The sequence below is a fragment of the Rhinatrema bivittatum genome, chromosome 14 (assembly GCF_901001135.1).
Source record: "Rhinatrema bivittatum chromosome 14, aRhiBiv1.1, whole genome shotgun sequence".
In the NCBI taxonomy this organism is placed as follows: Eukaryota; Metazoa; Chordata; class Amphibia; order Gymnophiona; family Rhinatrematidae; genus Rhinatrema; species Rhinatrema bivittatum.
Window position 1 is genome coordinate 79878551 of NC_042628.1, and position 70935 is coordinate 79949485.

General features: G+C 43.1%; 1 protein-coding gene across 1 annotated transcript; it reads right to left on the bottom strand.

The window, feature by feature from the left end:
• Window positions 1–16275: 16275 nt before the first annotated feature.
• On the bottom strand, window positions 16276–56530 carry LOC115075652 (vomeronasal type-2 receptor 26-like). The gene is made up of 9 exons (XM_029576226.1): window positions 56478–56530; window positions 55881–56172; window positions 41760–42057; window positions 41232–41656; window positions 33108–33335; window positions 31826–31949; window positions 25856–26565; window positions 16416–16700; window positions 16276–16350 (listed from the first exon to the last, which is right to left on the bottom strand). Exons 1-9 carry the CDS (start codon window positions 56528–56530, stop codon window positions 16276–16278), a joined length of 2490 nt encoding a protein of 829 aa, XP_029432086.1.
• Between the last annotated feature and the right edge of the window lie 14405 nt (window positions 56531–70935).

The window sequence follows — 70935 nt, forward strand, 5'->3', positions numbered from 1 at the left end:
ATATGTTCTGTGATTTTGATGTTTAGAACACTTGCCACTATTTTTCCTGGCACTGAAGTCAAGCTAACCGGTCTGTAGTTTCCCGGATCGCCCCGGAGCCCTTTTTAAATATTGGGGTTACATTTGCTATCCTCCAGTCTTCAGGTACAATGGATGATTTTAATGATACGTTACAAATTTTTACTAATAGGTCTGAAATTTCATTTTTTAGTTCCTTCAGAACTCTGGGGTGTATACCATCCGGTCCAGGTGATTTACTACTCTTCAGTTTGTCAATCAGGGCTATCACATCTTCTAGATTCACCGTGATTTGATTCAGTCCATCTGAATCATTGCCCATGAAAACCTTCTCCATTACGGGTACCTCCCCAACATCTTCTTCAGTAAACACCAAAGCAAAGAAATCATTTAATCTTTCTGCGATGGCCTTAACTTCTCTAAGTGCCCCTTTAACTCCTCAATCATCTATCAGTCCAACTGACTCCCTCACAGGCTTTCTGCTTCGGATATATTTTAAAAAGTTTTTACTGTGAGTTTTTGCCTCCAGGAGGGCGAGTGCCAGCACAGTCGGTGCCCTGCATTGCCCGCTGGATTGCCTGCTGGATCCTGTGCTCCAGGCCTCCTTGAAAGTTGCCGATGCCAAAACCGACTGGGAGGCAGGAGGGGTGGCCAAATCTTTCTCAGAGCCCCAAGGTGAATCGGTGCAGTGGGACAGGTGGAAACCACTGTAGATCCCCCAGCATCGATGGAGGATGGGCACTCCTCACCACGGGGTCACTTCAGGGGCATCACAACAGGAGCTGGCACCTTCCTGAGCCTGGCACTGTGCATCAAGAGTGACCCTTAGTGCTCGGCCTGGTCTTTCACTGGTGTCAAGGTCGATTATGACGAACCCTATGTCCTTGACTTGGAAGAGACTGATAGGGGCTGGTCGCCGATGCCCTATCCACCGATGGTGACGATGGAACAGACAGCCCCACCAATGCCAGTGGATCAGTGTCCATTAATGTGGTGTCCATTAGTGCTCTCAGGTCCATCAGTGCCAATGTCAATGTCAATGCCTCAGACTTCTTCAACCCGAAGATCTTCTCCACTTGTCGAGCTGAGTGTGACATCCCTTGGGAGATATCTGGGCACATATGCGGCAATCCCAGATGTTGTGCAATGCCCCCAGGCAGAGGACATACACTTCATGGAGGTCCATGATGGACACGGTCCTTGGACACTGGGTGCTCCGACGGAAACCAGACAAGGCAAATGAAAGAAAAGGGAAAAATGGAAGACAGTGATGGTGGGCGGTTGATGCCGGCCGGCATTGAGGCACCACCACCATGGGGGAGGGGGCAAGGAAGCGAAGAGAGACTTACCGAACAACCAAAAAACTGACTGGGGAAACGAAAGGGAACCAAGAAGGACCCGTGATCGATGAATTTATGCAAAAAAAACCCAAACAGGACGGTGGAAAAAGTTTTCAAGGCAATTTCAAGAAAAAAAGCCACAAAGTCACTCTCCCGAGAGGCGAAAACTCTGCAGAAAAAAATATGAAGAGGGAGCCCGCGTGGATGTGTGGATTAGGAGCTGCTCAGTATGCTCAAAGCTCCAGAAACGTTGTCAGAGGTTTTCCATGCCTGGCTTCATCCATTGATGTCACCCATGTGTGAGGGCTACCATCCTGCTTGTCCTGGGAGAACCAAGCTTCCACTGTCCTGAAAGACAGGGTTCAGTGCACTGTATAAAAAATATAAAACAGTTCTTACACTAAACAAGCAGCGAATGCTTGATGCATTGAGTAGAAGGACTAGAAATGCCTGGAGTTGGTCTTTATTCCCTGCCCCATGTCATACAGTGAGGTAGAAGGGATAGAAATGGCCAGACATGGTCTTTATTCCCTGCAGTGTGATGCAATGAGAAAGAAGGATACAGACATGTGAGGATGTGTAAGATGTGAGGCTGGTACTTACAGAGCAAGATGAGCAGACCCATCAGAGCAAGAAACACTGCTGCGATGATCCCGCCCAGGCGGAGACGTTCAACATCTGATGATGAAGAAGGCTGGTGTTATTCTCAGGACATCGTTACACTGGGCTGGCTTTACCCCAGCTCTGGTTATTGGTTATGCTGCACACACACACACAAGATGTTTTCCATTTCACCGGAGCCTCTTAGAAATTCAGTGTGCTACTAGGAGGGCAAAGTATGAGACTTACCCCTATAGCACGCCAGAATCCTGTAACGTAAAGCCCTGCCAATCTCTTCAGCACTCTGAATTGTACTTTTAATGCAGGGGATCAGCACTAACTCCTGCCATGTAATATTTACTGCCGGCGTAAGAGTCCGCGGGTAAATTAGCGCATGTAAAAAAGGAGCAGACCAGGGGCATTCTGGGGCAGGGCCAACATTTACCCTAAATTGCTATTTTATAAGCAACCTAGGCGTGTAATTTGGCAGCTTACTCATGTATATATTTACAATTGCTGTACATTTGGAGTAAGTGATCGTAAACATCTTAGAAATGAAATACTGACTGGGTGGGGTCTGGGTGAAATGGGGGGAGTTGAGGCTGAAGAGCCAGGAGGATATCAGTGACCAGCAGATGGACTGGAAAAACGGGTAGACTAATTGGTAAAACCGATAATTTTATTGTGCGCAAATTAGAAAATCTCCCAGCTTGCACATGTTAAAGCAGAATTAGGGAGGGAGTGGGGGTGGGAATATGTAAATAAGGCAAGAAAACTCACCACAGGAATATTTTTAAAGTTAGGTGTAAAAATATGTGAGTACAGCAGTTGCATGCTACTTATCCAGATAAATTCTAATTTATCCAGATAAAACCTTGAAATCAATACATCTCTGGACAAATTCTGAATCATCCACTACTTATCTGGATAGATCTTAAAACATGTGTGCATGCACCCATATACGCATGCACAAATCTACTTCTATATTGTATAAACTGCACGTATATGATAAGTGCAGGTTATAAAATGCGCATACATATGTGATTAAATATGCTCACACGTCAAAAACACTCATGCATACCATTTCTTTGCCGCTAATTAGCCGGATGAGTTTGAAAAGCGCTGCTTATCCATCCAGCCAAATAAGTCTGAATATATCTGAATAAGCAGCAGCAAAGCCGCTGTTTACCTGGATAAATTGGAACTGGTATATGGAAGTACTTTTTATCTTGAAAATGTTTTCATTGTACTTTCAAGAGATACACTTGAATTGAATACAGAAGATGAGGATACATTTACCTTCAGGAATAAAGGTAGAAAACAACTGTAATAATACATACTACTGTCGATATTTGTAGATTATACATTTTTACCCTTTAGCTATACATTTTATCAGAGACATCAGTAAATGTCTCGATAGCAATTCCAAATTCCTCTCTTCAACCTTATTCCTCAAATGAGAAGGATCCATTTAACAACCTCAGGAAAAGACAAATTAGTAAGAAGCACGGCAATCGGTGATGATAATTCATATGCAACGGTTATCAGTTCTGGATTATTTAATTCCCTCTAGGGCAATTGGAGATGAAGCCATATTAGTATCAGGGGGACTTTTATCAGACGGAAAAGAAGATATAAGATACACTATCATGTTTAAGAATACGCTTGCAAGGATATTTTAAAAGAAAGAAGGCACCTATTTCTAGGGCCCTAGATCTTAAGAGGAATTGCTTCCTTTTCTATTGAGTTTGTTTTGCAAGGTCAGGGTATATACGAACTTTAAAGTCCAAGAACGTCTCCGCGCGATGACGAAAAAGACCCAATCCCGGTCAGATTCAAGCAAGAAAGTTACAATTAAAGTTGCTGAAGACGCCAACAAATTAGATATGCAAGTATTTTTGACACGTATGAGCATGTTTAATTACATATTTATGCGTATTTTATAAGCTGTGGCTATCATATACGTGCAGGTTCTACAATAGAGAAGTGGACTGGCATGCACCCATGTACACGTGTATATAGGGGAGTGCATGCATATTTTAAAGTTACCCTCGCTGTCTCCTTTTCCTGCAGGGGAGAGGGAGTGAGGCAGAAGGGGCTGGTACCACCCAGTTAGATATTCTTTGTTCTATTATGTTGTTTTACATTTATGCCCCACCTAATCAAGCCATGAAGATTGCCAGAAGAGACTTAAGCAATTTAAAAAAAACAGTTCACAAAACAGTTCATAAAAATACATTAACAATACATTTCCTAAGCAAAGATGCCTTTGCTGACATATTCAAGAAAATCAGAATGAGACTGACTGGTACCTGAGAGATCAAAGGCTGCTTGTTCGCTTCCTCTAGCTTCGTCGGTTATGAAGGCAGACATTGAGGGCAGGGCTCTGGAGAGGTCAGGAGCTGCCTGGACCCCACCGGGTCTGTGAAGCAGCCACAGGAGGCTCGCCAAGACTAGGGGAGAGAGCAGGTGAAAGATCAGATATGCCCTGGCCCTGGACAATGGACCCAGCTGCAGTGGTTCCGCATGGCACTTCAAGACAACCATATGTGCAATTCTACTGCGCCTGCTGACTGGAAGCAGCTAACCTGGGTTTTGTTGGCCTCTATGGTGTGCAACCCTGGCCTCTGATACTGCAGATAGTGCACTAGAGCAGAGTTTCTCAACTCTTATGTGCTTGACAGAGACCAGCTGACTCACAGAGTTGGGGAACCACCTGAAGAGTGGGGGAGGAAGAGTTCCCTCCTGTGGCTGAAGAGTATGGGAGTCCTCTCTGTGTCTCCCCAAGTCTCAGATCAGCCACCCTCTAATGTTTTAATTACAAGAATTATGACAAAGGAGCTGTGCTTTGTGCAGGGAGGAAAATTAATCACTGCATATTTTCGTGTATCAGTCAAAAAAATGTTACCCCAAAAATTGATCCTTAAAATCGTGGTTGTCTTATCTACGGGTCAATCCACATTAATGCCAGTATCGTAATTCAAGATGCATGAGTGAATCGTTTGTACGATCCTCCTCCCGATCCCTTAACTCACCCGCCGCTATGAGGACAACGACGGCACCTGCGGTTGTGCAGGCACGTCCTCCCCCCCTCCCAACCAGGGTCTGATTGGCGCATTTAGAACCACGTGGTTCAAAGCGCATCACTGGGACCCCCACGGGGGAAGAGGGAGGACATGCCTGAAAGACCGCAAGTTCGGCGGCGGCGTCCTCACAGCAACAGCAAGCGTTCAAGTTAAGGGATCCAGAGGAGTTTTGGGGAGAGAAGCTGTCCTACCGCTACACTGGGACACCGTGGGGGAGGAGGAAGGACATTCCTGACCAAATGCAAGTGCCGTCATTGTCCCGATAGCAGCGGGTGAATTAAGGAATTGGGAGGGGGGAAGGATTCAGCCATGGGGGAGGGAGGGAAGGATTCAGACAGCAGGGACAGCCATTAGAATAATGACATCTTGGGGGATCCAAGATGGCAACCTAGCTTCTCATGGTGTCACATCTCTCTTTGCGTTTGTTTCTTGCCGTGTCATTATGCCTCATTCTAGCCTCAAGTCAAGGGCTAAGGGGAGGGAAGTGTCTTTGCCTTCTCCCGAAGACCCGATTGTCAGCCCGATGGATGCACATGTGAGGCAAGGAGTTTGTTTACCGGGAAGAGAATCGCTGGAAGAGAGCTGAGAGGAAGAAGTACTGACTCATTCCTTGCTTCACTGACATCGTTGTCCCCGGTAGAAAGGATGGCACCTGTAAATCCCGCGGCGGAGCTCAGCACGCTCTGATGACGCGGTGCTGCCTGAGCCCCATTCTGAGACTACGTTGTCTGCCAGCAGGGATTCTGCCGGTGCTATAGGAGCAGTTCCCCTCAGAAGTATTCGGCAGCATTTTGAGGAGGAATTTCCATAAGGAGGAACTTTACCGACAAATCTGCCATCTCTTAAGGCTTTTGTCATGGTAAGACCTTGGATATTCTCCTTAGAATCTATTTGGGACACTATTGGGACTCTAAATTCTAATATAACAGCTCAATTGAACCCTTTAGTCCAACAAGTCACCTACGCTGGAAACCAAGTTCAATCTTTGAAAGAGGAGAATGTGAAGGTGAAAATGGAAATTGATAATGTGACCGAGTTACATCGATTACTTATGAAAGAAAATCAGATTTTAACCAACAAGTCTGAGAATTTTGAAAACCAAATCCATGGAAGTAATTTGTGCTTTATTAATTTTCCAAAATTTCCCTATACTTCGGCAAAAGATATGTGGAGGAAATATTTGATAGAAATAAAGGTACCTGAACACGCAATTCCACCAACTGTGAAGATTTATTATTTACCACCTTTTAAGAAAAAATCTGATGACTCCTTAACACCAGTGGTTTCCGATAATTTAAATATATCTGCAATTAGAGGCTTCTAATTGCTCAACCAGCATCTTTAATTGTTTCCTTCCTTCTAGAGTCAAATAGGGATTGGACACTTAAGATGTTTTTTAGACATCGTTCTGAGCTTTTTCTTAATTTTAAAGTTTGAGTTTTCCCAGACTTGGCTAAGAACACACAAAAAAAGAGAAAACAATTTCTCTTAATGAGTCCTAAAGTTTTGCAATTGGGTGCTCTCTTTATTTTGAAATATCCATACAAATGTCTTATAAAATATAATGAAGTTTCTTATCTTTTCTTTCATCCATTTCAATTATCTAATTTTCTTGTTGACAAAGGGTTAACTGTGGTACAAAATTTACCTTCAAATGCTAACTGACCTCCCAATAGTTGGGAATGTGTGCCCTTTCTGTAGATTTAATATCCCTTCTTAAGCTAATTTTTTTTTATTGGTAATTTGTTTGTAATTTATTTATTTATTTATTGGTTTTTATACACCACCGTTTATCAAGATATCACGTCGGTGTACAGAGAACATAATAACATACGCCTAAGCGTTATACATAAAACAAGATAGTAAGGGTTAACTATAAGCCTAAACATTATACATTAAACAAGTTAATAATGGTAAAACTATTATAAAGAACATCGCAAAGTTTTTATAATATTTTGTTGGATTGTGAATTGTGCTTGGATTGTGAATTGTGAATTGGATTGTGAATTGTGAATTGGATCCCCAATTTGAGGACTTGGATTTTTTTGGCATTATTAATGCTTTCTTTTCCCGGACCCCCGCTGGACCCCCAGGGACTTTTGGCCAGCTTGGGGGGGGCCTCCTGTCATGGGTCGCCCGTATGACATAGTGAGGGCAAAGGTAGCGCCGGCGCCATTTTGAAGATTGGCAATACGGCCCGCGTGCAGGAGGTCACTCCCGGACCCCCGCTGGACTTTTGGCATGTCTTGTGGGGGTCAGGAGGCCCCCCCAAGCTGGCCAAAAGACACTGGGAGTCCAGCGGGGGTCCGGGGGCGATCTCCTGCATGCGTGATGTCGGGAGCCAGGAACCAAAATGGCGCCGGCGCTACCTTTGCCCTGTCACATGATAAGGGCAAAGGGCCACCAGCGCCATTTCTCTTAATGCAGTCGTGGCCAGAGAGAGGGAGATCGCGCCGGGACCCCCCCTACTGGACCCCAGGTAATTTTAAACATGTTGGGGGGTTCGGGAGGGTGGGGGATTTGTTTTAAAGGTTCGGGGTGGGTTTTAGGGGGTTTTTTTGGTGTGCCGGTTTTCCCGCCCTCCCCCGATTTATGATTTTTAACGATTTAAAAAAAAAAAATCCCCACGACGATCAGATTTCCTTCACCCCCCCAGCCAAAATCGATCGTTAAGACGATCGATCACACGATTCACACCCCTATTTGCCATTAATGAAAAACTCATCAGAGATTGGAGAAGAAATGTGAAAAGCTGCTAGAAATTCCAAACTCAAAGAAAGCCTTACGTTTCAAAATTGCGCCTTTTGAAAGAACGAAAAGGATTTGAATGACTGGGTAATAGAATGCAGACAGAATGCTACATTGTGATTCGCTCGAGCATTAGGATTTGTGCCTTTCAAATGGCAAAAGAAGAAAAATATTCAGCGACCGAAGGTCTGAAAGAATTCACAGCATCATCTAGTTGGTGTTCACGATTCATGAACTAATATGGATTATGCCTTCATCCGCACACAAAGATTTCACAGAAACTGCCTAAAGAGCTTGATGAAAAGATCTGTTTGTTCCACAAATTCATTATTCAGCAAAGAATAAAGAATCATTTCGATATGAATAACATTGGTAATAAGGATGAAACACCGATCACGTTTGATATGCCTGGCAATTACACTATAGCTGGTGTTGGTGAGAAGACCATACTTATAAAAACAACTGGTCACAAAAAGACCCATTTCATGGTGGTTCTGCCTTGCCTGGCAGATGGCACAAAACTGTGTCTGATGGTAATATTCAAGAGGAAAACGATGCTGAAAAACCTAAAAATTCCAGCAGGCATAACTGTTCGGGTACATCCTAAAGGCTGGATGGATGAGGAGGGAACAAAATGGTGAGTGTGCGATGTGTGGGGTAGGTGATCAGGCGCGGGGCTAAGAAAACGACCATCACTATTTGTGTGGGATATGTTCCATGCACATATAACAGAGGATGTGAAGGACAATGCAAAGAAAATGGCAGTCACATTAGGCAGTGATTCCAGGAGGTCTGACATCAATGCTCCAGCCGTTAGATGTGTTAGGGTTGTGGACCGTTGGGCCGGCTGAGATGGGTGGTGATGCACCGTGGGAGCCCACAGTGGACGTCGCAGCCGGGAGGCGGCGCTGAAGGGATGGTCCTGGAAGGCTTCACCCTTGGAAGCCCGCAGTCCCCCCGGGAGGAGCCCGTGAGGACCCGAGCCGCTGGGACTTAGGTGAGATCCTCTGTGACCAAGGACCAGAAGAGGTTTAAATACCCCTGTAGCGTCTGACATCATCTTTAAGGCAGTGCTTAGTTTTCCCACACTGGCCCTTTAAATCTGAAGTCCCTGCACGCGCGCGCGCCTAGGGGGCGGGGTCAGATACGGAGGATCGCGGAGGGCCAGCCCCGAGGTAGGCCCGGGACCGTAACAAGATGTCTATCTCAAATAGCCTTTTAAGGACCAATTGTGGCATTTGTGGCAACAATGGATGTGTTTTGGTCAAGCAAAGTTAACGAAAGGAGGGAACTTGATGAAACCAGACATTGATTTGGTAGCAAAATGGGTAAAGGATGCCTGAGAGTCAATTCCACAAGAAATGGTTAAGAAGTCATTCATAAAATGCAGCATTAGCAATGCTATGGATGGATCAGAAGATGACGCCATCTATGAAGACAAAGACAAATCAGCATCGGATGATGATTCAACAGATGAAGACAGCAAAGACAACATTTACACTGTTGGCATCACTAAAAAACAGTTCCATGATTTATTCGGATATTCCGACGATGACGAATTGGACTTGGAAGGACCAAGGGTCCATCAAGCCCAGCATCCTGTTTCCAACAGTGGCCAATCCAGGTTGCAAGTACCTGACAAGTACCCAAAAACTAAGTCTATTCCATGTAACCATTGCTAATGGCAGTGGCTATTCTCTAAGTGAACTTAATAGCAGGTAATGGACTTCTCCTCCAAGAACTTATCCAATCCTTTTTTAAACACAGCTATACTAACTGCACTAACCACATCCTCTGGCAACAAATTCATCAGGGAGAGGGAGGGTTTATACTTTTCCTCTAAGAACTTGTCAGAACCTCTTTTAAACCCACTATGTTGGCTGCTCTGACGACATCCTCCAACATTGAATTTCACAGCTTAATTTCATGTTGAGTGAATAATACTTTTTCCAAGTTGTTTTAAAGGTAACAGGTAGAAAATGTATGTCATGTCCTGTAGAGCTAGCACTATGTGACAGGGTAAATATTCCCTATTCACTGTTTCCACCCCGTGCATGATTTTATTGACTTCTCCAGGCTGAACAGCCCTAACCTCTTTAGCCTTTCTTCACATGAGAGTCGTTCCATCCCCTTTATCTCTTCCACTCTGTGACAGGGTCTATGTCCCAAACCAGAACCGTCAGGTAAAGTCCCAGGAACCAAAGATTCAGGAGAAGGGGGGAAGGAAAATAGGGCAACACCCGGCTAGAGACATACCTTGGTTCCTTCCCCCTGAGGTTGTAGATCCAGAGGAGCCACAGGTGTGGGAAATTAAGGGTGGAGCTGGTGAGGCCAATCCATGGTTTCAGGGGGAGGGCCAAAGTGAGGAGGGGCCGTTCCGAGCCAACCAGCTGCAAGTGGAGGAGGAGTCTCTGGAGGATAAAAAGGACGCCCTGGGAGAGCACTCTCAGTCTCCTGCTGGGGACTGAGGAGGAAGGAACGGGCTGCCTGGCTGCTCTGGGAAACTTGGACACTGGATATCCCCGACGGTGTGAAGGACTGCAACCATTATCACAAGGAAGGTGAGCGTGGGGACTTCTGTTGGTTTGGACTTACGATAAAGACACTTTACCTAGAGAACTGTCAGGCGGGTGGTTGTATCCTGGGATGAGAAAAACCATCCCAAGAGATACGGTGGGTGGTGGCAGTTAGGCCCAGCAGGGCCAGACTTTTGAACATTGGATTTGTTGTTTAAAGATGAACTTTTGAAGCCAGACTTCAGAAACTGAGCGCTAGCTCAGTGGGGAAGGCATCTGCCTCCCATCCAGGTGGAGGAGGTTCAAACCCCACCTGAGGACTTTGTAAAGAAAAGTAACTTTAACTACTATTTGAGTTCCTGAGTGACCAGGGCAGCTCATTCAGGGATTGGACCCTGGAACAGACACAATTAACGTGGTGCAGACCGGAGAAAGTGTCCCACACTCCTTTACTAGTTCCACTGAATCTTTCCTAAGATGAGGTGACCTCAAGCTGTGGTAGCACCACAGATCCATACAGAGGCGATATGATCTTTATTTTATTCTTCCTTCCTTTCTGGCACACACTGACCGGAGGATTTCAATGCGTTGGCCACGCTGACTCAAAGATCCTTTTCCTGGGTGGGAAGTCCTAATTGCACACCGAGATCTCACATTTCGTTTCCACATGTGCACATTAAATGTCTCCAGTCTGGCAAGGTCCTTCTATAGTTCCTCACTGTCTGCTTCTGTTACTCTGCATATTTTTGTGTCATCTCACTCATTGCTCCTTTTTCTAGATCATTAATAAATAAGTTAAATTAGCATCTGTAGCAGTACAGATCCCTGAGGCACTGCGCTACGTACCTTCTCCCTATTGGGAAAACTGACTATTTAATCCTACTCTCTGTTTCCTGTATTTTAATGAGCTACCACTCCACATTGCCTCCTGTCTGGCATTTTAGATTTGTGAGGAATCTCTCATGGGGGACTTCGTTAAATGCCTTCTGAAAATCCAAAGGCACTATATTTATCATCTCAACTTTATCCACGTGCTTATTCATACAATTCAAATAAGTTAATACGCGCTAACCTTCCTTTGCTTATTCTATGCTAGCTCTTCCCCAAAGTGGAGCTCCCCACTTCTGGTGGCTCTGCCACTATACAGGGAATGGGTTACTAATGAATCTTTCTTCCTACTTACCTTGTAGGAGATAAAAGAAGTTCAGTGTCTCTGAGGTATGCAAACACACTTCACTGGTCTCTGATAGCGGGAAAGGTGCATTAGTAAGAGGGAATCTCCGTGTCCCTGAGGTGCGTATATAAACTGTACTGGTCTCCGATACTGGGAATGGTGCATTAGAGAGAGAGAATCTCTGTGCCCCTGAGGTGCATAGATAAACAGTACTGGTCTCTGATACTGGGAATGGTGCATTAGAGAGAGAGAGAATCTCACTGCCCCTGGGGTGTGTAGATAAACTGTACTGGTCTCCGATACGGGGAATGGTGCATTAGAGAGAGAATCTCCATGCCCCTGAGGTGCGTAGATAAACTGTACTGGTCTCCGACACTGGGAATGGTAGCTCTCTGTCTTGGGCTCGAGTACTGGGAATGGTGCATGGGAGAGGAAACTCCCTGCCTCCAAGTTGTGCAGATTCAGTGCACTGGGCTACAATACCGGTAATGATGTGTTAGTGAGAGGGATGTACAGAGATACTCAGCACACCAGCACGTTATACAGAGAATGGTGTAATAATGAGGCACGCTCCCTGCTTCTGAGGGGTAAAGACTCAGCACACCGGCGCGTTATACAGAGAATGGTGTAATAATGAGGCGCACTCCCTGCTTCTGAGGGGTAAAGACTCAGCACACCGGCACGTTATACAGAGAATGGTGTAATAATGAGACACAGGCACGTTATACAGAGAATGGTGTAATAATGAGGCACCAGCACGTTATACAGAGAATGGTGTAATAATGAGGCACGCTCCCTGCTTCTGAGGGGTAAAGACTCAGCACACCGGCGCGTTATACAGAGAATGGTGTAATAATGAGGCGCGCTCCCTGCTTCTGAGGGGTAAAGACTCAGCACACCAGCGCGTTATACAGAGAATGGTGTAATAATGAGGCGCGCTCCCTGCTTCTGAGGGGTAAAGACTCAGCACACCGGCACGTTATACAGAGAATGGTGTAATAATGAGGCACGATCCTCACCACACCAGCACGTTATACAGAGAATGGTGTAATAATGAGACACCAGCACGTTATACAGAGAATGGTGTAATAATGAGGCACGCTCCCTGCTTCTGAGGGGTAAAGACTCAGCACACCAGCACGTTATACAGAGAATGGTGTAATGAGGCACGCTCCCTGCTTCTGAGGGGTAAAGACTCAGCACACCAGCGCGTTATACAGAGAATGGTGTAATAATGAGGCACGATCCTCGCTTCTGAGGGGTAAAGACTCAGCACACCAGGGCGTGTTATACAGAGAGTGGTGTAATAATGAGACACCAGCACGTTATACAGAGAGTGGTGTAATAATGAGACACCAGCACGTTATACAGAGAATGGTGTAATAATGAGACACGCTCCCTGCTTCTGAGGGGTAAAGACTCAGCACACCAGCACGTTATACAGAGAATGGTGTAATGAGGCACGCTCCCTGCTTCTGAGGGGTAAAGACTCAGCACACCAGCACGTTATACAGAGAATGGTGTAATGAGGCACGCTCCCTGCTTCTGAGGGGTAAAGACTCAGCACACCAGCACGTTATACAGAGAGTGGTGTAATAATGAGACACGCTCCCTGCCTTAGGTCATCTTATGCTGTAAAGAATGTTCCTTAAATTATTCATAAGTTCTGTTTGATATAAGAGCCTTGTTCTAATCAATAATTTAACTACCTAGGTTTTCATCCCTCTGTAACTTATTAAAGTCATTATTTAATAAGAAACCTTTCTATAGATTTATTTGTCATGGTAAAGTCCCTTTATGTTCCCCTGCCTCAGTTCCAATCCCCGATTCTGAACTCTGTCCCAGTTTTCTCCGTTTCTATAAATGTAAATAATCCAAAGCATTTTTCTTATGAAATCACTTGAAAATCAGCCACAGCCATCTTTCTGCATGGGTCCTGCCCTCATCTGTGCTCAGTAGCAGCAGCCGCCGTACCCCTTCCAGGACTTTGGTGTCCTGTACAGGGCTCAGATCCCAGGGCAGCGTGCATAGTGCAGGAGAGCCCAGCGTCTCCTTGAGAGACGGTGATCCTGCTGTATCAGTCGTTCTTCATCGCCTTTCTGCCGTGCAGTGTGTACCAGCTCGACTCTCTACAGCACCAGGTGCTGGCTGTGCTAACGTTTATCCAGAAAGAAAGGCAGACGAGAAGAGGAAAAGTTACCAGGACAGAAAGAGACAAGGACAAGAAGTTTTAAAAAATAGAGACATAAAACCCTGTGAAAAAACGAGAGTGGAAAGAGAGACAAAGAAATCCAGTGATAGGTGGAGAGCCAGCATAAAACAATTTTCTTAGCAAAACCCACTACAAAAATATCAATCCTAAGAGAAGAAAGTTGTGCAGTTAAACTCTGGACTGTATAAATGAATGATGCCACCCCTCTCCCCTAGCGACGTTGCTCTTACCCGGAGCGAGGAAGGAGCAGGGCATGGTGGCTGTGTTGCTGCCGCTGGAGCTGGAACTCACTGCCACACCTGTCCAGCAGGGGAGGGGAAGGCAGAGCGAGCTGGGCCCAGCTCTGCAACCTGTGACACCGCCCGGAATCCTCAGGAGAACCTGCCACACCGGGTCAGACCCAGGGTCCATCAAGCCCAGCATCCTGTCTCCAGCAGCGACCAATCCAGGATACAAGTACCCAAACAGTAAATAATGCCCGTAATAAGTAGTGGCTATTCCCTAAGGAAGCGGTTTGTTGTTTTTATTTATCAATTTTACATAACTTTAACAAAGAACATTCTTTGCCATGAAACAAGAAAAGAAATATCTTCTACCAAATTCCCAAATTACATATAGTACCCATATAGATCCACATATAATTCTTAAGCATTATTCTCATTTTATCTTTTATACATGGGCTATATTGAGGAGAAAACAATCGAATATAAGGGAGAATTATAGGAAATAAAATACAATATATTCCATAACACCTCCAACCTTATTTTAGAACCCTTTTCAAGCCAATTATGCTCTTCCATGCTTTAAAAAGTATTCTAGTCACTCAACCAAGAAATGATGGAAGAAGAGCAAAGGATTCTGGGAGTTTTGTTCTCTGCTCCAGGACTGAGAAATGCAGACATCTGCAGAATCTCCTGTTTGCTATTGATGCATATGAATGTGGTCTGACTGATTTAGATATCACCCAGGAACCCACAGAATTTAACAGCAAGCTAATTATGTACAAAATACTTTGGCTTTTGATGAGTTAGTGCAAGAAATGCTAAGTATTTTAGTAGAAAGCAGAGGAATTACAAGATGGTGTAACTGAACCTCTAACAGTCCTTTAAATTCTATCTTGGGGAAAAAAAAAAGTGGTACCTAGAGGTACACCTGGCTATAGTTTATCAACAATAAACACAAGAGCACTCTAAAACCTAAAAGGTGAATTTTAAAAACTTGGTGCGGGCGAAAACTGGGAGACACGTGCATCTTTCGGGCCAGCGCGCATCGCGCAGATTTTAAAAAGCACACAAGAATGCGCATATCTCCCAGTAAGCACACAACTCAAAAATTTTAAAAAGGGGGGCATGGACGTGGTGTGGGTGGAGCATGAGCAGGACATGGGCATTCTGGGAAGTTACCTTGAAATTTGCATGTACTTATGCACACAAGCATGTACCAGGGTCCACTACTTTGTAACTTTACTTATTTTATTTATTTATATTTGGTATACCGATATTCTGTTCACAATCATACCGGTTCACATCATAAATATAAATAAAATCCTAAAACAAGTTCAGTTAAAAATAATATAGCAAGATAACCTGCACTAATAAAAATCAAATACTAATAAATCACATAAAATGTATACAAATAGAGCAATATTAAAAAATAATATAAAAAAACAATCATAAAATACATTAGAGTGTAATAAAAATTAGCAGCCTTGAACCTTCTTTCTACAGGCTGTGTTCAAACCCATGTTCATGCATCTTCACCAAATGCTTTTCTAAATAACCATGTTTTTAACTCTTTTTTAAAGGTTTCAAAATTTGACTGTAATATTAGCTCACATGACAGCACATCTGTGCTCAATTTTAAGTGGGTGTGCCCTTGTGCACGCAAATGCCGTTTCTTCCGCGTAAGTGGGGGCATTTTAAAAGGCATGCACGCCGACGCCATTGCCCGGTTTACCAGTTAATTCCCAGTTCGCCCAGTTAAGGGACAGGACTTCTAAACCCCCCCTAGTTTAATAGCCTCCCTTCTTCCCTGTTAGCCCTGACCTTTAAAACCCCACTGACCGGCCTAGATTTTTATGGTTTATAAAGTCGCACGTCACCCATAGCAGAAGTAGACTCGCGCAGCACAGGATCCTGGTGTGCACCAGTGCGTGTAAGTATTTACGTGCAAATTTTAGATTAAAATCTCAGAACACCCGTTCACTGCCCGGACCACACCCATGCCCCACCTCCTTTTGGGAAATGTTTTATTTGTTGACGCAGTGACGTGCACACTTAAATCTGGGCAGTTTTTTAAAATCCGTTCGGCGTGCACCAGCTTGACATATTCGTGCAATCTCTAATTGTTGCGTGCCTCGGGCTTTTAAAATTCAGCTTTATTTAAATTCTGTATAATGTTTTTAAGTTTATAATGTACGATGATAATGGTGATTTAGCTTGCATTTTTATTGTGTACTCCGCTTAGCCCAGTGGTTCAGTTAAAGGTGCATAACAAAAGCTTTTGGATGAATAAATACCATGTGATTGGAAGTTGTGGAAATGCCTTCATTTTCTGATTACTGAGTGATGCCTTAAGGGTTTCATTTCATCTGGAGAGTTTGAGTGCATCTTGGGATTTGCCTCATTGGATCTATGGGCTTATACTTCTCAATTCCCTAAGAAAAGAAGAAAGTGAACGTCCATGGATGCAATGACAGAGAGCAAGAGAAGAATATCTTACCTGGGGGATCCTGTAAACCCCTGTTATCCTGGCTATGACCTCAGTCATTGAAGAGCTGCGCTCCCTGAGAATTCCTGCCAGATTAAGTTGTGCCTCACACCTATAATTCGGGAGCGTTGCTTTTCCCCCAGACAGCAGCTGCAGAGTGCCCTGGAGTGCCAATACCTCTGAAAGACAAGAGTCCAGGATCTGGCAACCCAGAGTGTAGTTCAGTAGCAGATACTGGTTCTGGTTAGTTTCTTCTATAGCAAACAGGATGGCCAATATGTCACGGTAATACTGCACCTGAAAAAGGAAATCAGACTTCATCATCATGTTTCACCATAGGGAAATGTTGAGTCAACAAAATCCTGCTTCCTTCTGATAAACATAAATGAAAGAAATATTTCAGGTTGTATTATAGAGATTTCAAATATTCATAGGTACATACATCACATTTATATCTGTGAAAAGTAAATAATTTAATTAATGGTTGGTTGATGGTAATATATAATGACTGATAACATGTATTAAAGATCTTATTAATTGTCTATTGACTGATTCATAATTAATTGAGCTTTTATTGATTATTATCCACTGATTATGATTAATGTTATTAACTGCATTCATTAATGCAGTTAATAACATTAATAATTAATGATTTTTTCACTATAGATTTATATTATATTGACCATTCATTGATTAGTGACAATTTATAATGATTTCATTAACTGATTAAACTGTGATGGGTAGACTAACTACGAACTATAAATTGATTCATCAACATTTCATTAAGGATTGATGATTGACATTTTGTAAAAATGTGCTCTTCTAAACTGTGGATTAGCATTTGCCATTAGCATTGAAACTTACCTGAGAAATTGTACTCAAGATTCAAAGCAGACTACCAGGAATCACTGCATGCCTAGAAAAATTCCATGGTAGGCTCAACAAGGGGACAGAAGGTAAATGAAGACACTGCACCACCTTTTCTCTATTTGCTATCATGAATGGCAGTGAGTAATGACAGAACAGATCCTAAATGGGTTGTGGATGGTGAGGCACCAATAGATAATAGCTAAGCTCCTTCCTACCAAAATTCTCTAAATTCTCAGTGGCCTGAACAGCTCAAATCATGCCATGACAGACCCCCTCAAGGCATTGTGAGATGAGCAAAGCAGCGTAAATAATGGCTGGTAATGAAGAACAATCATCTACCGTGGAGGCAGTAACCCTTGAATGCATTGTTAGAGGGACAAAGAGTAATGAACAATGAGCAGAACTCATCAGGAACTCTGGAGGAGATCCCTAGTGGTCTTGACATAGATCCTCAGTCCCAGGGTCCAGTGGACGTATTGTATTCCCCTTTGCAATACTTCTTCTCATGTACTGGGGGGAATTCTTTCCAATCCCAGCATGCCAGACAAACATATTCCACCACCTTGTACAAGCTGTAGAAAGTGAGAATGGAATCAGAGCAGATTTCTACATTCCCAATAACATCCTTTGATTCAATGACTGATCTATTGGCAGGAGGGGGAAGGAATGTGCTGGCTGGGTTTGGGTTGCTGGGAGAGTTGCAGGGGTCAGGCTATTGGGGGCAGAATTCTGGGGTCAAGAGAGTACTGGAGACATGCTGGAAGGCATAGGGAATGTGAACCAAGAGAGTGCTGGGATTGGGCTACTGTCAGAGAATGGGGAAGGACCAGATCTTTGTCAATCACAATCCTTTTAAATTAATAGTATTGACACTCCAGCAGTCAGAGAAACATCCATGAGGAAAACGTCACCACCATGGTGGAAAGCTCCTTCAGCTGGAGCAGCAGATCCTTCTTGTTCTAGTTCTTTTTTCTCTGTGTTGCCTGAGTAAACGTACATGTCTACCGGCTTGTGATGGAGGGTCACCACCAAGGCCCGATAAAAGCAGTTGTCCTTGAATATGGTGCAGTAGAGCAGGAAAGGCTGACATTTCATAACGATGCCTCTCAGCTTGAGGGTTAATCATGGCTTCTATCATGCAGTTGTAGGGACAGATCCGTGAGCATCGCCAGGCCTGTGTTAGTTATAACCAGGCCTGACATCCAAGGCATCGAATAAGGGTCAAAGAGAAAACTCTGCAAGGCTTGAAAAGAGGGACACAGATGCTGGGAAAACTGGCGTTAAACCTCTAAAGCAAGCACAGTGTAATTTACACTCAAAGCACAGAGTGAGGCAGTAATCACAGTTATATTAATACCCCAAGACATAGAGTGAGGGGTAAAACAGCAAGCACAGTGGTATCAAGATCCAAGGCAGAAAGTGAGCATTATGGCGTGAAGAAAGGTGACATCAAAACTCCAAAATACCCATTGAGGGTCAAAGGGCATCTACAACAGTGGCATTAACATTCCACACAACCGAGACGGGGGTAAAGTAGCAGAATCGGAGGCATGAAAAGCCCAAGGCACTGTGAGGGCGGGAGGAAAGCAGTACCAATAGAGGTCACAGTTTCCAAGGCATTATGAGGAGGGCAGGAGCAGGCTGGGTAGTAACGACGCAAACTGGTAAAGCTGGCAAATCCCCCCCCCCTCCCCCCCAGTTACAAGGTAGAAGCGGGATTGGTGCGCACAGGCACGCGCCCACCTAAAATTCAGCACACGTGTGCATGGCTAGACTATTTTATAACATGAGCTCATATAGGCACATATGTTATGAAATAGCCACGTCCCCGCGGCACGGGCCGATGTATGAACTCAAATGTGTGCATGCTGCCAGTTTGCAAGTTACTGTCCCTGTGTATCCAAGGACTTTGTCCCAGAGTTTGAGAATTTACCCCTTTCAGATGTCTCTTTCCTGACTGGTTCCTCCAGTAAGGAAGACTTACTTTTCACAGCGTGCAGGGCGAGGGGTCTCTCTGAAGACAAGGCTGGGGTAAACCATGCCAGAATGTGCTGCAGATATCACCCCTAGGGTAAAGTCTCCATCCCCTCCAGGACTTCTAGAAACGGACCCATCACCCTTCCTAGAAATCTTAGCATCTTATCTAAAACCAGACTTCCCAACGATAATCCTAGGAGATATCAACTTGCACGTTGATAACCCCACACTCTCAACCAGCTGCGAAACCATTCTTACAGCCATGTCTGCAATGGGATTCAAACAAATAATCAATGAACCTACCCACAAGGCAGGTCACACACTGGACCTTATCTTTGTGAACTCAGGTATAACACATTCAGTATATCCCACTTACAAAAAAGTTCCCTGGTCAGACCACTCTTTAATCTCCACCACCTTCTCAATGACCCAAATGAACAATAATCACGCCCCTCAACACTCATTTCTCTACAGAAAAGTATGCGCCTCTGAACTCAGCAATCATCTAATCACGGAACTTTCACACATGGACTTCACATCACCCAATGCAGCCGTTAATTCCTGGTCCTCCATAACAGAAACCGTGGCAAACAAACTATGTCCCTGGATAACAAAAAAAGTCAAACAAGGTGCGTCAAAAAGGCAGCCATGGTTTACAAATGAACTTAAAAACCTCAAACTTGACCTGCGTCAAAAAGAAAGTAAATGGCGTAAAGCCCCTTCCCCCTCCACACTTTCTACATACAAACTCGCCCTCCAATCATACAAGAGCTCCACTTTAAAAACAAAAAGGGACTTCTATGCACACAAGATTCATAACATTATATTCGATTCCAAAGCGCTATTCACATTTGTCTCCAATCTAACTCAGGCAAACCCTCCTGACATACCACCTAACCAAGCTCAAACAAAAGCTGATGAGCTGGCACTCTTCTTCAGTAAGAAAATCACGAACCTACTAACACAATTAAAGCATAATACCGGCACACCAACCAGCAATTACATTCTTCATAATAAAGACATCTCCCTCCAATCTCTTGAACTCACCTCTTCCTCAGAGATCCAAACACTTCTTAAGAAAATGAAACCCTCATCGCATCCACTAGACCAGATTCCATCTAAACTACTACTGCTAATCCCGGACACCATAACCAAAACCCTAGCAGACATTATAAACTGCTCATTCATCCAGGGTTTCTACCCAGACGACCTCAAAATAGCATCCATCAAACCGCTACTTAAGAAGCCTAACTTGGACCCCAAAGATCCTAACAACTTCTGTCCAATCTCAAATCTGCCTTTCATTGCCAAGGTGATGGAGAAACTAGTTAACACACAACTAGCAGATTACATAGAAGAACACAAAATTCTTTTCCCCACTCAATTCGGTTTTAGAAAAGCCTCAAGCACCGAATCCCTTCTCATCTCACTGACTGACTACATTATTTTGGGCCTCGATAAAGGACAGGCCTTCCTACTGATCTTATTAGATCTATCGGCAGCGTTCGATACTGTGAACCATGCCATATTACTAAATCAACTAGCGAACATCGGTATTGCAGGATCAGCACTAACATGGTTCAAAACATTCCTAGAAAACAGAGGTTTCAAAGTTAAAATCCACAACAAAGAATCCTCCAGATACCCATCATCACAAGGAGTTCCTCAGGGTTCCTCTCTCTCACCAACACTTTTCAACTTATACCTTCTCCCGCTTTGCCAACTGCTAAACAAATTGAACCTAAAACACTTCATATTTGCCGACGACGTCCAGATTGTGATCCCCATCAAAGAATCCATCACTAAAGCGCTAGAACTTTGGGAAAATTGCTTTCAAGAAATTAACGAGCTCTTATCCAGCTTAAATCTAATCCTAAACCAATCAAAAAGTGAATTCATTCTAATCTCTCCAGATAATTGCAAAATCACTACAAACCCGCCAGCCAACTTGCAAACCTCAAAAGTAAGAGATTTGAGTCTCCATAGACAACCGGCTAAATTTGAAATCGTTTATCAACCAAACAACCAAAGACTGCTTCCACAAACTGCACGTATTAAAAAGAATAAAACCCCTATTTCACTTCCATGATTATAGAACAGTGCTCCAAGCAATAATATTTGCGAAAATTGATTACTGCAACTCGATCCTACTAGGCCTCCCATCATCACATACTAAACCGCTCCAAATGATACAGAACACCGCAGCAAGAATTCTAACAAACAAAAGAAGAAGAGATCACATTACACCAGTCCTTAAAGACCTACACTGGTTACCAATCCACTACAGAATAATTCATAAATCCCTCACCACAATCTACAAGAATATCCATGGACTGGCTCCACTCCATCTACAAATAGCTCTTAAAAAACACTCCTCCAACAGACCCATCAGAGAAGCATATAGAGAATATCTACAGGTACCACACAACAATACCACCCAACATATAACATTGAGAGATTGGGCCTTCTCCACAGCAGGTCCCCCACTGTGGAACTCCATCCCCCTAGAACTAAGACAGGAACCATGTCTTCCAACCTTCAGGAAAAGACTGAAAACATGGCTGTTCATGAAAGCATTTCCGGACCCTTAAAGATTCACTAGCATCAAATGCAGCATTACTGAACATTTCCTATTAAACTGAAACAGTCACTATCTACCAATCATTACAATGTTTTACTTCTTGTTAAACTTTTTATCTTTCCTCTAACTCTAATCCCAGTTAGAATGACCCCCGTTTTATTGTAACTTTTTCTTCCATGCACTTGTTTTACTTTTTAATGTATACTCTTATGTTATTAGTTATTTACGTTATAATGTATTTCTCACCCCTTGTTTTATGTAAACCGACATGATACGAACTCCGTGAATGCCGGTATAGAAAAATACAAATAAATAAAAATGGAGACTGGGGTCATCTCTTGGAGCTCCAGCTTGCAGCCTGAGGCCATGGTTTCACCTAATCAGAGAAAATTCTTTTTCACTCAACGCACAATAAAGCTCTGGAATTTGTTGCCAGAGGATGTGGTTAGTGCAGTTAGTGTAGCTGGGTTCAAAAAAGGTTTGGATAAGTTCTTGGAGGAGAAGTGCATTAATGGCTATTAATCAAGTTTACTTAGGGAATAGCCACTGCTATTAATTGCATCAGTAGCATGGGATCTTCTTAGTGTTGATTCTTGTGGCCTGGATTGGCCTCTGTTGGAAACAGGATGCTGGGCTTGATGGACCTTTCGTCTGATCCAGCATGGAAATTTCTTATGTTCTTATGTGAACAGCGAGCAGCAGAAGAGTCACCCAACTGAAACGTCTCATATCCTCACCCTCTTTACAAAGCCTCTGGTTTTATCACTACTGCATGGGAAGCAAGGAAGATTCAAGAGAAAAGATTGGTGGAAAAATAAAACATGGAACTTACAGAGAGAGAGAGAGATCAAAGACACACGGTGTGAGGTGTAAAGAGAAGAGACGATGACAATAATCAGAGAAAGTTCTAAAATATAAAGTGAAAACTAGAGAGAAGAGATCAGGAAATAAACAGAGAATGTTCAAATATACAGATAGAGATTTAGAGAGGAAAAACCAAGGAAATAAGAAAATGAAGCTCATATAAACAGTTTGAAATCTGGCAGACAGGCCATGAAAAAGATTGCCAGGGCTGTCTACAGAGCCAAAGGGTTTATATATTCTCTGCTTAGATTATTTTTCACTGACCCCTGTAATTCTACAGGTGCAATAAACACAAGGAGGTACGCAGGTGACTTTCTTCTCTCATTAAATGATGAGTAGGTGTGTGACTTATAATTACGGGGTCAGATGGAAATCACAACCTGACTTGTCCTCTGGGATGTATGGGAGGAAGAACTCAAATCTGTTCTCATTTTGGATCCTGTATTTTCTCCTTTCATTTTAGAAATAGAAAGTTTAATTCTTTGGTGCCGTTAATGAGTCAAGAGACAACCTCAGGAATACAAAACTTGTCTCCTCTGAGACTGTCTGGCTTAGGGAAATGGTACAGGGATGCAGAGCATTTAACTTTTAGGATTGAGTGATTCGGGGATGGGCACAGGGACACCGAGGTTCTTGCCTCTAGGATCTGATGGCTAGCTCAGGGATGGGCACAGAATACAGATACTAGAAGGAAGGGTACTGAAAGTCTCCCCTGACCTGATAGTATCAGTATATATGAGAGTTATCCCGAGAAGAAAGGCATAAACCTTAGGAGGGAGCTGGAATTTTAGTGACACTCAGATTCCTGTTAGGAGGGCACAAGAGACCCTGAGGACCATCTGCAGGGTTATTATCAGACGTAAATGAAAACATTGCATGAGGAAGGGATTATGTAGCATTGGTGAGAGATTGGATTAAATAACTAGTGGAGAATCTATGAATGGGTGAAGAGTTTCCTTACTGTACCCCACATCAGTTCAGATGCATGGGGTTTTGTCCCCTACCAGCAGATGGAGACAGGGAAGAAAGGCTTTCCTGAGACTGTGTTACTTGCCAGTGGGCCACCTGCAATCTCTCAGTATTTCTGTCTCCAGCGGACGGTAGAGGTAAAAGCCTGCAGTCTGGAGATAAAAGAGAAAAGAGTGCTCCCGGGGGTGTTGGGCTCTGTGAGGCACCGTTCCCTCACTGGAGCAGGGTGAGCAGTGGCTTTGACCTTTCACTTGGCTCTCCCTGTAGACGTAAGGAAACTGACATCCAGTGCTTCTGGTTCCCTCTTTTCCACATGAAGGACTCTCTCTTCTCCCCCACTCAGCCATCAACGGATCAGGGAGGTATTTTGACTTTTTTTCAGTGTGATTCAGCTGAGGGGCTGTCTCTGGTTGCAGCACAGGGAGGCCAGGGTCATTGTGAGCCACTTTCACCAGCTTTTCGCAGCCCGCATGGCAGTCGGGCAGAGAGTCCGTTTTGGGCCTGCAAGCCTTGACTGGGCATTAGATGTGAGCATCGGGAATGGAGGCTGAGGCTCGGGTTACGCAGGCTGGAGGTGCCTAGCACTGCGAGGGAGTCCCAGGCTGTGCATCCATCTTAGGCGCATGGCACCAACGGAGCAGAAAGCAAAGGTAGGCAAAAGGGCTTAGGGGGTGGGGAGGAGAGGAGAGGGGAAGAGGGAGGGAGTATGGGTAGGGGGTAGGGAAGGAACTGGAGAGGCCCGATCTCGCCACCACGCGAACTTTTCTAAAATTAGCCCTCCCCCCTTCTACCGCATGTATCAGGGGATTTTAAAAAGAGGCGCGCGCCAACGCCGTTCTAAGTTTTACCAGTTCATGCCCAGTTCACTCAGTTAAGAGAGAGGATATCCAACCCCTGCCTGGTCTGATAGCCTTCACTCCCCCCAGTTAGCCCTGACCCATAAAACCCCGCTGATATGCCTCGTTTCATTCTTTTTTTTACCTTAAACGGACTCCATAGCAGAAGTAAAGTTACGCGGCAGGAGACCTCAACGCGTGCCAGGTTGCTTAAGTACTTATATGCTCATCTCAGGATCATGCCCTGAAACGCCAATGCTCCTCCCAAACCATGCACTCACTCCACCCTTTTTGGAAAACTTTTGAGATGTGTGCGCTGCACGATATACGCGTGTATGTAGGCGACTTTTAAAATACACTTCACACGTGCAAAACCAACTTCTTCTCGAATCTCCTAATTAATGTGTGCGTTGGGCTTCAAAAATTCACCACTTAGAGTCTGAATTGAGAATAAATAGAGATAACCTTGTTAGGACTCTGACTTTTCTGTTCAGTATTGGGATTAAGAAACAGTATGTATACAGCACATGCAATGAACATTGAAATCAGGCTCTTTTTGGAAGGGCAGGGGCAGTGGGTAGGCTGGATAGTTATGATATTGTCCTGTAGGGTTTTGTCAGGATGTTTTGGGGGAGTGATATTACCAAATGTTTTTTGAATGTGAGGCCTTTGTGACTCTGATAATAATCTTGCAGATGCTGTTATGCTGCATCCAATACATAAGTTGGTTATTGTATGGTGAAGTCTGAGACTTTTTTTGTTATCTTTGTACACCTGCTTTGGAAGGACTCTGGCACAGGAAAAGAGCAGAAGCATATTTCAAATAAAATACATTAATTTAATTAAAAGTTGACACTGGGTTCTGCTGAAAACTCATTCTGCTCTGTGATTTGCTAAATAAATATCACGAAAATAAGAAAGCCCTCGTTAGGGTATGTAACTACAATACTCCCAACAAGATTCTGTACCAAAAGCTATAAAATCCTGCATCTTTGAGAGAGAACGGATACTCTTTATTGCAGTTTAAATTAATAATTTGTGAAAGACACTGATTATACTGATTCTTTTGAATAATAATTTTATAGACATTTAAAATATTGTGGATACAATTGCATTGATTTTCCAAGGAGCAGTTTCTGGGCATATCACTGACTTTATTTCCATGTTATATTTCTCCCTACTAAGTAATCCTTGGTGTTCATCCCTGGTCTTATGAGAATAATGTAACACTTGGGGAGAAAGATTAGGAAGAGTAACCCTGCACCGGAGGACAGGATGGCGAAGATCTCAACCGCAACCATGTACTTTCCTTGAGTACTGAGGTAAGTGGGAATGAAAGATAGCCAGACGCTCACAAAGACCAGCATGCTGAAGGTGATAAACTTGGCCTCATTGAAGCTGTCAGGCAATGTCCTAGCCAGGAAGGCCACAATGAAGCTAACGATGGCCAGGAAGCCCATATATCCCAGCATACAGTAGAAGAATAGGGTCAACCCATCATTGCACTCAACGATTATCTTCTCGCTTTCAGATCTGGTGTTGTTCTCAGGAAAAGAAGGATGGCTAGCAATCCAATAAGTGCAGATAATTAGCTGGATGAGGGAGCAGAAAACAATGATAAGGTTGGGAATCTTTGGCCCAATCCATTTTCTGAGGTGATTATGGGGGTTGACAGCCTTGAAAGCAATGACAACTGTGACAGTTTTTGCCAATATACAAGAGATGCAGATTGTAAAAATTAGTCCAAATGCAGGCTGTCGCATCATGCAGGTGAGCTTCATGGGAAAGCCAATAAATGTTAAGGTACAGAGAAAGCAGAGCATGAGGGTGCAAAGGAGGAGGTAGCTGAGTCCTCTGTTGTTCGCTCTCACAATCGGTGTGTCCTTGAACCAGAAGAAGATTGTGAGGATGAGGATAGTGGCCAAGGACAGAACGATGGCAACTGCAGCCAAGGCTGCCCCCAGGGTGTCCTGGTAGGACAGGAACTCAATGACTTTTGGAAGGCACTTATCTCGACTCTCGTTGGGTTGGTGGTCGTCTGGGCACTTCCAACACTTGGTTGTATCTAAAATAGAAGAGGAACACCAGTCATAAGGCTAAGCTATGAATACAATTTGTTCATCTGTTTTATAATTTTAGAAGATTCAATAGGCCTTTTCAAACAGTAAATGTTATCTCTGAAGCATTGAAAAATAAATAATTTGTAACTTGGGAGTCTAAAATCTCAATGCCATAAGACTGTTGTAGAGAACCCTCCAAAATGGACCTTTTTTTTAGGCTGCAGTGCACAAAATGTTTTGAGGGGAGACCCTGTTATAATCACATTTTGAGATGTTTGGGGAATTGTTTTATATGTCTGCTGCTGTAGTACTGCTGAAAGGCATTTTAGATGTGTGAGCTCTGTAGTTTAGATTGATAATGTGATTATGGGGAAATGGTGTGGTGTTCCCTTAAACCCGTGGGGTTTTCTAATTGGGTAACCAAGGTTTAGCAGGGTAGGATGGATAACAGGGACCTTCAGAGATGTGACCAGCTGGAGTGGCCAGTCTTTATGCTGGTAGGCTCAGTGACCCTCCCAGTGGGAGTGGGACCCTACAGGAGAGAGGCCTGAAGCCCTCCTGAAGAATTGCACTGGAGTGGTCAGAAGCAAAAGCTACACACACTTATGGCTGAGAAAGCAAGGAGTGAGGGTGAATCCGAGATTAGTAGTGCCCCCCAAGAATACCCTTCTGATGCAGAGGTCTAGGGATAATGCACTGGGAGGAAGGTGGCATAGAATTCTAAGAGAAGGTGAAAGACCCAAGGAGTCTGAGTAGATAATGTAAATGGGAAGTTGTATTGTGTCCTCTCTGATGTGAATTTTGATACGGGTATGCTAGAAGGTGAACCCCAGTCCTTAAACAGGTTCAGGAATTTGCTACATTTTAAATATACACTGAGCTAGTAAAAGATAGTATTTGTTTTCTAGAATTAGAATTGTTTTCTAGTTTTTTAGGTCCTGTGGTGGAATTGTTTGTGTAGTGGGAAATAGAATGAGACTATCTCTATTCTGAGATAGTGAGGTATAGTATTTGTTTGCCAGTGTTTGAATTATTTGGGTTGTGGGAAAGGTTTGCAGAGGTCACTTACTTGATCTGAGACAGTGAGAGTACTAGTTTCTGGGCAACTAGTTGCTAGCTTCATTCCCAGCCACCCTGTCTCACTTTTTAATATAATTATCGCACCCATTAAGATTAAAGTCTTCAAAATAAGTCAGTCACTTAAATTAATCCAGATTTTGTCCAGCTGCTGGAACCGCAGTTACTAGCTTTAACAGAACACATGGGGGTAAGCTGCATGGAGCAGCAAACTGATGGACAGACTGGATGGACCAGTTTATCTGCTGTCATTACTATGTATAAGTCTATGTGTCTAAGAATAGCAATCGGTGTGTACTCCCATCCACCAGCTCAGAATGAAGAGACAGACGATGAAATGTTAACAAAATTAGGAGCACAGTAATAATGGGTGATTTCAGTTACCCCAGTGTTGACTAGGTGTCACACCTTGACTTGTTAAAGTTGTAAAGTTTCTAGATGAAATAAAGGAGCTGGTAGTGGTAGAACTGAAAAGAAGGGGGAGCTATTTTAGACCTAATTCTGAGATGATTCTGTGTGAGAAGTAATGCATTTGGGTCACCTGGCAAGAGTGATTATAAGATGACCAAATTTGAGTTGATGACTGGAAGGGGGATAGTAAATAAATGTAATTACTTTTTAATGGAAGACTATGATAAAATGAGGAAAAATGGTTGGAAAACTGGAAGGAGCAGCTGCAAAGGTTAAGAGTTTTCCTCAGGCATGGACGCAGTTTAAAAATATCTTGGAAATCAAGACCAGAGGTATTCGATGCATTAAAAAGCTGGAAGGAAGACCTAATGGCTGCTGACCCGGTTGAAAGGAAAGGTGAAAGAAGCTAATGTAGCCAAAAGAACGTCTTTCAAAAATAGAAAAGCATCCAAATAAAGCAGGAAACAGCATAAGTAGTGGAAAATTAAATGCAAAGCATTGATAAAGGAAGGCAATGACTGAATTTGATAAGAATCTTGCTGTGGAAGGAAAAACTCATAAAAAATGTGTTTGCAGGTACATTCAATACAAAAAGCCTGTAAGGGAGTCAGTTAAAGGGTAAAACGGGTCCTAAAGTAGGACAAGGTTATAGCTGAGAAATTCAATGAATGCTTTACTGAAGAAGATGTAAAGCAGATACCCATGCCAGAAATATTTAAAGGTGATGATTCAGAAGAACTGAAACAATTCTCAGTGAACCTGAAAATGTAATAGCAAATCACCTAGACCAGATGGTATACATCCCAGAGTATTGAAAGAACTGGAAAAAATCAGCTACACTACCTTAAGATTGGAGATGGGCCAAAAGAACACCATTTTTTAAAAAGGGTTCCAGGCATGAACCAGGAATCAAAAGACCAGTCAGCCTGATATCAGTGCCAGGAAAAATGGTTGAAACTGAATATATAGATGGTCACAGTTTAATGGGACATAACTAACATGGATTTATGCAAGGGAAATCTTGGCTCACCAATCTGCTACATTGTTTTGAAAATGTGAATAAAAATGTAGATGATGGTGAGCCAGATCATATAGTATATCTGAATTTTGAGAAATAATTTCACAAAATATTTCATGAAAGATTCTTGCGGAAATTAAAACTTCATGGGATAGGATATAATATTATATTGTGTATTGAGAACAGGTTAAAAACTAGAAAACATTGAGCATGACTAAATTGTCAGTTTTAACTAATGGAGAAAGTTGAATAGTTGAGCAACCCAAAGATCTGTACTGGGACCACTGCTTTTTAACATATCTATAAATAACGTAGAGATGGGAAAGAGTGAGGCGAACAAATTTGCTGATGATATAAAGTTATTCAAAGCTGTTAAATCACAAGAGGATTGTGACTGGGCATCCAAATGGCAGATGACATTCAATGTGGATAAGTGTAAAGTGATGCACGTAGGGAAGAGTAACCCCATTGGAGGTCTCCACCCAGGAAAAGGATCTAGGCATCATTGTGGATAATATGCTGAAATCCTGTGCTCAGTGTGTGGCAGCGGCCAAAAAAGCAAACAGAATGCTGGGGATTATTAGGAAAGGAATGGAGAATAAAACAGAGAATATCCTAATGCCTCTGTATCACTCCATGGTGCGACCTCATCTTGTGTTCATATATCATACACAAACAGAATGCTGGGGATTATTAGGAAAGGAATGGAGAATAAAACAGAGAATATCATAATGTCTCTGTATCACTCCATGGTGCATCCTCATCTTGTGTTCATATATCATACACAAACAGAATGCTGGGGATTATTAGGAAAGGAATGGAGAATAAAACAGAGAATATCATAATGTCTCTGTATCACTCCATGGTGCGACCTCATCTTGTGTTCATATATCATACACAAACAGAATGCTGGGGATTATTAGGAAAGGAATGGAGAATAAAACAGAGAATATCCTAATGCCTCTGTATCACTCCATGGTGCGACCTCATCTTGTGTTCATATATCATACACAAACAGAATGCTGGGGATTATTAGGAAAGGAATGGAGAATAAAACAGAGAATATCATAATGCCTCTGTATCACTCCATGGTGCATCCTCATCTTGTGTTCATATATCATACACAAACAGAATGCTGGGGATTATTAGGAAAGGAATGGAGAATAAAACAGAGAATATCATAATGCCTCTGTATCACTCCATGGTGCATCCTCATCTTGTGTTCATATATCATACACAAACAGAATGCTGGGGATTATTAGGAAAGGAATGGAGAATAAAACAGAGAATATCATAATGCCTCTGTATCACTCCATGGTGCATCCTCATCTCGTGTTCATATATCATACACAAACAGAATGCTGGGGATTATTAGGAAAGGAATGGAGAATAAAACAGAGAATATCATAATGTCTCTGTATCACTCCATGGTGCGACCTCATCTTGTGTTCATATATCATACACAAACAGAATGCTGGGGATTATTAGGAAAGGAATGGAGAATAAAACAGAGAATATCATAATGTCTCTGTATCACTCCATGGTGCGTCCTCATCTTGTGTTCATATATCATACACAAACAGAATGCTGGGGATTATTAGGAAAGGAATGGAGAATAAAACAGAGAATATCATAATGCCTCTGTATCACTCCATGGTGCATCCTCATCTTGTGTTCATATATCATACACAAACAGAATGCTGGGGATTATTAGGAAAGGAATGGAGAATAAAACAGAGGCTGTCGTAATGCCTCTGATTAGTTCCATGGTGCAAGCACACCTTGAACATTGTGTGCTATTCTGATCAGTGCATCTCCAAAAAGATATAGCAGAATTTAAAAAGGTAGAGAGAAGAGTGATCACAATGATAAAGGGGGTGGAATAATTTCCCTATGATGAAAGGCTAAAGACATTTAATTGAGATCTGTAAAACAATGAGTGGATTAGAACTGGTAAATGCAAATCTGTTGTTTACTCTTTCAAAAAGTGCAAAGACCAGGGAACTGGAATTTGTTGCTGGAGTGTATGGTAAAAGTATTAGTGTAGCTTGGTTTAAAAAGGATTTTGGACATTTTCCTGGAAGAAAAGTCCATAAATCATTGATCAGGTGGACTTGGGAAAATTCCTTGGATAAGCAGCATATCGACCTTTTGGGATCCTGCCAGGTTTCCTGGACTAATCCACCACACCCAAAATTTTGACTTTATTAATGATATTGTAACCGTTTGTAACTGGCACCTGTTAAATGTACGATAAACTACCTATATATACCTTATTTTGTGCCTATTTGTAAACCGTTGCGATGGTACATGACTTAGCGACGGTATAGAAAAGTTTTTAAATAAATAAATACTGTGGGAAGCAGGATACTGGGCTTGATGGAGCTTTTGTCTTGCATGGAGTGGCAAATCTTATGCGCTTATGTTCTTGCGATTTCAATTACTCCAGTACCAATTGAATGCATCCCTTTCTAGGGCATGTTAGGGAATGTAATGTGTCTAGGTACCTTGAATGACTGCTTTATGGAACAAGTGGGAGATCAAACTAAATCTAGATCTCAGAGGGACATTGGACCTGGTCTAAAGGGCTGCTTTGCAGTAGAGAACATAATGCAATCCAATTTAACTCACTTAAGAAATGATATTATGTAAATAAACAATAGTAACATTTATTTTTAACAAGGATGATTTTGAAAGTCAATGATATAACTATGCTACAGTCCTGCCATCAAATCACAGATACTCCAGAGGTGGCTCACCCTTTTCATTGGCTATTTCTCCAGCAGAGCAAGGGACACAGTCAAAGCAGCAGCTGGGCTGACCAAGTCTGGCAGATTTCCTGTATCCAGCGGGGCAGCTCTCGCTGCAGACAGAGCGAGGCGTCTGTGGATTATAAAACTTTGACGTTAGAATAGAATTTCTGCCATGAAAGCAGAGTCCATCATGGCCAGCATCCAGTCTCCAGCAGAGGCCAATCCGGGTCATTAGGAGGCACCCAGCAGATCCCAAGGAGTAAATCCAGTTCCTTGTTCCTCACTCCCAAGCCTAAGCAGTCAGGTTTCCCCTGAGCTCACCTGTTTAATAATTACTTATGGACCTTAGCTTCCATGAACTTATTCAAAACCCTTTTAAACCCAGCTATGCCAGTTGCTTTGACTCTGTCTCCTCCATGTGTCAAATAGAAAAATATATTTTCTCCAGTTTGTTTTAAATCTGCCAGCTGCTAGCGTGACCCCCAGTCCTACTGGTGTTTGAAAGCTAAATAACCGTTTCATATTTACCTGTTCCCATCTGACTCATGATTTTAGACATCTCTATCATATCCCCCTCCGTCAGATTCTCCAGGCTAAAGAGCTCTATCCTGTTTAGCATTGCTTCATAAAGGAGAAATGTCATACCCTTTATCATTTTTATCACCCTTCTCTATACGTTTTATTGGTTCCACAGCCACAGACCAAACACATACACAATGCCGGGATTGTATTGTGTGTATTTGCTCTGTGCAGCCAACACAAAGGAAATGAGCTTTCTGGGGGGAAAAAGTGTCACGGGGCAGGACGATAAACCACAAAGCATGCAAAACCCTTGTTTCTCCACACAATTTTATTTTTTTCAGTGGGGATGTCTTATCAGCATTTATCAGTTAAAAACTATAATCAGAAGCTCTACTTAAGTACAGGGTGATATTATCCCCATGTTTACCACCTTGCAGCTGAATACCATGATTTATTATTGTATCTTTAATATTTTCTTTCTACTGGAACAGGTTTGACATTTCCGCATCGTTTAGACCTTGGAAGTATTTGAAGATGCTATCGCACCTTCCCCATTAATTAAGGGCGAAGTTATATTACTGCACATTCATCCACCCTCTCTGCTTTTTACACTAGTTTGTGCTGTCCTCATTTTGTCAGTGCCTGCCTTTCTCTCCCTCTTTTCCAAACTTTGCAGGACCCTAAAGCCTAGGATGGGAGGATGCACATTTTCCAGTTTTGACACGCCAACTCTTCCATCAGGCATCCTGAAGCCTTCACTCCTCACCTGATTAAACCTTTGGTTCCATAAGATGGCAGAGATGTTCAGAGTGATTTCCTCTCCTGGAGAATTCCTGGAATCATATCTACCCACTGTTATCAGTTCAATGGTGTCATCCGGTTTTATCTGGATATTCTTGATGTCAAAGACAGTAGGCACATCTCCATTCCCGTCAAAGTAAACTTCCTGCTCAGACTCTGTTGTGAAACGCACATCCCTCAGATAATGGAGGACCTGTTGAATGATGAAGGAGAGGCATTATGCTAAATATGCAGATAATCTCTACAGGGATGCAGGTTTTATGAATTCCCTAGGGATTTTCACCTCTTCTTCTCCTCTCCCCAACCTGGTATTTCCCCTCATTCCTCCATGCCCTCCACTCTTTATGATACCTACCTCATCCAAGTAAACCTGACCAGTCCCTGTTCTGTTACACGGGATGCATGGAATTGTAGTTCTGTTTTCCCTAAAAAGAGGCAGAATATCAATGCATCCAATGTGGCTTAACCAGGACTGGATCAACCTTTTTGAGTTGACCTTGGAGAAGTGGTAACCCTAGTACTATTGCCTCCCTCTAATATTGGAGCTGCAGCAAATACGATAGAAATGATGAGAGAGCACTGCAGTCCTGGTCTCCATGTTTGCCTTTCCTGCCCCTCTTAAAATTTGATCTCACTTCCACTCTAGATTGGTTGTTTGAAGTTGAAACGCAAATGTGCTGTCTGAGGGACAGGGAGCCCCGCCCTACCCATGCAATCAGCATTTGTGTCTCTGAAAATGGAGGCAGGGGAAACTACATTTAAGGCCTGATTTTAAAAGGCCCGCATATGTAAAAGACGGGGGTTTACATGCGCGTCCGGGCCTTATGTGTGCTGCGCACATTTTAGAATGGGCCCAGGTTACGTGCAGAAGTGCTGAGCCAACAAAAAGGGGCAGGGTGGGGGTCTGGGCAGTGGGCATTAGGCCCTGTCCCGAAAAGCGCATGCCGGCAGCTGGCCGGCGCGTGGAAGATACTTCTACTTGGGAGGAGCAGTAAGTATTAAAATAAAAAAAAATGGGTACAGCTAGGGTAGGATTATGGGTCGGGTAGGAGAGGGGAAGAAGGAGCAGACTGGGAGGGAACATTCCTAACCCTTCCTTCCTCTTCCCCACTGAGTCACAGGCAGCCCGCACATGTATGTGCAGCAATTAAAATCTGGCGCGCATATATCGCATTTTATAACATGAGCGCGCCAACACACACAAGTTATAAAATGATTGTGTCCATGTGTGCGTGCCGGGAACCAAGCACACATAGACACTTTTTAATGTTTTTCAATAGCACCAAGAAAAAGTTGAGGATGACTTCCATCCCCTTTATCATTTTGGTAGCCCTTCTCTGTACCTTCACCATCGCAACTATATCTTTTTTGAGATGCGGCGACCAGAATTGTACACAGTATTCAAGGTGTGGTCTCACCATGGAGCGATACAGAGGCATTATGACATTTTCCGTTTTATTCACCATTCCCTTCCTAATAATTCCCAACATTGTTTGCTTTTTTGACTGCTGCAGCACACTGAGCCGACGATTTCAATGTGTTATCCACTATGAGCCTTGATCTTTTTCCTGGGTGGTAGCGCCTAATATGGAACCTAACATCGTGTAACTACAGCAAGGGTTATTTTTCCCTATATGCATCACCTTGCACTTGTCAACATTAAATTTCATCTGCATTTTGGATGCCCAATCTTTCAATCTTGCAAGGTCCTCCTGTAATGTATCACAGTCTGCTTGTGATTTAACTACTCTGAATAATTATTTGGCATATGTAAATTTCATTACCTCACTCATCGTTTCCCTTTCCAAATAAGTTATAGCTATATTAAAAAGCACCGGTCCAAGTACAGATCCCTGAGGCACTCCACTGTTTACCTTTTTCCACTGTGGAAACTGACCATTTAATCCTACTCTCTGTTTCTTGTCTTTTAGCCAGTTTGCCATCCACAAAAGGACATCGCTTCCTATCCCTTGACTTTTTAATTTTCCTAGGAGTCTCTTATGGGGGAGTTTTTCAAACACCTTCTGAAAATCCAAATATACCACATCTACTGGCTCACATTTATCAACATGTTTATTAATTCCTTCAAAAAAAAGTAGCAGATTTTTGAGGCAAGACTTTGCTTGGGTAATTCCATGCTAGCTCTGACCCATTAAACCATGTCTATCTCTATGTTTTGTGATTTTGTTCTTTAGAATAGTACTATCCACAATTTTTCATAGCACTGAAATCAGGCTCACCGGTCTGTAGTTTCCCAGATCAGCCCTGGCGCTTTTTCTAAATATCGGGACAAACTTTGGCTATCATACAGTCCTCAGGTACAATGAACTATTTAAAATGTAATGTTACAAATTACTAGTAATAAATCTGAAATTTCATTTTTTTAATTCTTTTAGAAAACTGGGATGTATACCATCTGCTCAGGGTGATTTACTGCTCGTCAGTTTGTCAATCTAGCCTGCATACTACATCTTCCAGGTTCACTGTGATTTGGTTCAATTCTTAAGAACATAAGAAATTGCCATGCTGGGTCAGACCAAGGGTCCATCAAGCCCAGCATCCTGTTTCCATCAGAAGCCAAACCAGGCCACAAGAACCTGGCAATTACCCAAACACTAAGAAGATCCCATGCTACTGATGTGATTAATAGCAGTGGCTATTCCCTAAGTAAACTTGATTAATAGCTGTTAATGGACTTCTCCTGCAAGAACTTATCCAAACACTTCTTGAACTCAGCTACACCAACTGCACTGACCACATCCTCTGGCAACAAATTCCAAAGCTTTATTGTGTGTTGTGAAGAATTTTCTCCGATTAGTCTTAAATGTGCTACTTGCTAACCTCATGGAATGCCCCCTATTCGAAAGTGTAAATAACCGATTCACATCTACTCGTTCAAGACCTCTCATGATCTTAAAGACCTCTATTATCCCCCCTCAGCCGTCTCTTCTCCAAGCTGAACAACCATAACCTCTTCAGCCTTTCCTCATAGGGGAGCTGTTCCATCCCCTTTATCATTTTGGTTGCCCTTCTCTGTACCTTCTCCATCGCAACTATATCTTTTTTGAGATGTGGTCTCAACGTGGAGCAATTATAGAGGTATTAAGACATTTTCCGTTTTATTAACCATTCCCTTCCTAATAATTCCTAACATTCTGTTTGCTTTTTTGACTGCTGCAGCACACTGAGCCGACGATTTTAATGTGTTATCCACTATGATGCCTAGATCTTTTTCCTGGGTGGTAGCTCCTAATATGGAACCAAACATCGTGTAACTACAGCAAGGGTTATTTTTCCCTATATGCATCACCTCACCTTGCACTTGTCCACATTAAATTTCATCTGCCATTTGGATGCCCGATCTTCCAGTCTTGCAAGGTCCTCCTGTATTTTATCACAATCCACTTCTGAATCATCACCCTTGAAAACCATTTCCTGAATGGGTGTCTTCCCAACATCCTCATTTGTAAACACTAGTCTTTCCACAATGGCCTTATCTCCCCTAAGTGCCCCTTTATCCTCTCAATCATCTAATGGTCCAACTGGCTCCCTCACAGGCTTCCTGCTTTGGATATATTTACAAAATTTGTATTATGAGTTTCTGCCTCTATTGCCAACTTCTTTTCAAATTCTCTCTTAGCCTGTCTTATCAATGTCTTACATTTAACTTGCTCATGCTTATGCTTTTTCCTATTTTCTTCAGATCTTCCCTTTTTCCAATTTTTGAAGTTCTTTTGGCTAAAATATCCTATTTCACCTCACCTTTTAACCATGTTCTCAGTCCTCTGGCTTTCTTTCCACATTTTGTAATTTAAGGAATACATCTGGACTGTGCTTCTAAAATGGTATTTTTAAACAATGTAAACACCTCTTTTACACATTTTACCTTTATGGCTACACCTTTCAGTTTTTTTCTATTTTCCTCATTTCATCAAAGTCTCCCTTTTGAATGTTTAGTGCTAGAGCTGTGCATTCACTTATTATCTCCCTTCCAGTCATTAAGTCAAATTTGATCATAATATTCTTACATTTCGTTGCCTGTAGCAGGATCTCGAGAACGACATCATTTAACCCCTGTCCAGAACCTCCCTCTGCAGCATAACGCCTCCAGCCCAAAGCTGCCACTCCCTGCATCAGGGAAACGCTGCCGATACGCGGCAGCTACCACCGCTCTCTTCCTGCTTTCTAGGTGCATGCACTTGCAATCCAGCCTCTTTTAAAGGGCACGTGGTGCGTGCAATCCAGCTCGGATGATATCATCGCTTGCTCTATAAAAGGACTCTCAGCCACTTCAACGTTGCCTCAGCAAGGTCTCTTGGTTCTTGTCTTGTCCTGGTTCCAGTATCCAGTTTTGCTTAAACCCGTACTTTTGTTGAAGTCTTCAGTTTTCAGTTCTGTCCAAGTCTTCCATTTTCAGCCTGCTTCCAACTCTTCCATCTTTAGCCTGGTTCTCCATCTTACTCCACTACAGTCTTTAGCCTCACTCCATTCCAATCTTCAGCCTCATATTCTGCAAGCCGCCTTGTCCCAAGCCATTAGCTTTGCCTTTGCCAAGTCTTCAGCTTCAGTCCTGTCTCCGTAAAGCCCACAGCACCAACCTTGTCCTTGTTTAGACTATTGGACTCTGTAATAGCCTGGCCCATGCCAAGACTTGTTCATCTGCCGTTGGCGCAAACCTTTGGGCCCAGCCCACAAGGTTGCGCCAATTGCACCATGGCAAGAGGAGCTCACGCTCATGTTGTTCGGAACAGTTATGATCACTATTGCCAAGTGGCCCTTCACCATTACCTCTAGGACAAAATTCTGTGTTCCACTAAAAATTAGATCTAAAATATCTCTCTCCTTTATCAGTTACTGTACCAATGGCTCCATGAAGCAATGATTTATTCCATCCGAAACTTTATCTTCCCTAATTTCTCTTAGCATTTCATCATCCCACAGCATGTACATCTCCAAAGCTTTCATAAAGGGGCAGGGCATCATCTGGGTGGGGCATGGGCATTTTGGGGCAAGAACCAGAGATGTGTGTGCAAATACTTAAGTGCCTGGGTGCATAACTAAAACCTCTGTCACAGAAGTTTACTTCTGCTATGGAGGAGAGGTGTAAGTTATAACATTTTTTAAAAACTAGGCAGTTCAGAGGGGTTTTAAGGGTCGAGGCTAACTGCTGGGAGTAAAGGCTATTAAATTTGGTGTGTTTGGAGGACCTAGCCCTTAACTGGGTGAACTGGGGATGAACTGGGAAAACCGGGAATGGTGTTGGCACACTCCCTTTTTAAAACCCCTGACTTGAGGGAGAGGAGCGAGGGGGGGAGAGGAGCGAGGTAGTTCCTGGCACTGCTGGAAATACAATTACCTGAACTTTTATTCCTCAAGCTCGGAGAGAGCTGGTGCTGCCTCGACTCTGTGCCGCCGGATTCGTGCCGCGCAGGTGACGTCATTTCAAGGCCCCGGAAGAGCTATAAAAGCGGCCCCTCCTGCGGCGTGCGTAGGAGCCGCCGGCGCGCTGCCAAAGCCGCGCACGCCAAAGGGGCACGCGGCTTTGTTTGAACCTTTCGCCGAATTTGAGACAGAGAATTTTCTGGCTAAGCGGAGGTTTTGTAAGTAACTTTTATTTATATTTCGCTCCTCAAACCCCCATTAATCCAAGGATTTGGAAATTAAAACAGAGTTATATGAAATAAGGAGAATTTGAATTAATTACTTTCAAGTTATGCCTCATACTAAAAGAAAGGCACGATTGAGGCAAAATCAAACTTCAACTCCCTCAATCATTCCATCGCAGCCTCCAATTTCCTCCTTTTTCATGGTTACAACCGATAAGCCGGTGGAAGGTGCCACAGTAGACGGAGCTTTAGAGCGAGAAGCAGGTCTACAGGCAGAAGCCATCTCTCTAAGTCCGGTGCACCTATGACTCCCTCCCCACCTGGTATCAATATGGAAAATCTTATTGGCCCTCTGGAGTTGGATGAGGGTACTGTATAGACAAAAATATGGAAAAATCATTAAGGAGTGGAGACCTTCCCATGGGGGGAAAGGAAGAACCCAGGAAAGACTTGGAGATTATTATCCATCCAAAATCCTCTGAGGTTACTATGGATATCTTATGGGATGCAATTAAAGCATTGGAACAGGCAATTGTAAAATTAACTGTGAATACTAATAATTTTCAACAGAAAATATTAAATATTGAAAAATCAATCTCTAATTGTAATAATAGAGTGGCTATATTTGAAGACAGGGTGGGGAAAATAGAAAAGATACAAAACACTATTGTAAAAGCTGAAGTGGCTAATGGGAAAAAATTGGAATTTCTTGAAAATTCATTAAGATACTCTAATCTTAGGGTATTGAATTTTCCCTTTCAAAAATTAATTACAGCTGTTGAAATGTTTAAAGAATATATGCAATATGTGTTAAAAATTCCTCAACAATCATTACCTGCTTTAGCAAAAGCCTACTATATACCCTCAAGAAATAAAGATCAAGGGGGTAACTTGCAATTAGAGGAGTCAAATTTAACAGAAGTAATTGAAACCTCTATTGATACTGATATACCTACAAGGTGTACTCTCCTTGTATCATTTCTGTTTTCAGAGAGAGATAATGTACTCCGGCTATTTCTCAGGCGTCGCCTTGAGAGATTTCACGGACAACAAATCTGGATTTATCCAGATTTGTCAAGGACCACTCAGTTAAAAAGGAAGGAACTTCTAAAGTTGAAATCAGAAATCATACTAAGGGGGGCTACATACATATTGAAATATCCTTGTAGATGCGAGTTAAAATATCAGGAACAGAAATATGTGTTTCATGAGATATCTCAACTGCAATCTTTCCTGGAAACCCATCCCCCAAAGATGGGAAATGGTTAATAGGGCAATTATTAAGGTTTAAGTTGTAAATCTCTGAATTTGAGGTGAAAGTGTAAACTTTCTCTTTTGAATTGTTGTTCTTTTGAAATCGCTAATGTTAAATTCCTTTTCTTTGGAAATGCTTTGAGAAAAAACAGCGAATGAGTAAAATGATTATTTTAGTAAATATTTACAGTATAATTATATAGAATATCATGATCTGTATACTTGTGATGAATCATTAATGTATGATCTTTATTGAAAATTTAGAAATAAAACCCCTGACTTACGTGGTAGAAGCAGGATTTGCATGCCCTTGTGTGTGCTCACGTAAAATTTGGCACACATGTGCATAGGACAGGGCTATTTTAGAACATGCACATGGTATAGAAAAGACTTTAAATAAATAAATATATATATATATATACACACACACACACAAGTTCTAAAATAGCAATGTCCCTGAGGCAAGCCAACATATGCGCACCCCACCACCAGTTTGAAAGTTACCATCCAAGTCTCCTGCAAGATCTTTATCCTCGTGCACTCTATGCTATCCTGAACAAAAAGTGCCACCCCCAGACAAGTTGATCCACCCTATCACCGTGATATAATTTGCACCCTGGTATGGTACTGTCCCGTTATCTTCCCTCCACCAAGTGTCTGAATTGCCAATTATATCTACATCTTCATGTCATTGGAGAAATAACAAACTACTTTTCCTTCAATTTAATTGTTGGCTAGACCATATACTTTATGTGTTATCATAGGTGAGCCACTGAAATTTCCTATGTCTCAGTTTTAACTCATAAGACTGCCAGTGACCTCCATTTTATCTTGACCTAGTATTTTTGATCAGTTTCATCAATTAGATTATTAATTTATATTATGTTTTCTTTCTTTGCCTTTGAAAGCTTTCACGCAGTATTGAAATCAATAACATGCTGACTATCCACCATAAATGTGGCCGTATACACATTTCTAAAAGTCTCAGCTTTCCTGAGGACTCCACTGTTAGTTAAGTTTGCAGGATATCAGCAATGGATATGCAAGAGATCAATTTCCCTACATTGGAGACTAGGTGTATTCAAATATATCTCATGCATATTCTTTGTGGATGTCTTTAAAATCTGACTGGCTGTGTGGTCACCTGAACAGGGTTGGGAACCTTGCACTATAGGAATGCTGTTTGAATGTTATGTTAGCACTACAAAAACCATTATTATTACCAGTACCTGCCATGGTTTGATATTTTGAATGTTAGTGCGTATATGAAAAATGTCTTCTTTGGCTCCATCCAACATCATGTTGTGCAGGGCATGAGCATAAGCATAAATAGCCAGGTAAGCATGGTAAGAAAGGCTTAAGTCATTCAGCTGAAAGACTGTAGGGTCCAATGTTTTAAGGTCCTCTTTTCCTGAGCATGGGATGTCATCTTCTTTGGGCAACATGTGGGTGATGTTTTGACCTGCCCATCGGCACCCAAATGCTTTCTCCCAGAATAGCTTGGTGAAAATGTCCCATGGGTATGCAGAAGGCCCAATGTGATACAGAAAATTGGTGAATTTGGAAATGTTGCTGGTGGAGCTAATGAATGCCATACTGCCATTGAGCAGCCTCCATAACTCTTTGTTGAAGTGGAGTGGGTTCATGTTCATTCCTGATGAGAAGACCCAGGTCATATTGATAACTTTGGGCAGAGAAATGCGCTCCAAGATAGGTTTAAGATGCACTCCATAGCAGTTGCACACAATCACACTCACCGAGGACTGACGGATTACCTCTGCCACCCTTGCGAGCCTCTCTTTGGGGATAGCGATCATCAATCTTCTCCAGGAAAGCCACACAGCCACCATTTTGCACCACCTCCTGCCGTATCTTCTGGCTGCTCAGGCTTCTGCTGTCTGAGTTGGAGGACAGGATTCCTACCCACGTCCAGTTGAAATGCAAGAGCAGCTGGGCAATGGCCTGGGGTTGCAGAGTGTCTGCAGGTATGGTGCGTAGAAACGATGGGAACTGGAGCTTATCGCTCAGCATTGGGTGCGGCGCTGAGAAGCTGATCTGAAAAGAGAAATGTTTCTATCATCTCCATCACATTTTTCCACAAGACCATTTAGAGGTGTAACACATACAAATGATTTTGTGGACCGTGTTGATAGTATTAAGGGAAGTTTTAAAGGATATTGATAGAGGACCTTGTACCAAATGGAACTGTTTTCTGGAGTTTACAAAGAGGAACAAGTACAGTCTAGTAGGGAATGCACAGAAGGCCTCCCACTGGGCGGGTCTCCAACCCTCAGACTGATAAAGGGTAGAATAGTACGCCTGAAAAGCTTTCATTATATCCGAGGTATCAACTATCTGTCCTCCTGTGTTCTTAAGGGCAGAAATATGGCGAGTTCCCCTAGCCGATTTAATTAAATTGGCTAACAGCTTTCCTATTTTATTACCATGTCTATAGAGTTTATGCTGATAAAATAAGAGACTGCATTTGGCCCTCTGGTGTAAAAGAGAATTAAGCGGCGTTTGGATAGCCAGATACGCTTCCCTGTTAGCTTGGGTGCGAGACCCCCAATAATGCCGACTTAGCTTTCTGAAGTTTCGCAGTGAGTGTCAGCAGCCGGCTATCCAAGATCTTTCCCCTATGTGCCAGGTAAGAAATGATATCCTCCCGCACCACGGCCTTGGCTGTGTTCCAAAATAAAATGGGATCCCCGCTATCCTGGGCATTGAGTGTTGCAAAATCTGTCCATTTCTCCTTTAAAAAAGCCTGAAATGCACTGTCGTCGGCCAAAAAGTAAGGGAATCGCCAATGGCGTGCTGAGAGTGTGTTGGGGAGCAGCGCCAGCTCTACCCATATTGGGGCATGATCCGAGAGGAAGATGTCTCCGATTCCTGCCTCTAAAACTCTGGAAAAAGAATGCGCACTGGCCATCAGGTAGTCTATTCTGGAGTGTGTAGCATGCCCTCTGGAGAGGTGAGTGAAATATCTCTCAAAGGGATGGAGAGTGCGCCATGTATCAGCTAAATGCAATGTCTCTTCCAATAAGCGGATCGCTTTCCCAGAAACCCCCACCTGCTGTGCAGATGAAGACCTATCCCACTCCGGGTCTCTAAGAGCATTGAAATCCCCCACCACCACCAGGTGATCCAGATTACAGGAGTAGTAATTTGTGCAAGTTCTGAAAAAAAGGGGCCTGCTGGGAGTTCGGGGCATATATGTTACAAAGCACCAGAGGGGTCTGATTAATCTCCAAAATGAGATAGCGATCTTGTGGGTCTTTAATCTCTGAGAGAATGTGCATGGGGGAGGTTCTTGCGAATTAACACAGCCACCCTGCCGAACGGGTGATCGCAGAGGCAAAATGCACGGATCCCACCCAATTTTGACGAAGTTTCCTATGTTCGAGTTCATTTAGATGCGTTTCTTGGAGGAATGCTAAATCCACTGATTTCCGTTTCAGGGCCTGAAGGAATTTGGACCGTTTTACAGGTGAATTGATTCCACATACATTCCAGGAAATCAATTTAATACCACGACTAGCCTTCTATCCTATACCGCTGAAGTGTGAGAGTGAAAGAAAAAAGAATAAGTTCCATATCGAGAGGAAGGGTGGCCATCCCAGCTCTGACCACCTCCCTACACCAGTAGCTACCTCAGCCCACTGACTAGCATCGTATCACAACCTACAAAAAATGCAAGACCTGTACCCACCCAGTTCCCGGTCATCCCACCCCTTCCCTGCCCATCCCTTACCAACCCCCATTTCCCCTACCCCCCCCCCCCTCACTTCCCCGCTCCCTTAACTCCCAACATATCTAAACCTGACAAGTGATATCACCAAGATGCTAAAGGCTCCCCCACCAACCCCACCCCCGCGCCACAAAGAGATATTGAGACCTTGAAACAATCAAAATCCAAAGTTGAGAAGAGAAAGAAGGCCTCACAGACCTAATTCAATAGTCATCAGAGGTGTTACAGCACACAGATAAAATAATGCATGAAATACAGCTTGATCTAGTTACTTACTAAAGAACAGTGAATAGACACGAATTATGACAATCAGTGAACTAATGTGGGAGGCTAAGAGTCTCACCAGGCCCTAAACATGAAAACCAAACACCAACTGCGAGCCCTGTCTCTCCCGAAAAATCAGCAAGAACCAATTAGTTGCCGGACGTGGCATTTCATCCAGTGTCTGATCCAGAGCAGTGTCCACCCTGGCGGTTCTCCGCTGCTGGACCAAGCGTGGCAATATATTTCCAGAGGTCACCCGCTTCAGAGAACCAACAAGGACCTCCTGGTGTGGTCACCCGGACTCTCGCTGGGTACACTATGACTGCACGCTGGCCCAGATTATGTAATTGCGCGCAGAGGGGAGAGAACGCCCGCCTTTGTGCTGATAGGGCGCCTGAAAAATCTGGATCTTCTTCTCCTCGAAAATCAATGATTTCCCCCTGCGAACCACCTGCAATATTTCAACTTTGTGCAGGTAATTCAGGATTTGGATAAGTTCTTGGAGGAGAAGTCCATTACCTGCTATTAATCAATTATACTTAGGGAATAGCCACTGCTATTAATTGCATCAGTAGCATGGGTTCTTCTTAGTGTTTGGGTAATTGCCAGGTTCTTGTGGCCTGGTTTTTGGCCTCTGTTGGAAACAGGATGCTGGGCTTGATGGACCCTTGGTCTGACCCAGCATGGCAATTTCTTATGATTTTAATAATCACCACTCACGGCTTCTCCTGCTGCGGGCGCTTCTGGCGCAGAGGGCCATGTTCGCTGGAGAGAGAGAGAGAATTCCCGGGACAGCCAGCGCTCTATTAATTTGGGAAGGTCACGTTCCTCCAAGGTTTCTGGGAGGCCTATGAGGCGAAGATTGGAGCGCCGGGATCGGTTTTCAAGATCCTCAAGGCGCTCAGTGTGCCGGGCGATTGCGGCCTGCAATGCTGCAACATCCAATCTCGTGGTTTGGGCGCCATCTTCTGCCTCTGACATTCTCTGCTTCAGCTCCGTGAATTGCACTTCATAACCCGCTATCGCCGAGGTAAGCTCACCGAGCTGGAGAGAGAGTTTTTTTTAAATTCGGGCTCGAGGGCTTCCACAACCGCTGCCCTGAGATCCGCCCAGTTCACCGGCACTGGGGATTCCGCCACCCCGATGTCATCGTTGGAAGCCGCGTCAGCAGGCCGCATCTTCTCTTTGGTCAGCTCTCTCTCTGTGCGCCATTCTCGTGGTCATTGTTAGCAGAGCTCAACTCCTGCCGCCGTGAGCAGCCGAATTTTAGTTCCAGGGCTCAGTGAAAACCGAAAATTGGTGTGGGATGGGGTTAGATTGGCGAAACGGGAGCCAGAGAGGGCAAGCTACATCTACTCCCCTTCACAGCGTCACGTGATCTCCATGTCAGTGGATTTTAAAACATGCGCACGCAAGGCACAGTCTCAGTTTTCCAATTAGCCCACCAGTTTGTCCAGTTAATAGCGAGGTCTTTCAGACCCCTCTGGTTCTTCATCCTGCACGCTGCCCCATTGACCCGGCCCCTCACCCTGTTCTATGAGCCCTAAAATTCGAGATCTGTAGACTCGCTCTGATCAGGAGCAGCAGTAAAGTTACGCAGATATCTAGCGTACGCGTGCTGTGGTTTTTTGTTTTAAAATAAGGAGGAATGTGTGTAAGTCTTGGCCATGCCCCTATTCTATCCTCTTATTACTCACACACACAGAGGTGCATATGAGCATATTTTGTGGCTTTTTAAAATCCGTGTTGCTCGTGAATGGCTCACTTACATATGTATGTGGGCATTTTTTCACAAGCAACACTTTTAAAATTGACATGTAATGGAGTAGCAGATGAAACAGTCTTCTTCAGGTAGTTGCAAACCTCAGTGAAATTAAGGAAATCTATCTTATTGCCAGGCATAAAGGATTTCCTCCTGGTAACTTCTCTTTGCACTGTGGCTAGGTGGAATATTCTGATATGGGACCTTCAGGCATTCTCTAAGAAATCTTTTGAATAAGTCCACAGGTGAAAATGAAGGCAGTTTGGGAAAATTTAAATGCGTAAATTGCAATACTGGGAAAAGGTTTCCAAAAATTGAACTTTACTAGCAAGTCTCAATTTGTCTTTATTCAAAAGACTGATTCATTTCTTTTGTTCTCCAATACTATTTTCCAACTTCTCCAAATGTGATTTTATCAGCTTGAACTCTGTTTCACGTTGTATCACCAAAGTCACCGTGGAATCAATTTTCATAGAAATCTGTGAAATTAGCAAGAAAGAGATTGCCGTCTCAATGGGAGGCCCTGGCAACAATGGGACAAATTAAATTGTTGAGGACAGGGCAAAGAAAATGTTTCAGCGTAGGAAATATCTCGCATACCTCGAACATTGTTCTTGATCCTCTGACTCCACACTGTTGCTTTCAATTAACTCTCTGACTCCCAGGCCATTGTAAATGCCGCATCTCTGGCAGGAACCCACAGTCATGATGACAAGGGGCTGAAGTTGGAGAAGACATGGCCATCTGCTTGCTTCCTCCAGCTGCACGCCAACCATTGCCGTCATAATATATGATGGTGCTTCTACCACCCTAATCGGGGCCTCTCCTGGCAGCTGGCACAGCCTTTTCCTAGGTGCTCAATGATGCCTCAAGGCCAGGAAGTTCTGCAGGGTGACCAGCCTTAGCAGAACAATCCAACGGCTGCTTTCCAAGGTTCAGCTTTTGGTGCATCCAACTGGTATTTAGGACCAGAAGCGGAAGGGGTTCCCCAAGATGGAGAAGAAAACTCATGGTTGATCCTTTTGCTTCACCATAGGTAGATCACTAACCACTAACCACATCCTCTGGCAACAAATTCCAGAGTTTAATTGTGTGTTGAGTAAAAAAGAACTTTCTCCGATTGGTTTTAAATGTGACATATGATAACTTCATGGAGTGCCCCCTAGTCTTTCTATTATCTGAAAGAGTAAATTACCGATTCACATCTACCCATTCTAGACCTCTCATGATTTTAAACACCTCTATCATATCCCCCCCTCAGTCGTCTCTTCTCCAAGCTGAAAAGTCCTAACTTCTTTAGTCTTTCCTCATAGGGGAGCTGTTCCATTCCCCTTATCATTTTGGTAGCCCTTCTCTGTACCTTCTCCATCGCAATTATATCTTTTTTGAGATGCGGTGACCAGAATTGTACACAGTATTCAAGGGGGATGGTCCAAGAAAACAAAGAGGTAGGCGATCTATGATAGCCGTCAGGAGAACAAAAACACAATAGATGCCTCAGTCTTATTTCAGTATTTATTAGAACAGAGATGTGCTCAATAATTGCCCGACTCAGGCCGAGTTTCGCAGCTCGTTGGCCGCTGCCTCAGGGGCTACAATCAAACCAAACAAGAATAATATTGAAATCACATCAAAAATCAAGTAAAACCAACAATAAATAAATAACATCATTAAGATCTTATAAATATTAAAAAGGTTTTTTCTAAAATTAATCAAAAAATCCTTTAACAATAATTAAGATCTCAGATATCAAAAATTTTTTTTATAATTTATAAAATATGACGACAACACATAATTTAAAACTACATTGTTAAAATACAATATTTACCTTGAACACTTCTAATTCTAGGTGGAACTTCACACAATAAGTTTCATCAGACGTACAGCAATTGTATGATCAACTAAAAAATGAGTATTTGTAATGCAAAACATTAAAACACATTTAATGATTCATAATGTACATGTGGTGTATGGATTCTAAAAATCAAAAAACTTTAAAACAATAAACAAAATATCAAGAGATGTATTTATCCATTGAAATATATTTTGACAGCATCACTGTAGGATATTAATTAGATCTTTTTTAATTAATAACTCATGGTAAATATTACTGTTAACTCATAATCTTTTTTATGTATGAATATATCAATCATATAGGCAGCGATAGATATGTTAACTAAAAATCAATATATCTTGATAATGTATGATTAAAGTGCAGTTGGTTTATTCGTAACATGCATAATTGTATCAGGCTTAGCGCAAGGAAAATGTGGAGTGACAGGCAAACTAAACCAGCCACACTTGAACGTAACCATATTTCATTACAGATTGCAACGATCCAATCGGTTTTTTTGCTTGGTTAAACATAAATTCATTCAAAGATATCGTCACATACTACACTGAGATTAGGATCAAAACGCAATAAATCCACTGTTAAAAATCAGTACTGCTATTACTTATTCAAAACATACATCGTTATATCAAACTTAATGCAAAAAATTGTCGGGTTGAAAGGCAAAAACTAGCCGCACTTAGACCTAACCATAATTTGTTACAGGTTACGAAGAATCAGGCGGTTTTTAAGTTAGGCTAAACATACATTGATTAAAGATATCGCTGTTTAAAACACTCGCCATATACTGCACTGAAAATGACAAACGGTGGGATCAGACCGCACTGAATGCACTGTTAAAAAATCAGTGGTGCTATTAGAAAATCAAATCTCTGTATACCTGCATGAAGGCTTACCAAATCAAAATAATGCTGTCTTAAAAATAGCGAATGAATCAAAAAATATAGCGAGTGAATCAAAAACATTTTTAAACACTTACTGTTTCGGGTGGTGTGCCGCACTCAGTTTAACATTGAATCAGGATTCTGCGCGCTGAATCCACCATTTTAAATAGCGATTTTGGCGCCAAAAATCAGAAGAACGCTGTCAAGATATATCTATATTAAATCTAATTAAAAGATCAAAAATCTAAAGAAAAGCTAAATCTGCTTCTTAAAAACAACCAAATAAATACTGCTCCTTAAATAAAAACAAACAAAACCAAATTTTTTGTGTTACTAGATGTGTCAATCATTAATCTGGGCGTGTCAGTCATGTCAAAATTATACAAAGGCAAATCAAAACATAAGAGCCAATGCCTAACACAAATATGTTAAAAGGCTATTCGATATATCATTCAAAGAATGGAACTGCTAATATTTAGAAATGGATTTGTAAAAACGGATTTTAAAAAATTATAAATTTATATTCACTTCCATATAATCATAAAAATTATAAAAATCATGAAAGTTTTCTTGAATTTAATAAGTTTATGGAAAAGATATAACAACCACCTCATGCACACAACAACTCAAAAATGTATTAAAAATTAAACATCACAAATAATCATAAAAATTAAATCAAATCTGGAGGAAAAAATTAATAGATGATAAAAGACATGTAGATCATAAAAAAAACTGACAGATCAGTCTCCAAATTCAGCCCATTTGGAGTCATTGTGTTAAATTCATATATGTATTTCTGTTCAATTTGTAATAATAACCTGTCTAAATTTCCACCTCTCCAATTTAGTTTTGGTTGTCTGATAACACAGAAAGTGTATTGTTCAAATTTATGATTATACTCAAGAGAATGATCGACCAAAGGTTTAGATATAATACTTCTCTTGATGCTACTTTTATGTTCCAATATTCTCTTGTTAAATTCCCTTATAGTTTTACCTATATAATATTTACCACAGGGGCATATAGCCGCATATACTACTCCTTTACTTTTACAATTAGTGAAGGAATAAAGTCTAAATTCTCTATTGCGCCCTGGAATGTGCAAAACATCTGTCTTGATATTAACCCTACAGACTGAGCAGCTCCCACAGGGCCGATGGCCATGGGGTCTCAGATCAGAAATGATCTTCATGGGTAATGCTGAAGGGGCCAATAAATCCTTAAGATTTTTGTCTTTTTTATTAGCTATCATCAGTCTTTTATCTTTAAAAGCTGGTAATACTTGTATTATGGGCCAAAGTTTCCTAAGAACACAGGTAATATTATGCGACATATGACTAAAAGTTATTGGACATGTTAAAAAATTCTTTTGTTTTTCCTTTTTGTTTTTCTTCTTTAATAAATCAGACCTATCTTGTTTGAAAGCTTTATCTTGGCCATTCTGAACATGTTGCAGAGGGTATCCTTTATCTAAGAACCTTTGTTTCATTTGTTTTGCTCTCTCTTCATAAAGTTCATCAGTGGTACAGAGTCGTCTTAATCTTAAAAACTGAGAAAAGGGAAGTTTTCTAAGAAGGGACCTACTATGACTGCTTGTATAATGTAATAACTTGTTCGTGTCCGTGGGCTTTCTGTATATGTCAGTAATAAATTTACCATTAAACAAAGTGACCTGAATGTCCAAAAAAGGAATTGAGGATTTGTCATAATTCATGGTGAATTTTAAATTACTGTCCAATGTATTCAACCAAGTGTAAAAGTTATTCAATGATTCTAGATCACCATTCCACAACAGAAAAACATCATCGATAAATCTTCTCCAGAGCAATATATTTTCTTTATATTCATGAGATGTTAAATGGATTCTTTCGAATTGTGCCACATATAAATTCGCAACCGATGGGGCCATTTTAGACCCCATCGCCACTCCTTTGATTTGTTGATAAATAATACCATTAAAACTAAAAAAATTCTTTGTAATGGCTATAGTCGCTAAACTAATCAAGAACTCATTCGGGAATCATTTGTTTGTCGTCCGTTTTTGAAAAATACCCAACATAGGGCCTTATTTTCCAATATCGCATTGGGGGGCGTTACCAATGCAAATGAGGCTTCTTTCGTGCAGTGGGGAAACATCGTGTGCGGCGATGTTTTCGCCAAAACATTAGCGCCGCACGATAGTCCCAGACAGCCTGTTTCAGGCTGAGAGAGAGAGAGAGAGAGAGAGAGAGAGAGAGAGAGAGAGAGAGAGAGAGAGACAGACTTACTATAGTGCCTATGCCCTACATAGGTATTTTAACCCCTATAGGAGGGCCACCTACTAACTCGGGGTGGGGATTAGGTATGAGCGTCGGGGGTTGGGGGCCACTTTCGCATTCCACATGAGACCTACGGACAGAACAGTGGTCTCTAGTGCAGATTTGCTGGCTGTCGGAGTGAGGACGCTCACTCCAAGAAGTGGTTTGGGCAACGTTCTCTCTACCTAGCTTGATGGACACTCTACCTGGGCAACAACATGCTAGGTGGAGAGAATGTTGGCCAAATCTCCGCTTGGAGTGAGCGTCCTCACTCCGACGGCCAGCAAATCTGCACTAGAGACCACTGTTCAGTCCGTAGGTCTCATGTGGAATGCGAAAGTGGCCCCCAACCCCCGACGCTCATACCTAATCCCCACCCCGAGTTAGTAGGTGGCCCTCCTATAGGGGTTAAAATACCTATGTAGGGCATAGGCACTATAGTAAGTCTCTCTCTCTCTCTCTCTCTCTCTCTCTCTCTCTCTCCTCTCTCTCTCTCTCTCTCTCTCTCTCTCTCTCTCTCTCTCTCTCTCTCTCTCTCTCTCTCTCTCTCTCTCTCTCTCTCTGAGCCTGAAACAGGCTGTCTGGGACTATCGTGGATGGCAGTAATCCTTTTCAGGCCTGTAACGCAGTCCATAACGCGAGGTTGGAGTTGTAGTTATTAGCCGCGATAGCAGCCGCGCTAACACTGCGGCTGTTTCGCCGCACACGATACACAGGTTCCCGCTTTACATATGCTCCGCCCCCTGAATACCAAATGACTAATTTGCATTCGCAAATCGCGTTAACAGCTGTTAACGCGATTTTATCGCACGCGGTAAAGTGCTTGGAAAATGAGGCCCATAATCTCTATTGCAGCAGCTTGAGGTATATTAGTGTATAATGACTATGTCAAGTGTCACTAAAAATATATTTTCACTTAAATTATCTGAGATATTACTGGTTTGTAAAGTCAAAATGAAATCTGATGAATCACGGATGTAAGATGGTGCCTCCATTACTTGCGTTTTCAAAAAAGTATCTAGAAACGAAGAGATAGGTTCTAAGAGTGATCCTATTGCTGAGACTATGGGTCTACCTGGAGGATTTGTTAATGATTTATGCACTTTGGGTAATATATACAGAGTTGGTAAAATTGGATTATCTACTTTAAGAAAACCATATTCTTTGCTGGTAAGAAAACCCCTTTCATTTGCAATCTTCAATAGAGAATCTCTCTCTTCTTTAATGGTGACAGTGGGATTCTTATCCAATTTGCAGTAAAATGATTGATCAGAGAGTTGCCTTTCTACCTCCTTAATGTAATCTACTGTATCTTGGATTACTACGGAACCTCCTTTGTCTGCTGATTTGATAACAATTGAATTATCAGCTCTCAGATTGTTCATAGCATCTCTTTCTTTTTTTGTAATATTAAAATACCTTTTATCATTTCCAGTTGTTTCAATCTTATTGATTTCTTGCAAGACCATTGTTTCGAACGTCTGTATAATCGGATTCGTTGCACCTGGGGGTATCCAATTACTTGATTTTTTTACAATTGATGCATCATTATTAACTACTTCCTTGTTTTCAAAGAAGTCTATTATCTTAAGTTTGCGAATGAATTTGTAAAGTTCAACTCTGGTCCTAAAGGAATTATATGCAGGAGTGGGAATGAATGAGAGACCTTTATTAAGTATATTGACTTCATTCTCATCTAATTCTCTAGATGATAAATTTATGATTTTATTTCTATTTAATATCTCTGATCCTGATAAGTTGTGAATCGATGATTGTAACTGCCTCTTCTCCCTCTCCCTCTTCCTCTCCACTCCCCCCTCCCCCTGAAAAAAGAAGTGGAGGGCTTGCTAATTAGGGGTTCATCTATATTAGAATCTTTTTCTGAATCTTTTCTCCAGAATTTTCCAATTTCTTGTACCCTGGTGCGGTAATCTTCTTTGTTGTTATTATCAAAAAGAGAAGCTGAAGGGTCTATATTTGAATCACTATTGCTCCTTATGCGTTTGGCATTTCTGTCAAGATTAGGACTATTCTGTTGTCTTTTCTCACTTCTATCATAATTATTGTGCGTCCTATTGTCAACTTTATTCGCATTATCATGTTTCTGTTTGTGATAATTAGACTTATTCGTGTATTGCCAAGAATACACACGATTGTTACTATAATCACCCTTGTCACGTCTAAATTTCTCAAATTTTGTTGCCTTTAAATACTTGGTAAAACTTTCAACATTGCTTTTATAATCTTTATGAATGATATCAAAACATAAATCATGTTTCTTTAAATAATCCAAATGCTCATCCAGTTCACTTTTTAATTTCTCTTCTCTAAGTCTAGAAGTCTTAATAATTAAAATCATTAAGTCCAAGGAGCATTTATTGAGAATTGCTTCCCAGCAATTCATAAATGTGGAATCTTCTCGAAACATACTTGGAGCTTTGTTGACCCGGAGTCCTCTCGGAATTCTTTTAAAACGACAATAATCCAATAGCGTGGATGCATGCAGAGAACTTCTAATCATACTTTTACTGATACTTATGGTTTGTTCCCATTTCTTAATGAAATCGTCAAACACTTCATCTTGTTTAAAGAAGGGTTCTGAAGGCAGAAGTTCATTCAACTCGCCATCTGTGAAACTTAGTACATCTTTCCAAGGCGAAAAAGACATGGCCCTCAAGAGGGATGGTCCAAGAAAACAAAGAGGTAGGCGATCTATGATAGCCGTCAGGAGAACAAAAACACAATAGATGCCTCAGTCTTATTTCAGTATTTATTAGAACAGAGATGTGCTCAATAATTGCCCGACTCAGGCCGAGTTTCGCAGCTCGTTGGCCGCTGCCTCAGGGGCTTGAACACTTCTAATTCAAGAAAACTAATTCAAGAAAATTCAAGAAAACTTTCATGATTTTTATAATTTTTATGATTATATGAAAGTGAATATAAATTATTTATAATTTTTTAAAATCCGTTTTTACAAATCCATTTCTAAATATTAGCAGTTCCATTCTTTGAATGATATATCGAATAGCCTTTTAACATATTTGTGTTAGGCATTGGCTCTTATGTTTTGATTTGCCTTTGTATAATTTTGACATGACTTTGACACGCCCAGATTAATGATTGACACATCTAGTAACACAAATAATTTGGTTTTGTTTGTTTTTATTTAAGGAGCAGTATTTATTTGGTTGTTTTTAAGAAGCAGATTTAGCTTTTCTTTAGATTTTTGATCTTTTAATTAGATTTAATATAGATATATCTTGACAGCGTTCTTCTGATTTTTGGCACCAAAATCGCTATTTAAAATGGTGGATTCAGCGCGCAGAATCCTGATTCAATGTTAAACTGACTGCGGCACACCACCCGAAACAGTAAGTGTTTAAAAATGTTTTTGATTCACTCGCTATATTTTTTGATTCATTCGCTATTTTTAAGACAGCATTATTTTGATTTGGTAAGCCTTCATGCAGGTATTCAAAGATTTGATTTTCTAATAGCACCACTGATTTTTTAACAGTGCATTCAGTGCGGTCTGATCCCACAGTTTGTCATTTTCAGTGCAGTATATGGCGAGTGTTTTAAACAGCGATATCTTTAATCAATGTATGTTTAGCCTAACTTAAAAACCGCCTGATTCTTCGTAACCTGTAACAAATTATGGTTAGGTCTAAGTGCGGCTAGTTTTTGCCTTTCAACCCGACAATGTTTTGCATTAAGTTTGATATAACGATGTATGTTTTGAATAAGTAATAGCAGTACTGATCTTTAACAGTGGATTTATTGCGTTTTGATCCTAATCTCAGTGTAGTATGTGACGATATCTTTGAATGAATTTATGTTTAACCAAGCAAAAAAACCGATTGGATCGTTGCAATCTGTAATGAAATATGGTTACGTTCAAGCGTGGCTGGTTTAGTTTGCCTGTCACTCCACATTTTCCTTGCACTAAGCCTGATACAATTATGCATGTTACGAATAAACCAACTGCACTTTAATCATACATTATCAAGATATATTGATTTTTAGTTAACATATCTATCGCTGCCTATATGATTGATATATTCATACATAAAATTGATTATGAGTTAACAGTAATATTTACCATGAGTTATTAATTAAAAAAGATCTAATTAATATCCTACAGTGATGCTGCCAAAATATATTTCAATGGATAAATACATCTCTTTTGATATTTTGTTTATTGTTTTAAAGTTTTTTGATTTTTAGAATCCATACACCACATGTACATTATGAATCATTAAATGTGTTTTAATGTTTTGCATTACAAATACTCATTTTTTAGTTGATCATACAATTGCTGTACGTCTGATGAAACTTATTGTGTGAAGTTCCACCTAGAATTAGAAGTGTTCAAGGTAAATATTGTATTTTAACAATGTAGTTTTAAATTGTGTTGTCGTCATATTTTATAAATTATAAAAAAAAATTGATATCTGAGATCTTAATTATTGTTTAAAAGGATTTTTTGATTAATTTTAGAAAAAACCTTTTTAATATTTATAAGATCTTAATGATGATATTTATTTATTGTTGGTTTTACTTGATTTTTGATGTGATTTCAATATTATTCTTGTTTGGTTTGATTGTAGCCCCTGAGGCAGCGGCCAACGAGCTGCGAAACTCGGCCTGAGTCGGGCAATTATTGAGCACATCTCTGTTCTAATAAATACTGAAATAAGACTGAGGCATCTATTGTGTTTTTGTTCTCCTCACAGTATTCAAGGTGCAGTCTCACCATGGAGCGGATACAGAGGCATTATGACATTTTCCGTTTTATTCATCATTCCCTTTCTAATAATTCCCAACATTCTGTTTGCTTTCTTGACTGCCGCAACACACTGAGCCGACGATGCCTTAAGGGTTCCCATTTCATCTGGAGAAACTGAGTCTTATCTTGGGATTTGCTTCATTGCATCTAAGAACTTCCTGATTCCCTAAGAAAAGATGGAAGTCCATGGATGCAATGAAGGAAAAACTAGGATGGTGTGGATAAAATGCAGTCAGACAGTACCGAGTCACTGACAGAGAGAGCAAGAGAAGAATATCTTACCTGGGGGATCCTGTAAACCCCTGTTATCCTGGCCATGACCTCAGTCATTGAAGAGCTGCGCTCCCCAAGAATTCCTGCCAGATTAAGTTGTGCCTCGCACCTATAATTCGGGAGCGTTGCTTGTCCCCCAGACAGCAGCTGCAGACTGCCCTGGAGTGCCAATACCTCTGAAAGACAAGAGTCCAGGATCTGGTAACCCAGAGTGTGGTTCAGCAGCAGATACTGGTTCTGGTTAATTTCTTCTATAGCAAACAGGATGGCCAATGTGTCACGGTAATACCGCACCTGAAAACTTTAGAAGGAAATCAGACTTCCATCATCATGTTTCAGCATAGGGAAATGTTGAGTCAACAAAATCCTGTGTCCTTCTGATAAACATAGGGATGGTAACTTTCCAACATTTGCCTGCATATATCGGCCCGCATCCAGGAATGTGATCGTTTTATAACACACACACGCTTGTGCACACAAATGCTACTTCTACTGCATAAATTGGGGAATTTTAAAAGGGGTGTGTTTTAATTTAATCCACATCGGACATATCCCTGGAGGTGCAGAATAAATTGAAATTGTACTAGTCCTTCATCTCTCTGTTACCTGATTAAATGAAGTCCACCTCCATCAGCTTGTGGTGGAGAGTCACCCGCCATGGCCTGATAAAAGCAATTATTTATCCTTGACCATGGCGTAGGAGAGCAGGAAAGGCTAGCGTTTCATAGCAAAGCCTTTCAATTTGATTGTAGAAGAGTAGAAGGCCATCATGGCCTCTATCATGCTGTGGTAAAGAATGGCCAAATACTTCTTGGTTTATGCCCATAACTCAGACAAGACAGGGATGAACTTTGCCATGCCCGTGTTAGGTAGAACCAGTCCCGACATCCAAGCCATTGCATGAGAGCCAAAGCAGTGGGACTGAAGAGCAAACGCCTCAAGGCATGAAAAGAGAGACAGAGAACCTGGGAAACTGGCGTTACACCTCCAAAGAAGCACGGGGGCATCAACACCCAAAGATAGAGAGTGTGGGGCAAGGCATTAAGCACAAAGCATAGAGTGAGGCAATAATCTACGCCAAAGCATAGAGTGAGGCAATAATCAGAATGGCTTCGATATCCTAAGGCAGAGAGTGTATGTAATAGCAGGAAGAAAGGTGACATCAAACTCCAAAGTACCCATCAAGGATCAAAGGGCATCGACAAGAGTGGTATTAAATGTCCCCGCAACTGAGACGGAGGCCAAGCAGCCGGGACAGAGGCATGAAAACGCAGGCACTGTGGTCAGAGTTCCCCGAGGCACTGTGAGAGGGGCGGGCAGGCAGGCTGGGAGAGTCCCAGTGGCAGACCACAAAGCAAGGCGCTGAAACAGGAGAGAGACAGGATGGAAGGAGAAGGATTTTTAATTTTTTTTGGTGGGGGAGGGGGAGCCAAAATACCACATTTGATTGTTTATTTATTGTCTGTTTGTTTTAAAACCCTCGAGTCTAAATTTCTTGCTTGCTGCTGGGTACATATCTTCATCCAAAATAAATTAACAAACACCGTCACACATTTATCACCCTATTAAATAACCCATGGCTCAAAAAACAAGAACGAGGTCAACAATATTACATGTTGACGATCACTAAACCTCTAAACGCAGCATCAGAAATGTCCTTTTTAAAGGTCCCAAAAGCATAGCTAAAGAAGAAAGCAGAATAAATCGTCTTTCTGTAACTGCAGCTCTTCCAGAGGCATTTTCCAGTAGGTTGGGCCTGCGATCGAAAAAGCACAGGCTCTAGTGATGCTCAGGAGAGCCTCAGTGGTGGAAACCCGCAGGTTCACTAGATTCTCTCAGCAAGGCTTCTAGCAGGAGCTCAGGCCTCAATCGAATCTTTGGTGATTACAGGGCCTTGACTGTGAATTGCTTAGCATACTGGGGGGAGTTGGGGGGGAGGGAGAACAAGAGTATCTCTCATACTTTCAACTAGCTGCTCTTTTATCTACCCCAGCAAGTAGATTAAATTGCAGGATCTCCTCTTACACAGTGACAATTCTTGTTTACACGTAATTTTTTTTACTCTGAGTTAGAGCTTCACAATCTCAATCTTTCTCTGAAATCCAAGAGATAAATGCTTTCAAATGCTGACCAACTCAAAGTTGCTTTCAGTTGTAGGTAAAAAATTAAATGAAGAAGTCTTTCCCAATCCGTGTAGCTCTCAACTGGGATTGACAATGCTTAACCTTGATTAAACGTCCTCCTTTTCCCACCCAAGCTATTATCTATCTGACTCGCCTTGCAATGAAATAAGCGCAGTTTTCCTTCCCCATAGGCTTGAAAGGGGTCCACCAATGAAACATATCTTCAGAGGCACCACACATTTTTTTTTCTATGAACAAAATGAACCAAAAATTGCCTTTAATTATTCCTAATGAATCACATCCCTAAAGTAAGTAACTCAATGCAGTTAAATGGTGATGGTCAAACACTTTACGATGGTCTATAAAAGCTATTAAACTTAAACTTAAAAGAACTGTTTGTTCTACATCATGTGTCCTTTTATCCACTTTTAGAGAGGGCAATTGCAGGGGCATGTTTAGGTGTGGGGAGGAAAATAACATGTGCCAATTTCATTTTCAATAATACGCATTACACTTTAATTTCACAAGTGTACAAAACAGAGGTGCAAAGATCCATACTTCCTCTTTGACACTTGGAGCAAAGCTAGCAGCAAAAACACCCATGGACTTTGTCCCAATGTGGATAGTTTGAGAATTTTCCCCATACATACTGTAAGTCTCTAACCTGACTGACAATCAAGCTAAGAATATGGTTCCTCCAGTAAGTCAGTCTTACTTTTCACAGCGTGCAGGGCGAGGGGTCTCTATAAAGTCAAGGATGGGGTAAGCCAAGCGAGCATGATTTGTAGATATCACCCCTAGGGTAAAGTCTCCATCCATGGAGACTGGGGTCATCTCTCGGAGCTCCAGCTTGCAGCCTGAGGCCGTGGTTTCGCCTATGTGAACAACGAGCAGCAGAAGAGTCACCCAACTGAAACGTCTCATATCCTCGCCCTCTTTACAAAGCCTCTGGTTTTATCACTACTGCATGGGAAGGACAAAGAGTGGAAAAATAAAGCAATATGGAACTTAGAGAGAGAGAAATCAAAGACACATGGTGTGAGGTGTAAAGAGAAGAGACTTAGAAAGTAATCAGAGAAAGTTCAAATATATAAAGTGAAAACTAGAGAGAAGAGAACAGGAAATAAACAGAGAACATTCAAATTCTCAGATTAAGATTTAGAGAGGAAAAACCAAGGAAATAGGAAAATGAAGCTCATATATCTGGCAAAGAGAGGCCATGAAAAAGCTTGCCAGGGCTGTCTACAGAGCCAAAGGGTTTATATATTCTCTGCTTAGAGATTATTTTTCACTGACCCCTGTAATTCTACAGGTGCAATAAACACAAGGAGGTACGCAGGTGACTTTCTTCTCTCATTAAATGATGAGTAGGTGTGTGACTTATAATTACGGGGTCAGATGGAAATCACAACCTGACTTGTCCTCTGGGATGTATGGGAGGAAGCGCTCAGATCCTGTATTTTCTCCTTTCATTTTAGAAATAAATAGAAGGATTAACTTTTTTTTTGGTGCTCAACAGGGAAGGCTTTCATCTCTCTTGGGTACAAATTATATCGCAATGACAGAGAGGAGCACCCGGGAGGCGGTGTGGTGCTTTATGTCTGGAATGGCATAGAGCCAACAGGATAAACATCCTGCATGAGACTAAATGCACAATCGAATCTTTATGAGTAGAAATCCCTTGTGTGTCGGGGAAGACTATAGTGATAGGCGTATACTACCGTCCACCTGGTCAAGATGGTTAGACGGACAGTGAAATGCTAAGAGAAATTAGGGAAGCTAACCAAATTGGTAGTGCAGTAATAATGGGAGACTTCAATTACCCCAATATTGACTGGGTAAATGTATCATCGGGACACGCTAGAGAGATAACGTTCCTGGATGGAATAAATGATAGCTTTATGGAGCAATTGGTTCAGGAACCGACGAGAGAGGGAGCAATTTTAGATCTAATTCTCAGTGGAGCACAGGACTTGGTGAGCGAGGTAACGGTGGTGGGGTCGCTTGGCAATAGTGATCATAATATGGTCAAATTTGAATTAATGACTGGAAGAGGAACAGTATGTAAATCCACGGCTCTCGTGCTAAACTTTCAAAAGGGAAAATTTGATAAAATGAGAAAAATTGTTAGAAAAAAACTGAAAGGAGCAGCTACAAAAGTAAAAAATGTGCAAGAGGCATGGTCATTGTTAAAAAATACCATTCTAGAAGCACAGTCCAGATGTATTCCACACATTAAGAAAGGTAGAAAGAAGACAAAACGATTACAGGCATGGTTAAAAGGGGAGGTGAAAAACTATTTTAGCCAAAAGATCTTAATTCAAAAATTGGAAGAAGGATCCAACAGAAGAAAATAGGATAATACATAAACGTTGGCAAGTTAAATGTAAGACATTGATAAGACAGGCTAAGAGAGAATTTGAAAAGAAGTTGGCCGTAGAGGCAAAAACTCACAGTAAAAACTTTTTAAAATATATCCAAAGCAGAAAGCCTGTGAGGGAGTCAGTTGGACCGTTAGATGATCGAGGGGTTTAAAGGGGCACTTAGAGAAGATAAGGCCATCGCGGAAAGATTAAATGATTTCTTTGCTTCGGTGTTTACTGAAGAGGATGTTGGGGAGGTACCCGTACTGGAGAAGGTTTTCATGGGCAATGATTCAGATGGACTGAATCAAATCACGGTGAACCTAGAAGATGTGGTAGGCCTGATTGACAAACTGAAGAGTAGTAAATCACCTGGACCGGATGGTATACACCCCAGAGTTCTGAAGGAACTAAAAAATGAAATTTCAGACCTATTAGTAAAAATTTGTAACCTATCATTAAAATCATCCATTGTACCTGAAGACTGGAGGATAGCTAATGTAACCCCAATATTTAAAAAGGGCTCCAGGGGCGATCCAGGAAACTACCGACCGGTTAGCCTGACTTCAGTGCCAGGAAAAATAGTGGAAAGTGTTCTAAACATCAAAATCCCAGGACATATAGAAAGACATGGTTTAATGGAACAAAGTCAGCATGGCTTTACCCAAGGCAAGTCTTGCCTCACAAATCTGCTTCACTTTTTTGAAGGAGTTAATAAACATGTGGATAAAGGTGAACCAGTAGATGTGGTATACTTGGATTTTCAGAAGGCGTTTGACAAAGTTCCTCATGAGAGGCTTCTAGGAAAAGTAAAAAGTCATGGGATAGGTGGTGATGTCCTTTCGTGGATTGCAAACTGGTTAAAAGACAGGAAACAGAGAGTAGGATTAAATGGACAATTTTCTCAGTGGAAGGGAGTGGGCTGGGCAGTGGAGTGCCTCAGGGATCTGTATTGGGACCCTTACTTTTCAATATATTTATAAATGATCTGGAAAGAAATACGACGAGTGAGATAATCAAATTTGCAAATGATACAAAATTGTTCAGAGTAGTTAAATCAGAAGCAGATTATGATAAATTGCAGGAAGACGTTGTAAGACTGGAAAATTGGGCATCAAATGGCAGATGAAATTTAATGTGGATAAGTGCAAGGTGATGCATATAGGGAAAAATAACCCATGCTATAATTACACAATATTAGGTTCCATATTAGGAGCTACCACCCAAGAAAGAGATCTAGGTGTCATAGTGGATAACACATTGAAATTGTCGGTTCCGTGTGCTGCGGCAGTCAAAAAAGCAAACAGAATGTTGGGAATTATTAGAAAGGGAATGGTGAATAAAACGGAAAATGTCATAATGCCTCTGTATCGCTCCATGGTGAGACCGCACCTTGAATACTGTGTACAATTCTGGTCACCGCATCTCAAAAAAGATATAATTGCGATGGAGAAGGTACAGAGAACTGAGAGAAGGGCTACCAAAATGATAAGGGGAATGGAGCAGCTCCCCTATGAGGAAAGACTAAAGAGGTAAGGACTTTTCAGCTTGGAGAAGAGACGGCTGAGGGGGGATATGATAGAGGTGTTTAAAATTATGAGAGGTCTAGAACGGGTAGATGTGAATCAGTTATTTACTCTTTCGGACAATAGAAAGACTAGGGGGCACTCCATGAAGTTAGCATGTGGCACATTTAAAACTAATCAGAGAAAGTTCTTTTTTACTCAACGCACAATTAAACTCTGGAATTTGTTGCCAGAGGATGTGGTTAGTGCAGTTAGTATAGCTGTGTTTAAAAAAGGATTGGATAAGTTCTTGGAGGAGAAGCCATTACCTGCTATTATTTATTTATTTATTTTATTTATTTAAAATTTTTATATACCGGCATTCATGTTGCAAACACATCATGCCGGTTTACATATAACAGGGGTGTACAGTAAACAATTCAATAACCTATTTGTGTAGAAGGAAGCAGTTACAAATAACAAGGTAATAGAACTGGGAGGAGAGAAGAAAAGAAAGAGAATAACATTAGGTATAGGTATTTACATTAGTAATAACATTTTTACATGTGGAAGTGATTGATTTAGAAAATAGCCACTGCCATTAGCAACGGTAACATGGAATAGACTTAGTTTTTGGGTAATTGCCAGGTTCTTATGGCCTGGATTGGCCACTGTTGGAAACAGGATGCTGGGCTTGATGGACCCTTGGTCTGACCCAGTATGGCATGTTCTTATGTTCTTCTTATGTTCTTATGCTTCTTGGGTTACAGTTTTTGGAGATGGATGACTGAGAGGAGCGTCACAATGTCACATAGCCTGCTATCTTTATGATGGTTCAGAGATCAGGCATGGAGATACAGGCCCTATGACTGAAAAGCTGAAGGGATGGGCAGTGGCAAAGAGTATTGTCAATTATTAAACTGGGTAAGTCAAGAGACAGCCACATGGATACAAAACCTGTGTCCTCTGGGACTCTTTAAGATTCAATGATTCAGGGATGGCCACAGGGACACCAAGACGCTTGCCTCTAGGATCTGTAGGATAATTCAGGGAAGGGCAAAGACTACAGAACCTGTCATCTCTAGAACTGAATGGCTTGGAGGGATATTGAAATTTTCGACATAATAGTATCAGAATAAATGAGAGACATCCCAGGAAGAAAGGCATAGACTTTAGGAGGGAGCTCGATCAAACATCATCATTGGCAATCTTTTTCAAACCAGCACACAGGTGCACTGTGGCGTAGTTGTGTCAGCGCGCGCCCACAGATACGGCCATTTTATAACCTGCATGCGTATATGCGCTCATGTTGTAAAATAGCCTGGCCATGCGCCAAATTTTAAGTGGGTGCACAAATCTCGCTTCTACTGCGTAAGTTGGGGATTTTAAAAGGGGCACGTGCCCACAACATTGCCAGTTTCACCAGTTCTTCCACCAGTTCACCCAGTTAAGAGCTAAATCCTCCAAACCCCCTAGTTTAATAGCCTTCACTCCCCCTAGTTAGGATTTTTAAAGGTCTGGGCTAAGATATGGTTAGTTTTCTATGGTTATTTTTAATTTACACCTCCTCCATAGCAGAAGTAAACATACAGGGCCCTAGACCTGGGTGCATGCATTTATTTTGTTTTTCCACTAGGTCTATGATGAGAAAGCAGTTGAACAGGCTCTACACAGCCTGGACTGCAAGCGTGCTCTCGCCTTTTATCTTGAGTGCACGGCAGCCGTCAGGCAGCCCATGCAGCTTTTTTTCTCCTTTGATAAAAACAGACGTCGTCACAGTGGGCAAGCAGACCCTGTACAACTGGTTGGTGGACTGGATATCCTGCCCACAACATTTCTCAGTGTCAATGGTTTTTTACCTGTGCTTGTGGCCAAATCCTGAACTATCCAAGTTATCAAAACTGTCTAGCCTGTCAGCTCTCAGATCAGGAATCCTGGGCATGCAGTAACTGTCAAAGAGAGTATGTTTCAGTTTACCAAAAATGCTTGAATTGCAACACTCCTAGGCCAGGATGGTGGAAACGTCCCTGTTTCCCTAGCCTATTACCCCCAGAGAAAGCTTGCCCCAGCTGCCTCACACAAAACATCAGCCTGTTCAATTAACCTGTGTTCTGCCCCTGAGAAGGCAAACAATGTACTTACTACTGGCAGTATGTGGACAAAAAAATCATAGCACATCTTCTCCTGAAACCTTGGAGAAAACCTCTCAGAAAAAATCAAGTTATCTCCCAGAAAGCCCTAGCACTCACCTGGTCAGCAATGCTCCTGTGACTTCCATGCTAGGGCCTGAGAAACGAGGTTCTCTAGAGCAGAGAAAACTAATTAAGCCAAGCCAGCGCGCTGCCTCCCACAGCTGCAGGTCAGTCACAGCTAACGAGCTGCTTCCCGAGACGTTCCAGAGCTGCCTGTGCTTTCCCTAATCTGCAACCCCAGACATCAGAAGCAGGGACCCGTGATCAGAGGATCGGCAGCCTGCTCTCTCCACCAAGTGCTCTGCAGCCTGCTCTATCCACCAAGTGCTCTGCAGCCAGCTCTATACCCTCTTTCCACTCTATCATAACCACTCCTACAACTTGTGTCAAGTCAGCAACAGCCTCCTGTATCCTATATCCAGCCATGTGAGCTCACCGTGTCACCCCAGGAGGGGTCTGAGCCTCTCGTGTCACCCCAGGAGGGGCTTGAGCCTCCCGCGTCGCCCCAGGAGGGGTCTGAGCCTCTCGTGTCACCCCAGGAGGGGCTTGAGCCTCCCGTGTCACCCCAGGAGGGGCTTGAGCCTCCCGTGTCGCCCCAGGAGGGGTCTGAGCCTCCCGCGTCGCCCCAGGAGGGGTCTGAGCCTCTCGTGTCGCCCCAGGAGGGGTCTGAGCCTCTCGTGTCACCCCAGGAGGGGCTTGAGCCCCCCGTGTCGCCCAAGGAGGGGTCTGAGCCTCCCGCGTCGCCCCAGGAGGGGTCTGAGCCTCCCGCGTCACCCCAGGAGGGGTCTGAGCCTCCCGCGTTCACCCCAGGAGGGGCTTGAGCCTCCCGCGTCGCCCCAGGAGGGGTCTGAGCCTCCCGCGTCGCCCCAGGAGGGGTCTGAGCCTCCCGCGTCGCCCCAGGAGGGGTCTGAGCCTCCCCGCGTCGCCCCAGGAGGGGTCTGAGCCTCCCGCGTCGCCCCAGGAGGGGTCTGAGCCTCCCGCGTCGCCCCAGGAGGGGTCTGAGCCTCCCGCGTCGCCCCAGGAGGGGTCTGAGCCTCCCGCGTCGCCCCAGGAGGGGTCTGAGCCTCCCATGTCGCCCCAGGAGGGGTCTGAGCCTCCCGCGTCACCCCAGGAGGGGCTTGAGCCTCCCGCGTCACCCCAGGAGGGGTCTGAGCCTCCCGCGTCACCCCAGGAGGGGTCTGAGCCTCTCGTGTCACCCCAGGATGGCTCTGACCCGGCCTCTCAGGGGTCTCAGCAATTCCCGCACGGGCTTAAGTCAATCCCACAATTCCAGATCAAATTTGGACAACTTTACCCTGCAAGAGGCACCCATTTCCAACAACAGACTATCCACACTAACCCATAGCATCCTCCTCCATTCAGTACCCCCTGCAGAGCCGGGATCCAGGAGGAAGAGGCGGCCTTAGCGGGGGTATTGTTACGACTATGGCTGCTGTGCAGCCTCCTCACCACCAGAGGCCCCTCTTGACCCCACTCCCCTGTCTGGCCCGGTCTCCCTTGCCTAACTGCTCCATGTCCAGAACTCCCTATTTAACCCCCACCTAGCCCGTGCCTCGGTGCTTCGGCATCGAGTTCGCTTGGGCTCCCTACTTTTGCCTCCTATTGCTGCCTGTGCACCTCCGGGCTTCTCGCTTACCTGTCTTGCTCTGTGGCCTTGGGCCTCTGCTTATTCGGTCCTGTAGTCTTCTACCTTGCCTGCTTCCTTGTTGCCTATTCCTGAATCCCTCCCTGTTGCTGTCCTTCTTGCCCCTGCTTCCTGGCCTCGCTGCCTTTGGGGTTTTGCGTTTCCTGTTCAGTGTAGTCTTGTCTTGGTTTGTCTAGTCCAGTCAGTATCTTGTCCTGCTCGCCCTGGTTCTCTCATCCAGCTCACACTTACCTGCACGCTATCCTGATCCCACCCCTACCTGCACTCAGTTCCTGCGTACAGACCACGCTTACCTGCACTCACATCCACGCGTACCCCCATGATGTTCCAGTGTTTCCCGAAGTTCACCCTCACCCCCATGCACCTTGTTCCAGAGACTCCTTCTCAGCCAGGACCCAGCACCAGAGACTCCTATCATCTTGCACCCGGATCCAGAGACTCTAACCATCCTTACCAGAAATCCTGCTGTGGCTCCTACTCTCCTGCCCTGAGTCACCCCTGCAGGTGGTGTTCACCACAGCTGGCTATCGCCCAACCGTAACAGCTGGGCACGCTCAGTGCGCCACTCAAAGTTTCTAGAAATGTTGACAAAAGTTTTCCCTGCCGGGCTCCATCTGATGATGTGTGGACGACCTCTGTGTGGACGAGCATCCTGCTTGTCCTGGGAGAATTTAGCATTCTGATTAGGTCCCGGTGTTATTGTTCGATTAACAGCCCATCCATCCTTTTCTAACACCTGATGCACTAAAGCTAATGCATCTGCAATTTCCTGGGAATCTGTCCCATGCAATAAGATATCATTTACATAATGGTGGAATTGAACTGATTACGGTAATTGGGATGACAGCTTTTCTAAAGGTCTATGCAACCTTTTCATGACAAATGGTTGGGCTATGTATGTATTCCTGTAGCAGACGGGTGAAAGTATATCATCCCCCGAGCCATGAGAAAGCCGCATCTCCAGGGGCGATCCGAGAAACCATAGACCAGTGAGACCACCAGTGAGCCTGACTTCACAGCTGGGAAACATAGTGGAAACTATGCTAAAGATGAACATCACAAAGCCTATAGAAAGACATTTTGGCCTTATGATAATCTCTTGCAGGCTTCTAATATCTCTGGCTTTCATCAAGATAAGTACTTTCTCATCACATTAGTAAAAGAGCAATATTATATTATCTTAGATTATTACACATAAGTGATTTGGATACTGAAATGTGGGCATGAAAATAGGACTGCACTATTGCATTTAAACTCATTTTAGGATTTTTTTTGGTTTTTTTGGACCATTGTTTGAGGTTTTGGCTATTTGACGCTTCTACTCACTTTTCTGAGTTTTTTTTTCCTATTTTTAAGAAAATCAAATCTAAAAATTATAAGTTTTTAAATGAAGGGACAGGGAATTGCACTGGGAATCTTAAGTTGTTGAGTATTCAGTGAACTCTTTTATATTTTATTGTTTGTAGTCTGCTTTTTCAGTCATTTCAAAGCGGATTACGTTCAGATACTGTAGGTATTTCCCTAATCCAGAGGGCTCACAATCTAACTGGGTGATGCATCAGGCCACTTTATACTCCCTCGCCCTCCCCTGTTCATTGTATTCTCAATCTTTCAGTTGTAATGTAAACCGCTATGATGTTTGCACACTAATGCCGGTATATAAAATCTTAAATAAATGAATACATGTTCTATTGCACATATCACGCGATTATACCTGATTTATTTGTATTCTCCCCATGAATAATGCAAATACATGCAAAGGTCAAGCACAGGCAATGCTATGCAAATATTTTATTGCAGCTGACCGAGAAGGTAATTAGCTGCAATACAATAACAGCTCTGGGAAAAGCGGTAAATGTGTGGCAGGAGGCCAGGGACCCTAACGTAGGTCCCTAAGCCTCCTGCCACACCCCACATACCAGCCCTTCCCACTCCCCCCTCACCCCTGATCCTCCTCCTCCCACACCTCACATACCAGCCCTTCCCACTCCCCCCCTCACCCCTGATCCTCCTCCTCCCACACCCCACATACCAGCCCTTCCCACTCCCCCCTCACCCCTGATCCTCCTCCCACACCCCACATACCAGCCCCAGCCCTTCCCACTCCCCCCTCACCCCTGATCCTCCTCCTCCCCACACCCCACATACCAGCCCTTCCCACTCCCCCCTCACCCCTGATCCTCCTCCTCCCACACCCCACATACCAGCCCCAGCCCTTCCCACTCCCCCCTCACCCCTCCCCCCTCCCCCCTCACCCCTGATCCTCCTCCCACACCCCACATACCAGCCCCAGCCCTTCCCACTCCCCCCTCACCCCTGATCCTCCTCCCACACCCCACATACCAGCCCTTCCCACTCCCCCCTCACCCCTGATCCTCCTCCTCCCACACCCCACATACCAGCCCCAGCCCTTCCCACTCCCCCCTCACCCCTCCCCCCTCCCCCCTCACCCCTGATCCTCCTCCCACACCCCACATACCAGCCCCAGCCCTTCCCACTCCCCCCTCACCCCTGATCCTCCTCCCACACCCCACATACCTTAAATTGGATCTTGCATTGGGGCCTGGTTCATCCTCGCACCCGACCCAATGACTGAGATAAGGTCCAAGGGTCAAGGAGATGGGGGAAAGGGGCTCTGGACATTGGTGGGTCATGTGTGTCACTAGGGGGTGGGGAAAGAGGCTATGGAAATTGAAGGGTCATGTGTGTCACTATGCTTGGGGGAGGGGATGGGAAGTAGTGTCTGGCGCTGGAGTCTTTATTGATTTGGAGGGATTGGGGGGCTGGAGCAGTTGCCACGCGGGTGCATTTTTACATTTTGGGGGAGTCATGGCCACCTCAATTGACGTCCCCGAGTTGAGACAGGAGTCCCGTGAGGTTGGGACCACCATCGCGTTAGAGGGGCTGCTCGCTGCGTTGCTGTGACACAAAAGAACGCGGGGGGCGGGGCCCCAGTGTCATGGTGGCACCGCTCTCTCCCGCGATAGTCGGATAAAACATTGTGGCTTAGTAAATCGAGAGTAAGTTTTGTACCTGAGACAACGGAGGGAGAAGTGTCTTGCCCGAGGTCACAAGGAGCAGCAGTGGGATTTGAACCCTGAGCTTCCCTGGCTCACGGCCCAGCTCTAACCTCCGCTGGTTTTCCTAACAAGGGAGTTACTGAGGTAAATCCTGCCGGTGACTTCGTGGGAAAGGGTCTGCATGCTAGGAGAAAGCTTGTGTGATTCGGTCATGGGTGGCAAGGATGGGCCCAGGAAGAAGGTTTGGAAGGAAGGGAAAGGGCCTGCAGGAATTTCGTTTTGAAATGCTGTCCACTTGCAGTAAAGTCCATGAGTACTTTTGTATCCACACAGGTGAAGTTTCAAAAGATTACTCGTGCAAAAATGTCCAGATACGCGCGTTTGTGGGCCGGGCGCAAGTAACACAAAGTTTAAAAAGCCGCAAAATAGCGCATATCTGACCTTGTGCCTGTGAAAAGCTAGCGGGGGGGGGGGGGGGAAGGGGGTGGGAAATGGGCTGGCGAGGGCGTTCTGGGGTGGGGCCGAGACGTACGCGCGTAACTCTGTATTTTAAAACAGCGCCAGCTTATTAATCCCGTTAATTTACTGCTGCTTCTGAAGAACAAGTCTGTAGATCTGAAGTTTCAGGGCTTTTAGGACAGCGTGAGGGGTCCCGGATTGTGTAAGGGGCTTGCAGGATGAAGAAGCAGAGGAGTATGGAAGACTTTCATAGCGAAGGGGCAAACTGGTGGAGGAATTTGAAACACTGGGAATGTCTCTCACGTGAGTGCTTTAAGTCCTATGGAAGGTACACAGAGTAGGTTTGCTGGAGTAAACGCTTTAAAGTGTAGGTAGTGTGCGCGCAACGCTGCACAGGATATAAAATTCCATGCGCGGTCCTATGAAAGTTACCCTTACAGTGCTTGCTGGTCCATGGGCATAAAGAACCCGTGGACTTGGAAGCTACCCAGAGAAGTTTTAAATTGCCACCATAATGTTAAACTGGTTTAACTCCATTTGAGCACTGGCTCCCCTGCCTCTCCATTTCTGCAGAGGATACCCCCCTGCCCTCTGCTGAACATGATCACTGGTCTTTGAAAACATATTCAGACACTGATTTGGTGACTTAGTGACAGTCAGGCCTATCCTGTAAAGTGCGGCCGCGTTTACCCTGCTCCTAAGCCGCTTCTAACTCACGTTTCGGCCGCGTTAGCCCTTCCTGCGATCCCGAATCCCCTTTAACCTACTCCTACCGCGTCCTAAATTCCCCGGGTAACCCCTTCCGCCCGCGGCATGCATATTGCATGCAAACGAGCGAATTAGCTCGATATTGCATGCAAACGAGCCAATTAGCTATTCCCCTAGCATCCTGTAACCCGCGCCCCGACTAACGCTACCTTTCCCTGCCGTTTTGTCGCGCGTTTAACCTGCAAACTTACCGCCTACCCTGACCCAGGCGGTAGAGGCATGGGTAAGGGTAGGTGGCAAGCTTTCCCCCAGCCCCAGCCCCGCTCACCTGCCCCGGCCGCGATCATGGATGCCGGTCTCCGTGGCAGCCCCAGTCCTCTCCCCTGCTCCCGAAGCCAAAAAAAAAAAAAGCGAAAAAAAACTTTGCAGCCCCCTCCGATGTCCGGAGGGGGCTGCAAAGTTTTTTTCGCTTTTTTTTTTTGCTTCGTGAGGAGAGAGGACTGGGGCTGCCACGGAGACCGCTTTCCCCGTGCAAGTAAGTTGTTTCGCCGCTTGTCTCTTCTCCCCCGGAGGGGGAGAAGAGACAAGCGGCGAAACTGAGCAGCGAAGCCCGAACCCGACCCGGCGAATCCCGGACCCGACCCGGCGAATCCCGGACCCGACCCGGACCCCCAACCCCCAACCCGGACCCGACCGCTGTCAGTCTGTTCTCCCTCCTCCCGGAGCAAGGCTGCTTTTCGCGCCCTGCTCCGGGAGGGGGGAGAAGAGATGACAGCGGCGAAACTAAAAAAAAAACAAAAGCTTGTCTCTTCTCTCCCCTCCCTCCGGGAGGGGGGGAGAAGAGACAAGCGGCGAAACTGAACGACGAAACTGAGCGGTGAAGCTAAAAAAAAAGAAAAGCAATTTTTTTTTTTTCAAAATTGACAATTTTGTTTTTTTTCCAAAAGCGACTTACTTTTGGGATCTGTCAAGATCCCAAAAGTAAGTCGCTTTTGGACGCCTGCACAACTTACTTTTTTGCAGCCATCATCAGTGACACGACCTGGCTC

Coding starts and splice junctions, on each gene's coding strand:
- LOC115075652 (XM_029576226.1), bottom strand. CDS start 56,530: ATGGCGGGTGACTCTCCACCACAAGCTGATGGAGGTGGACTTCATTTA. Junction 33,336..41,231: donor AAAATATCAAACCATGGCAG/GTACTGGTAATA, acceptor ATCATTCAACAG/GTCCTCCATTATCTGAGGGA. Junction 16,701..25,855: donor CCTTCAGCATGCTGGTCTTT/GTGAGCGTCTGG, acceptor TTCCTTTTTCAG/GTGCAGTATTACCGTGACAT.